The sequence below is a fragment of the Cibotium barometz genome, chromosome 57, assembly GCF_041138505.1.
Source record: "Cibotium barometz isolate CiBa-2024 chromosome 57, ASM4113850v1, whole genome shotgun sequence".
NCBI classification, from domain to species: Eukaryota; Viridiplantae; Streptophyta; class Polypodiopsida; order Cyatheales; family Cibotiaceae; genus Cibotium; species Cibotium barometz.
The window spans coordinates 26,343,185-26,415,273 of record NC_141102.1 but is presented as its reverse complement, the minus strand read 5'-3'; the positions used below and the strand labels follow the sequence as shown (position 1 = coordinate 26,415,273).

The 72,089-nt window shown below is 38.6% G+C and overlaps 3 protein-coding genes across 3 annotated transcripts; 1 reads left to right on the top strand and 2 right to left on the bottom strand.

Annotated features, from left to right (window-relative positions):
* Positions 1-22,322: 22,322 nt before the first annotated feature.
* Positions 22,323-23,783, bottom strand: LOC147606605 (uncharacterized). The gene is made up of 3 exons (XM_086792172.1): positions 23,063-23,783; positions 22,820-22,942; positions 22,323-22,717 (listed from the first exon to the last, which is right to left on the bottom strand). Exons 1-3 carry the CDS (start codon positions 23,671-23,673, stop codon positions 22,606-22,608), a joined length of 846 nt encoding a protein of 281 aa, XP_086648298.1. The 5' UTR covers positions 23,674-23,783; the 3' UTR covers positions 22,323-22,605.
* A 550-nt stretch (positions 23,784-24,333) lies between these two features.
* LOC147606604 (uncharacterized) lies at positions 24,334-25,785 on the top strand. The gene is made up of 4 exons (XM_086791667.1): positions 24,334-24,712; positions 24,965-25,049; positions 25,133-25,231; positions 25,386-25,785. The coding sequence occupies exons 2-4, from the start codon at positions 25,024-25,026 to the stop codon at positions 25,726-25,728; spliced, it is 468 nt and encodes a 155-aa protein (XP_086647793.1). The 5' UTR covers positions 24,334-24,712; positions 24,965-25,023; the 3' UTR covers positions 25,729-25,785.
* A 42,910-nt stretch (positions 25,786-68,695) lies between these two features.
* Positions 68,696-69,604, bottom strand: LOC147606603 (uncharacterized). The gene is made up of 4 exons (XM_086791813.1): positions 69,504-69,604; positions 69,271-69,404; positions 68,939-69,179; positions 68,696-68,849 (listed from the first exon to the last, which is right to left on the bottom strand). The coding sequence occupies exons 1-4, from the start codon at positions 69,522-69,524 to the stop codon at positions 68,835-68,837; spliced, it is 411 nt and encodes a 136-aa protein (XP_086647939.1). The 5' UTR covers positions 69,525-69,604; the 3' UTR covers positions 68,696-68,834.
* Between the last annotated feature and the right edge of the window lie 2,485 nt (positions 69,605-72,089).

The following is a 72,089-nucleotide window of genomic DNA, read 5'->3' as shown; positions in this document are numbered from 1 at the left end:
TGCACAAGCTGTTGCATTTTTTGCAGTAGTACTGTAGTATACTCAAATGTCACAACCAGTGACCTCAATGTGCATACATACACCCAATGGCAACTATTGACCTCCTTGTGCAACACACACAATGGAAACTATTGACCTCCTTATATGGAGCACACACAATGTCTTCACAACCAATCTGTCTTCCTGTAGTTCTTAAAACAGAGTTCTGTACAGAATCGATGACTTACCCGCCGTAGAGATTGAAATCGCCTCCTTTCTGAAAAACAGAGGTCGTAACAACGCGCCCAAAACACGTTTTTAGCCCAAAAGATGTTGTCCAATAGGACGGAATAGTTGCCCTATAGCTTTACTCCCACAAAAGAAAGCTTCTCAATCAAAGATCGTTTGGCGGTGCCTCCCGTAGAGCTCCCGACAAGGGTGTAGTTGCCAACACAAATAGGGAAGAGTAGTTAAGGCCCTTACCCTCATACCACTTCCTGTGCTTCTCTTGTTTTTACAACTCATCCCTTAGCATGAACCACGCTCTGATACCATGAAAAGATGCAGGGGAGAAGAGAGCTTAAGCTCTTGCAAGCACACACACTAACAAAACCCTAAAAGAGAACACACAAGGTGATAGGCTGAAAATCTTCTTCTTCTTCACTCACAAAACCCTAAAAGAGAACACACAAGGTGAGAGGCTGAAAATCTTCTTCTTCACTCACAAAACCCTAAAAGAGAACACACAAGGCGAGAAGCTGAAAATCTTCTTCTTCACTCAACACTCAACACACCATATACAAAGATAAGAGTACACACATATGAAAAGGTACTCAACCAAATACATACTAGGGTTCTCTATAATGTGAACCCAACTAAATGAGCTGGCGCTATAACTATGCCAGTCTCTAGAATGGCTGTCACCACACAACCTATCATCCCACTGGCCGCATATCACCCATGATCTCACCAACCATGCCAGTCTCTAGAATGGCTGTCACCACACAACCTGTCATCCCACTAGCCGCATATCACCCATGATCTCACCAACCATGCCAGTGGTGTAAGTGTGGGGCCTATCCCTCAGGCGGGTCATTAGTGTCCACCGCCTCACTAGATGAGCTCAATATCTCAACAATTATCATGAGGGGTACAATGGCACCACTGCTATTCCCACTTGCTTTCAGGGAAGAATGGCAGGGTGGCTGCCATTCTCAAGTCCTCCCATCAACTTGAAGAAGAGAAATGCATGACTACCATTCTCCCTTACATTCAAGAAATAATGGCAGTGGTGTCATTCTCCCTTACATTCTAGGGAGAATGGGAGTGGTTCCATCCTCCCATCATCTTAAAGGAGAGAATGGTATGACTGCCGTTCTCCCTCAAATTCAAGGAAGAATCTTAATCGTGCCATTCTCCCTTACATTCTAGGAAGAATGATAGTTGTGCCATTATTAAGGCCTCCTATCACTTCATGGGGTGAGAATGGCACCAATGCCATTCTCCCTTACATTCAAGGGGTGACAATGGTGCCATTCTCAAGGCCTCACATTCCATCATCTTGAGAGGTAGAATAGCACCACTACCAGACCCCCTTACTTTCAGGGAGAATGACAGTGGCTTCCACCCATCACCTTGAAGGGGAGAATGGCATGACTGCCATTCTCCATTACATTAAAGGAAGAATGGGAGTGGTGCCATTCTCCCTTAAATTCTAGGAAGAATAGTAGTGGTGCCATTATCAAGGCCTCTTGAGGGGTAGAATAGCACCACTACCAAAACCCCTTACTTTTAGGGAAGAATGACAGTCGCTTCCATTCTCATGCCCTCCCATCACCTTGAAGGGGAGAATGGCACAACTGCCATTCTCCGTTACATTGAAGGAAGAATGGAGGTGGTGCCATTCTCCCTTAAATTGTAGGAAGAACGGTAGTGGTGCCATTATCAAGGCCTCCTATCACTTCATGGGGAGAATGGCAACAGTTCCATTGTCCCTTCCATTCAAGGCATGGAAATGGTGTCATTCTCAAGGCCTCACGTCCCATCATCTTAAGGGGTAAAATGGCACCACTGCCATTCCCCGTTACTTTCAGGGGAAGAATGGCAGTGCCTTCCATTCTCAATTCCTCCCATCACCTTGAAGGGGAGAATGAAATGGCATGCCATTCTCCCTTACATTCAAGGAAGAATGCAAGTGGTACCATTCTCCCTTACATGCTAGGAAGAATGGAGTGGTGCCGTCCTCAAGGCCTCCTAGAATGGCACGAGTGCCATTCTCCTTTACATTCAAGGAATGGCAGTGGTGCCATTCTCAAGGTATCACATCATCTCATCATCTCATCATCTCATCATCTCATCATCTTGAGGGGTAGAATGGCTCCACTACCATTCCCCCCCTTACTTTCAGGGAAGAATGGTAGTGGCTGGCATTCTCAAGTTTTCCCATCACCTTGAAGAGAAGAATCGCACGACATGCCATTCTCCCTTCTATTCAAGGAAGAATGGCAGTGGAGCCATTCTCCCTTACATTCTAGGAAGAATGGCAGTGGTGACATTATCAAGGCCTTCTATCACTTCATGTAGAGAATGGCAATACTGCCATTCTCCCTTACATTTAATGAATGGAAGTGGTCCCATTCTTAAGGCCTCACATCCAATCATTTTGAGGGGTAGAATGGCACCACTACCATTCCCCCTTTTACTTTCAGAGAAGAATGGCAGTGGCTGCCATTCTAAAGTTCTCCCATCACCTTGAAGGGGAGAGTGCCACAACATGCCATTCTCCTTTACATTCAAGAAAGATTGACAGTGGTGCCATTCTCCCTTACATTCTAGGAATTATGGTCTTTTCTATGAGGTTGGTACAGAGATACAGTTGCATGGGTACACAAATGCTGATTGGGCTAGTAGTATTGTAATAGACAGGAGATCTACCAGTGGTTTTATGTTCTCATTTGGGAGTTTCGCTATGAATTAGAGTAGTAAGAAGAAGTTAACAGTTTCCTTGTTGAGTACAGAGGTAGAGTACAAGGGTGCTGCTATGGAAGCTTGTGAGGTATCTTGGTTTTCAGAAGCTACTTGGTGACATGGGAGAGCCCATGGATAGGGTAGTTGTCATATATTATGACAACATGAGTAGCATACAGCTGGCCTGTAACCCAGTATATCATGCTAGAACGAAGCACATTGAGGTGCATTATCACTTTGTGAGGGAGAAGGTTCTAGGAGAGAGGAGATGTAGATTTAGTATATGTTAGCGCACAGTGGATCAGGTGGTTGACATCTTCACGAAGGCATTGGGCACAGAGAAGCTCCATAGGTTTAGGAGCTTACTTGGAGTGTAGTGTGTGGAGTTGAGCTCAAGGGGGAGTGTTGAGATATCGAGCTCAACTAGTGCTACCACGGACATTGATGACCCGCCTGGGTGATAGCTTCCGCATCTACACCATTGGCATGGTTGGTGAGAATATGGGTGATATGCAGCCAGTGGGATGATAGGCTATGTGCCATGTTGGATTACTAGAGACTGGCATAGTTTTAGCGCTAGCTCATTTAGTCGGGTTCACATTATGAACCGACCCTTGTATATTGTAGTAATTGAGTACTAACCCATCTAGTGTGTACACTTATCTTTATGTTATATTGGTTGAGTAGAGAAGAAGAAGATAGAAGAAAGCTCAGTTATCCATCTCTCTCTTGTGTCTTGCTCTCTCTTGTGTGTGTGTGTGTGTGTGTGTGTGTGTTTGCTTACTAGGGTTTGAAGCTCTTCCTCTCCCCCACATTCTCTTTAGAAAATCTATTCTTGATTGTAGATTTGTTCAAATCCCTATAATCCATGTACATGCGAAAAGTGCCATCCTTCTTCTTGACCAAGAGTATGGGTCATGCAAAAGGTGATTGGCTAGGAGTAACCCATTCCATATCCGTAAGCTCTTACACTTGCTTTGCCACTTCATCCTTCTCCACTTTTAACAATCTATAAGGTGACTTGTTTGATGGGTTTTGTATGTGGTTCAAGATCTATTCCATGATCCACCTCCCTTTTTGGTGGCAGTAAGCACTTTGGCATTTGGAACACATCCTCATACTCCTTCAACAATTCCTTTATACCTTTATGCATAACTTTACCCTTTTGTTCATTTTCTTCCTCTTTACAAAGCTGTAAAACATATATGCATCCCATCTTCTTTAGGTCCTTCTTGAGTTGTGTGGCATTAATCATCTTGATACTAGGCACATGAGTTCCAATCAATGTAACCTCATGGTTTCTATATATAAAACTCATATACCCTTTCTGTAAATTCATTTAAAACAACAAGAGTTTTCAACCAATCGCATCCCAAAACAATTTCAATGGGACCCATATCCAATACAAGTAAATCAGCCTTGCAAGTATAATCATGGGGCGAGACTCAACCTCACATGCTTGCATACCATTGTGCAATCCATCTTTGCCCCATTAGCCATTTGAACCTCATGCCACAAAGATAAAGCTATGGGTTGTAATTTGAGACTGCACATGGATTTGGTGTTGATAAAGTATGTATACTTCCACTATCAATCCAAACATGTGCTACCCTTCCATTAATGCATGCCTTCAAGCTTAATGTATTGGCTCCTTTGCAACCAGCATAGGCATTGCATAGAGTAGCCATATTGTGTTTGTCATGAAGAGTACACATAGGTATTGGTAACCCATCATCATAGTCAACATTTCCCTTCTTTAGTCCACCCGGATTAAAGGGAAATCCAGCATCCTTCTCTACATCCTCAATTTCATTGTTGGCATCTTCATAGTACTCCTTTTACTCATCCACATTCTCCTTAAAGTCCTCATGCCAAGGTTCGGTGAGAATCATGCTTAGGGCCATCTTCTTAGCCTTATAACCCTTCCAATGATCCTTGTTCCACTTATCACCACATTTGTAGCACAAACCCTTTTCATAAATATCATCTTCTCCCAAAACCTTGCTCTCTTGTTAGATGCTTTTGCATCAACTTTCTTCCCATCACCATGTGGAGGTCAAGAAAGAGTGTTACCAAATCTGAAATTTCCTCTTCCACCTCTTCCATAAGCAATTGGAAATCTAGGAGGACTCGTGTGATAAACAACTCCACTAAATGATTTGCTCAAAGTTGTACCAATATCAGCCCTAACTCCCGTGTGAAAAGCAACTCCACTTGAAGATTTACCAAAAGTTGAAGTGCCAATATCAGCCCTAACTCCATGTCTTGATCAACTAGAATGTGTATATTTTGCCTCATAGATCTTTGTAAGAAGCATGGCTTCCTTGATGGTGTTGGGCCTTTGAGCATCCACATGAACCTTGATGTTATTTTGAAACCCTTTGATAAACTTCATCAATTTTTACTCCTCACTCAAACCTTCCACATGAAGTGAAAACTTCATAAACTTGTGAACATAGTCCTTGACATTGCCCGTTTGAGTGAGATCATCCCATTTCTCCATCATCCTTGATCTATTAAGGGCTAAGACAAAGGATCTCATCATTTCAAGCTTGAAATCATCCCAAGTAGTGATCAGATAACCATGAGCATTCAAGTTCCGCCACCATGCATGAGCATAACCCTCTAGATGCAAAGTAGCAAACGAAACCTTGGCCCTATCACTATGCGGGATAAGCTCAAAGTAAAGCTCCATCGATCTTGTCAATCCATTCTTAAAATTCATCATTCAAATAAGCCTCTCCTTTGAACTTAGTGAAAGTAATCTTATCTTTGATACCTTTGAACTCCTCATCATCATCTCTATGAGACCATCACGTACTCTTGGATGGAAATCACCCATGTCATTGAATTGAGGTGGCCCAATGTGATGGGGTCCCAAACCATTGAAATGATGACTTGGCCCCGAATCATTGATGAAACGGCCACCCAAGTCATTGGAATGACAATCTTGCAAACTTGGAGAAGCATTCCAATTGCCAAATGGAGGTGGTTTGCCTAATGGAATACCATTGGAAAATGATCAATTTCAAGTTGGATATGTTCCCAAACTCTGATTTACAAGATCCTTAGATCTATGGAGAGGCAATGATGTGTAAAACGCCCGTGTATGATCTCTTTGACCTACCACGGTCCATGAATAAGTACTCTTTGCTTTGACTTTTCTTTGAAAAGGCAACCGGTAAGTAGATTACCACTTTGAGCAAGTAAATGAGATACAAATCTTGAAGTTTTTAGCTTGTTGGAATGAGGGAAAAGTGTACCATCCAGCTATGGTGCCAAAATAGGTTCAGTCTCTAGAAACCCTAATTTCTATAGAAACAGGGTGTTCAATGGAGAAATGGATATAGCGGATAGCTCTGGTATTAGAATTGTACGATCTAAGACTAGATAGGAAGCTTACGGTATGCGGAACCTAGCCGTATGCTCACTTTGCCAAAATGATGTGCTGATTTTGACTAGGCAGCCTTCTTGTCCCTATCGGATGGTAAACTTCCCAAATTGGAGAAGTAAACGAAGTCTGAATCAAACGCTTGAGGCCTCCAAATGTAGACCTTGGAGAGTATAATGAGGCTATGAAAAAACCTTAGAAGTAGCCCTAACCCCCTCACACTGAATTAGGGTTTGGTGCCATAGCAAAAAACTATCAAACTCTTATCCAAATCAATGCTCACTTCCCTTTTGCATTGGCAATGTCTTAAACCTTATTTGAAAGCATGAATATCATTCTTTGCAACTTGGCATTCACATGTAACCTCAAGTGCTTGCACAAGTATTTTTGAAAAAAATTTGGTAGCACCTCCTTTGTATTGGCAGTCAAATCTAAATATCAACCAGCAAAATCACTTGCAAAATTGAATTCCCTAGTTGCCAAAATCCTTGCTCAATAACATGCATCCACAATAAGCACTCGAAAGTCGATGAAGAGTGTTGACGCTTGCCGATCTCCCGGGCAAGCTCTTCTAGCTCCAATACCTAATCCTTTACATTACTACTTTTCCAAGGCACTCACGGCAAGGTGGATTCAAGACATGCTCCCCCTGGCTTCTCCTCCAATTACCAAGGCACCCTCACACATCACTTGATTAGTAAGAATTGAGATGTGAGTACAAGTGTGTGTGAGTTGTGAAATAGGAACTTGAAGGTATATGTGAATCCACTTACAATTGGCACTTATAGTTGCATGCCATGATTATCCACATACAAAATTAATGTTGTAGAAGAGGTTATTTGGGAATACACTTAAGCTTCTTGACGTCTTCAATCCCTCATAGCTTCATGTGGAAACAACACAATGCCAATTGAACAAAGAAACCCCAAAAGAGAAGGGTAATTTGAATTCAATGATCACTTTGTGGGTATATGCAATTCCCTTGATAAAATCAATACAGCACATGATCAATGAGGTCCATGGGCATGTATCCATGAATGCATATTGAAGAAAAACCCAAGAAAACCCTAATTCTAAGGTGCTTTCTCTAAAACCATGTTTCTTCAATAAACCCTAATCCCCGATTGATTATGATGCACGAGTGGTATAGGAGGATAGTAGAGGAAGGCTTAATGAAGACAATGGATGCCCTGGATCTCATGAAACACATGCATAAACCCTAAAGTTATCAAGAAATTTTAGAATTGCAGAAAGAGATAATTGCACTTGAAATCCCTCACCAATGCACAAATTGATCACTTATGTGCATATAGCCACAAAAATATCCATAAAAACAATCCTTTCATCAAAGCTTGAATAGAAGTTTATAACATGGATTAGGCTGTGGAAGAGTATTGGTGAAGATTTTAGCTCCAAAGAGGGGGGTTTCATAGCCAACAAGAGTTGAGCACAAAGAGGGAATTAGGAAAAATGCTTTGATTAAGAAAGGTTACCCATGATTAGCACTAATCTTTCCCCCAACTTGGTCCCTTTTTCAAATTTTGGACCAGTCGCCCCAAAATTTGGTCCTTAGCCAACCCATGACTCCAAAACCTTGGAAATTAGCTTAAGAGAAATCAATTTCACCCAATCCAGATTACCATTGCTTCCCACTTCTTGATCAAAAAAACCAAGAATTCCAAGAAAATCAAAGAAATCAAGAAAGTTCAAGAAAACCAAGAAAATGCAAGAAATTAAGAACATTTCAGAAAATCAGATTAAAAACATGGCTTTGATACCACTGAAAGAAAGTGGCAATCTAGATTGACACTCATTAACCTAAGATTAAGGTAAACATGAAAGATTAACGAAAGATTAAGGTAAACATGAAAGATTAACCTAGGATTAGAACATGACCCCCATTCACACTATCATAAGTGTTGTCCATGGGCATGGTCAATTGTCCTTGGGCCCATTATTCTTATGAGACCATTTCGCTTTTTACATCTTTTTTTTTAGAAACTTACTACGATTGGGATTTTGCTTTTTTTAAAAGGTTTTCCTTTTTAAAGAAAAAACCCTATCTTTTTTGAGAGCCAAATTTTTCTTCATAAAGGTTTACATGAAAAAGATTTATCTTTATCTTTATAATCACCATTACCCATGGTATCATCTTTTTTTTGGTAAGTTTTACAGCCTCATCTAAGTTGTTTTTGGCTCTTTAGAGCAAACTTGCTTCTTGTACTGCCTTTTCAGGTCTCTAATAAAGCTTCTTACTTTGTGAAAATTCTCTATGTCCTTAAGCTTTAAGCTCAGGGGTCACATTACTAAGAAACCCTATGTATTGCATGCATTCGATGGGTATTTAAAAACTCCCTTATAAAATTTTCATGAATAAAATGACCCCTTTTTCTTTATGGACTTATGATTTTTTTTCAACCACATTAATAAAAGAAACCCCTTCTATAAATGTTTTTCTGTAAATTTATCTTAAAATTTTGAATTAAAAAACCCCTTCATTTGAACTCACATGGTATACTTACATATTTTTAGGTGAACCCCCTAAGGCTTTAAGACAACTTGTTTATAGCAAGATATATATTGAGTGAGATTTAAATTGTTTTGTTCCATAGAACAATTATCCTACTCCTCTCAATTTCGATCTTCATTTTCAGAAAGATATTCCTTTAAGAATAACCCCTTGCCAATGAATCCCAAGAATTGGGTACTTTTCCTAGCTTCTGCTAAACCACCACTTATAAGATTTGCCTTGTAAGGATAGGTACATTTCTTAAAAGATGCAAATCTTGCCATTTTTGTAGAAAAATATGGACCACATCTTTATTTCTCTCCTTCTCTTCTCCACTAAAAGTGGGTGCCTTTAAATCTTTGAATACCATACCGTGGTCTCTTTTTTTGGGGCCCTTTTCAATTTTGGTCTCATTCAACCCTTTTTCTAGAGTTTTTTCCTTCCCTCACCAATGTTACTTTTAGACATTTATTTTACTCCCAATTCTTCTCATCTCATCAACAAGAAACCAAGAAGGGCCTATCATTTTCTCAAGTTTATTTTCTAAATTGGAGATTTTTCCTTTAATCTCCTTCATTTCCATATCCTCATAATCGTTAAAGTCAAAATCTTGCATATCTATTTCATTTGGTTTTGTAATATCCTCTGGGAAAGAGAACATTAGGTTTTCCCCCTTCTCTCTATTTTCATCCTTCCCAACTTGAGAAGCCATTTACTCTAACACTAAACAAAATTGAAAATGTCATATAAAGTGAAAAAATTCATCACAATGACCTTACTTGATCGGGTAATTATGAATTATTCCTAATGTTGTGAAGAACAATTTCGTTGATATTTGCTTCAACAAATATTGCTTCTATTTTGGTCCAGTGCACTATGTTCAATGCTATATGGTGTGAAGGCAAGCATTTTCGAACACAAAGAATTGATGAAAAGAGGAATACACAAGATTGCGGTGTCATTAGTAGCTTTGAGGGAGCCAATGGAAAAATGGATGATTATTAAGGCAAAATCCAAGACATATTTAGGCTTGACTTTCGTTGCTTCTTTGTGTATGTTTTGGATGTCAAATGGCAAATGAACGTGGTGGAAAAAGGGCCTAATGCAACGATAAAATGCCATGCAAGTGGCTATGTAACTATTGACTCTACAAAGTTTTGGCAAACAAAGAAAGATAGGCTCATATTGCCACAACAATGTGAGCAGGTATGCATTTTTTTACTAATGTGTTTCATGTACATATATATCTAAGCTCGCGTACCCCTTGACTTTTGATATGCTAATTAATTACTGCAGTATGTGTATTTGAGTAGGTTATCTATCTGCCCAATGGTGCATGACATTAAATGGTGGTACGTCATCCCTATTGCACCACGTTCCAAAGTGATGTATAATACATTCACTGATATGGAGCATATGGAGGATGTAGCAAGCCGCAATGAAGATGATGTCGAACATGCCAATGAAGATGTTGTGATTGATGATCAAGAAATAAGAGATGATCATGATACTGAGGATGAGCATGCCATTTCTCATGATCATGAGGATGACCCTACCATTGAGGATGATGGTGATGTTGATGAGGATGATCAGGGCATCGATACCATTATCAATGGATAAAATATCGATAGTGGAATGAATTTAATCGTGGCCTTAGAAATTGATCAAATGGATATTGATGTTGATCGTTTGGCAAGGATGGATCTTATTGAAGATGAGATCGAACCCTAACCAATCCATCATTGTATTGTTCTAAATTGATGATATTTCTATTGTATATGTTGTCTTTTAATTATCATCTCATGATTTATTTTTGAATATATTACATTGTTGTAAACACCTGTAGTGGGATTGTGTAATGATATATACTGTAAGGTACTATGAGACAGTTTAAAGAAAATGGTTTTTAATTTTGTAAAGGAATGGAGTTTTTCTTAATAAGGTTCTCTGTTATCGCGTGTAATAAAGCGTGTATAATTGCGCGTATATACACGTGCTCGTACACACGTTTCTAAAACCACTATACACGCGAATGTAGATGCCAATATACATGCGCTGGTACATGCGTTTCTGAAACCAGTATACATGCAAATGTAGATGCCAATATACACGCGTCCGATACTACTCATATACATGCGTGACCATACACGCACCTGTAACTTATCGCGTGTATCGAATGCGTGTATGGCAAGACTGTCTTGGTGATGGTCAAACAACATAGGGGAGTATCTTGTTACCATTGGATTTAAGATATCCAATGTAGATTTTTCACTATATGTGAAAAAGACAGATAGAGGGATCATGCTATTAGTCATCTATGTGGATGACTTAATTATCACTGGTGATAATGATGCAGACATACATGATGTCAGGATGCTTTTGAAGTAGAAGTTTGAGATGAAGGATTTGGGTGAGCTACGGTATTTCTTGGGCATAGAGGTGGTTAGATCACCTCATGGCATTTTGCTATTACAGAGGCAGTATAGCTTGGACATGTTGTCCAAGTATGGTATGCCAGGCTATAAGCCTATTTTGGTGCCATTGGAGTAGAACACAAAGGTTTCCGCAGATACAGGTGAGCTTTTGGAGGACCCCACTACATACAGGCACATAGTGGGTAGTTTTATCTACATGACCATTACAAGGCCAGACTTGAGCTATGCTATTGGAATTGTGAGTTAGTTTATGTAGGCCCCTAGGAAGCCACACATGGATGGGGCTAGACAGATCCTCAGCTACATAAATCCCACACTTGATTATGGACTTTTCTATGAGGCTAGTATAGAGATATAATTACATGGGTACACAGATGCTGATTGGGCTAGTAGTAATACAGAGAGGAGATATACTAGTGGTTTTTAGTTCTCATTTGGGAGTTCTGTTGTGAGTTAAAGCAGTAAGAAGCAGCCAAGAGTTGCCTTGTCAAGTACAGAGGCAGAGTACAAGGGTGCTGCTATGGTAGCTTATAAGGTAGCTTGGTTTTAGAAGCTACTTAGTGATATGGAAGAGCCCATGGATCTTCTATTAATAAAAAATTCAATGGAAACATAGAAAATACAAGTTTATTTAGAGATTGGTCAAGATGAGAAGTGATATGGCTTGAGATTGCAGCAGAAGGTGTGGTAATCCTTACAAAAGTTACAGATAAGTACCAAATACAATTTCTAGATACATTTCGGGAGGAACTTGCCGATCAAGAGAGAGACAGAGAGCGATAGAGAGAGAGAGAGAGAGATGGTAATAAATAGAGAGAGAAAGGGAGAAGCAAGGTTGGTGTGGTGGAGGCAGTTGGGGTGGACTCGGAGGTGGTGGGAAGCGTTAGAGAGAGAGTGTTCAAAATATAGAGAGAGGGTAGCCAAGAAAATCTCCCTTGGTGAGACCATCCCCTTGTATACATAGCATAATTTCTTAGTATGTCACACCCAGATATGCCACAACTATGGACATAAGAAGAGGATGATCAACTCACAGGGGAATGCTTCGTGATTTGCCTAATCCGTACCTCATGCTTAAGATGGGAGCGTGTGGTCCGACATTCGTCATACCAACAGTTTTGAATATCCATCAATCAAGATATCTAAAATCATAGCTTTTTGGTCATTTGGCAATGTGCTAGAACCCAAACTATATGACCTATCGTCTACCAAATAGTATGGTTTATCATCCCAATTTACTTGCACTATCCAATTGTAATTCACCGCACCAAAATCAAACCACAATATTAAAACCAAAATATGTCATTGCCTACCAAAAAGACTAAGAGAGAAGAGCATATGTTTTCTTACTCAAAGAAATCATCTCCTGGTTTAGGGTTTGTAATCACAGCTAATAAGCATCTAGTAGCATGCCTCCACTTTCTCTCATGTTTACAAAATGTAGTTCTCCATTTGTCTTCAAACTCATTTGTAGGCAAGGTATCCACACGGGGGTCAATCTCTCGTCGCGGGTGGGAGAGAGGTACTCATCCTATATTTCATAGGTTACTACATTATTATGAGAATATATAAATGTTAATCATATCTTGCAAATGTTAGAAGATAGGACATTGTACTTGGAATACTATTTGGGATAGTTTTGAAAGTTCACAGTTGTACCAAGATGGGCGACCCTTTTTTTTGCATTAAGACATGCTTCTCTATCCATGCCTTGTTCATCGCTCTTGCATGGTTCATAATAATTACTTTAATTACTAATCCTAATACCCTAATAAGGAATAATTTGTGCACAAGAGATTATGTAACATAGCCCAGTGTCAGAGAGATTTAAGACATATATTCTCGTAATGTGTACATTTCTTTACCTTTTTAAGTGAGCTATGACTATGATGACCTCCCCCTTGCTATTCTCATTAAATTCAATAATGATAGCATTAATACATGGATGTCTTGATAAAACATTCTTGAATGCTACATTTAGCATGAACCTAATTAGTCCATTGTTATTTAAAAAAACTTCACACCATGTTCAAAAAGTTAGCATGTTAAGATGACTCACATTTACTAATCTCCTCTATCCATGCCACAACGTGATGATTTTTATCTCACACATAAAACATATTCTTGGATAATAATACCCACTCCGTGTCTTTGATCTCATTCTCGAACTCCTTTGGTTTTGATTTGCCATGTGTCATCCCATATACTAACATCATTATAGGATAATTATCTAACAAGATTGTGGGATGAGGAGATAGAGAAAATGAACCTGCATTAATTGGCAACATAGCCATTTGTGTAGAATTTCCTTGTCAGCTTCTTGTACCTAAATTTCACTCTTCTTATAGAGGGGTTATGTACAAGTCTACATAAGGGAATAGGTGACAAAGGAGTGGATCTCTCCACCTACAAACGTAAACACAAAGGTTTGATTGCCACTCATTATAAGACCTTATTCAAAGTTACTTAAAAAGTGGATAAAAATTACATTTACTCTGTTTAGACTGTCCTGTAGGAGTTCAGGCCAGTTTCATGTGTGACCATATAGTGGTCTTCATTCTCACCTTCTTTTTCAATTCCCTCTTACACCTCTTCTACTTTCCTTGAACCTTTTTTAATATACTTAGAAGCTCGACTTGGATTTGTTCGTGAAGGTACCAAATTGTCATCATCTTCTTCTTGCATTGTTTTTCTCCTCTTCTTCATGCTTGTTACTTCCTAGATTTCTTGTCTAATAGCAATTCTTTTTAAGAAAGGTCCACACTTTGGAGATGTAATTACATGTTGGGTTTGCATTGGGCATGGGGGGTCAATGTAAATAAAATGACATATAAAAGATAAATTAATTTAAGTAAAACAAAAAAAAATAAACATAATTAAAAAGGAAAAAACATATATAAAAACACTTACGCAATCTCTAGATGGCCATAAAATGATGTAGTCTTTCCTTTGATTTAATGTGGACACATCACCATCTTCAAGAGGGAAAGGAAGCGGTACTTCTTCAATCAAGATGCCAACATACCCAAACGACAAATTAACTCCATGCACACTATCTCTAGTGGAGTTTACATACAATACAATTCCAGTAGCTACTTTTGTATCATTGAACATTAAAACACCCACGTCCCTTTTTGAGTTGAGGAGGAGCAACAAGAGGGAGAAAAAAGCAAGAGATGAGAAATAAGAGGGAGAAGAGAAAGAGAAAGAGAAAGAGAAAGAGAAATAAAATGAAAAGGAAGATAAAGGACAAGCAAAGAAAGTGAACAATAATAGGGAGATCAAAAAAGAGAGGGAAGAGAAAGATATAAAGAAATAAAGTGAAAGACAAAGAAAAAACAAAGGAAAATATATAAATAGGAAAGCAAGATAAACTTTTAGGGTTGCTTATATACACCAAATACAGAAAAGAAAAAAAGAGAAACAGAGGGAAAAATAAAGAGAAAGAGAAGAGAAAAATCTAAGAATAGTTTGTCAACAAGAAGAAGAGGTCAAGGGAAAGAAAAGCGGAAGCAAGAAGGAGAGGAAAAGGGAAAGGAAAGGAAAGGGAATGCAAGAAGGAGGGGAGGGAAAGGGAAAGAAAGCCAAGAAGAAGGAGAGGTTAGAGAGGAATGCAAGAGGGAGGGGAAGTTAGAAAGGGAGGTGAGAGAGGGGAGGTAAAAAGGCTAGAGGGGAGATGTAAGAGAAATGGAGAGGTGAGAGAGGGAGAGACATGAGGATGGGAATCTTAACATGGGTTTCCCTTACTTAAGGGCAACCCACATAAGAGCGACTGCCCATGTAAGCGTGGTTGCGCTTAGTGAGGAGAGACCTAGACGCTTGCGCCACTAGGTCTCCCTCACTAAGGATGATGTCACCCTTAATGAGGGTCACCCCTTCTCACTAAGGCAAACCCTACGTGAGGGTACCCTCACTAAGGGCGACATTGCCCTTAGTGAGGGAAACCTTAGTAAGGTCACTTTTGTCATACTATGATGCAGACACATCAGAGTCTTGCCTTTGCTTCTTCCTCTTCATTCATGGCATCCTTTTTTGGCACTTTTGCCCCTTCATCATCATCCTCCTCCTCTTCATCTTCATCACCCTCTTGATCTCTCATAAGCCCTTTTCCCTTTTCTTGAGGATGTGATTGGTCACAGAGAGATATAATATTAAAAACTCACTGAAATATCTAATTACTAGCACGAGTAGATATATAGTACATACCATCTTGGATTGCTTTATTTTACAAGCCCAAGTGTACATATCCTTCTCTCTCTTGGGAAAATTTCCATTTAGAAAGTCAAGGAATAGTGATCATCTCTTGTATACCCCTCCATCCCAAAGCTCTCAAAGTTTTTCTCTGTATACATTATGTTTTCATTTCCTAGATAACACCACTCATTTACGAAGGTTGGCATAGATGCAATATATTTCTCGACATGGCACTTACAAATCCACCTACATATATTTGTTTTCATTCAGATAATGAACATAAAAACACAATAAAGTAGTAAGTAGTCTTTCTAGATTGTTACACACCTAAATACAGTGTGTTTAGTAGCTTTGATGACAACATGGTTTGACACAACCACGCCTTGTTTTTGCACGGATACCAACATTTCCTCAAACATCTTCCCAAAATACACTCTCTTGAGATTGGCAAGTTCCTCCTGAAATGTATCTAGAAACTATATTTGGTTCTTAATTGTAACTTCTATAAGGACTTCCAACTTTCTGCTCAAATCTCGAGCCATATCACTTCTCGTCTTGACCAATCTCTAAATAAACTTGTATTTTCTATGTTTCCATTGAAGTTGTTATTAATACAAGATACAATGCTTTGTATGTATCAAGAAAATAGGCAAAACAACCACCACTTACTCCTTGGGACCCGCAAGTCCTTCAGCCTCTCCGAATATCCATCAATCAAGATATCTAAAATCATAGCTTTTTGGTCATTTGGCAATGTGCTAGATGCCAAGCTATATAAACTATCCTCTACCAAACAATATGGTTTATCATCCCAATTTACTTGCACTATCTAGTTGTAATACACAGCACCAAAATCAAACCACAATATTAAAACCAACATATATCATTGCCTACCAAAAAGACTAAGAGAGAAGAGTATATGTTTTCTTACTCAAAGAAATCATCTCTTGGTTTAGGGTTTGTAATCATGGCTAAGCATATAGTAGCATGCCTCCACTTTCTCTCATGTTTAGAAAATGTAGTTCTCCATTTGTCTTCAAACTCATTTGTAGGCAAGGTATCCACAAGGGGATCAATCTCTCGACGGGTGGGAGAGAGGTACTCATCCTATATTTCATAGGTTACTACATTATTATGAGAATATATAAATGTTAATCATATCTTGCAAATGTTAGAAGATAGGACATTGTACCTAGAATACTATTTGGGATAGTTCTGAAAGCTCACAGGCTGTACCAAGATGGGCGACCCTTTTTTTTGCATTAAGGAATGCTTCTCTATCCATGCCTTGTTCATCGCTCTTGCATGGTTCATAGTTATTGCTTTAGTTACTAATCCTAATACCCTAATAAGGCATACTTTGTCCACAAGACATTATGAAACATAGCCCAGTTCATTCATCCTATAGCAAACAAATTATGAGTTATGGTAAAAGATAAAACATACTACACTTGGACTATCCTAAGTCAAAGAGATTTAAGACATATATTCTCGTAATGTGTACATTTCTTTACCTTTTAAAGTGAGCTATGACTGTGATGACCTTCCCCTTGCTATTCTAATTAAACTCAATAAGGATAGCATTAACATATGGATGTCTTGATAAAACATTCTTGAATGCTACATTTAGCGTGAACCTAATTAGTCCATTGTTATTTTAAAAAACTTAACACCATGTTGAAAAAGTTAGCATGTTAAGATGACACATATTTACTAATCTCCTCTATCCATGCCACAACAACATGATGATTTTTATCTCACACGTAAAACATATTCTTGGATAATAATGCCCAATCCTTGTCTTCGGATCACATTCTCGAGCTCCTTGGTTTCATTTGCCATATGTCATCCCATATACTAACATCATTCTATGATACGTCTCTAATAGGATTGTGGGACAAGGAGATAGAGCAAATGAACCTGCATTGATTGGCAACATAGCCATTTGTGTAGAATTTCCTTGCCAGCTTCGTGTACCTAAATTGCACTCTTCTTACATAGGGGTTAGGTACAAGTCTACATAAGGGAATAGGTGACAAAGGAGTGGATCTCTCCACTTGGAATGTAAACACAGAGGGTTTGATTGCCACTCATAAAAAGACCTTATTCAAGGTTACTTAAAAAGTGGATAACAATTACCTTTACTCTATTTAGACTATCATGTAGGAGTTTAGACAAGTATCATGTGTGACCATATAGTGGTCTTCATTCTCGCCTTCTTTTTCAATGCCCTCCTCCACCTCTTCTACTTTCCTTATTTCTTAGGTTTCGAAGAAGCGCCTTTTTTAATATACTTGGAATTTCCTTGCCAGCTTCATGTACCTAAATTGCACTCTTCTTAGGTACAAGTCTACATAACGGAATAGGTGACAAAGGAGTGGATCTCTCCACTTGGAATGTAAACACAAAGGGTTTGATTGCCACTCATAAAAAGACCTTATTCAAGGTTACTTAAAAAGTGGATAACAATTACCTTTACTCTATTTAGACTATCATGGAGGAGTTTAGACAAGTATCATATGTGTGACCATATAGTGGTCTTCATTCTCGCCTTCTTTTTCAATTCCCTCCTCCACCTCTTCTACTTTCCTTATTTCTTTGATAGGTTTCGAAGAAGCGCCTTTTTTAATATACTTAGAAGCTCGACTTGGATTTGTTCATGAAGGTACCCAATTGTCATCATCTTGTTCTTGCATTGTTTTTCTCCTCTTCTTCATGCTTATTACTTCATGGCTTTCTTGTCTAATAGTAGTGCTTTTTAAGCATTGTCCACGCTTTGGAGATGTAATTACATGTTGGGTTTTCATTGGGTGTTGGTCCATGTAAATACAATGACATATAAAAGATAAATTAATTTAAGTAAAACAAAAAAAATAAACATAATTAACAAGGAAAAAACATATATAAAAACCCTTACGCAATCTCTAGCTGGCCATAAAATGATGTTGCCTTTGCTTTGATTTAATGTGGACACATCACCATCTTCAAGAGGAACATGAAGCGATACTTCTCCCACTTAGACATCTAAAATCAAGATGCCAACATATCCAGACGGAAAAGGAACTCCATGCACACTTTCTTTACTGGAGTTTACATACAACACAATTCCAGTAGCTACTTTCGTATCATTGAACAATCAAAACACCCATATCCCTTTTTTGCATTGAGGAGGAGAAATAAGAGGGAGAAAAAAACAAGATATGAGAAACAAGAGGGAGAAGAGCGACAAAGAAAAATAAAATGAAAACGAAGGAGATTGAAAGATAAAACAAAGAAGACAAGCAAAGAAATTGAACAATAATAGGGAGATTGAAAAAAGAGATGGAAGAGAAAGATATAGATAAAGAAAGTGAAAGACAAAGATAAAACAAAGGAAAAGACATAAATAGGAAAGCAAGACAAACTTTTAGGGTTGCTTATATACACAAAATACAGAAAAGAAAAAGAAGATAAAGAGGAGAGAAAGAGATAAGAAGGGAAAGGAAGAGAAAGAGAGGGGAAAAGAAAGAGAAAGAGAAGAGAAAAATCTAAGAATATTTTTTCAACAAGCAGAAGGGGTCAAGGGAAAGAGAAGGGAAAGCAAGAAGGAGCGGATAAGGGAAAGGAAAGGAAAGGGAAGGCAATAAGGACTAGAGGGAAAGGGAAAGAAAGCCAAGAAGGAGGAGAGGTTAGAGAGGAAGGCAAGAAGGAGGGGAAGTTAGAAAGGGAGGCAAGAGAGGGGATGTAAAAGGGTGAGAGGGGGGTGAGAGGGGGGAGGTGTGAGAGAAACAGAGAGGTGAGAGAGGGAGAGAGAGGAGCAGAGGAACCTTAACATGGGTTTCCCTTACTTAAGGGCAACCTATGTAAGGGCGGTCGCCCCTTAGTGATCGCCCATGTAAGAGCGATTGCCCATGTAAGGGAGGTCACTCTTAGTGACCGCCCACGTAAGAGCGACTGCCCATGTAAGGGAGGTCGCTCTTAGTGAGGAGTGACCTAGCCGATTGCGGCACTAGGTTGCCCTCACTAAGGAGGATGTCACCCTTAGTGAGGGTCACCCCCTCACTAAGGGCAGCTCTCACTGAGGGTGACCCTCACTAAGCGCAGCTCTCACTGAGGGTGACCCTCACTAAGCGAAACCACCCTTCTCACTAAGGGAAACCCTTAGTGAGGGTCTCCCTCTCACTAAGGTGACATCACCCTTAGTGAGGGTCTCCCTCTCACTAAGGTGACATCACCCTTAGTGAGGGTAGCCTTAGTGAGGGAGACCCTCACTAAGGGTTTCCCTTAGTGAGAAGGGTGGTTTCGCTTAGTGAGGGTCACCCTCAGTGAGAGCCGCCCTTAGTGAGGGGGTGACCCTCAGTAAGGGTGACCTCGTCCCCTTAGTGAGGAAAACCTAGGTTGTAAGGTCGCCCTCACTTTGGGTTATGTTGGTAAGGTAATGCTTGCTAAGGGTAACCTTACTAAGGTCGCCCTTAGCAAGGGCGACCTTAAGAATAAGGTTGCCCTGAATAAGGGCAACTTCAGTAAGGTTACCCTTACTAAGGACACTGCCCTTCTCACTACGGGTAACCTTAGGATAAGGGTCACGCTTTAGTAAGGATGTCCTTAGTAAGGTTATCCTTACTAAGGACACTACCCTTCTCACCACTAAGGGCGGTGTCCCTTAGTGAGGGTCACCCTCACTCACAGTGAGAGCCGCCCCTAGTGAGGAGGTGACCCCTCACTAAGAGTGACATTGTGAGAGGAGTCTAGAATTGAAATCAAACATGATCTATGGGAACATACAATGTATACATGAAGTTTAGTGAATCCTAGGTGGCAGAGACAACATGGTGACCAAAGTGGATAAGTATACATGCACAAAAAATGAAAATAGAAGGTTTATGGGAGAACAAGGGGAACCAACCAACACAAAGTTCTAGAAGAATTCAAGGTAGTAAGATAAGCCTAGAAAGCAGAATTGTGAAGATTTTCAAGAAATATAGTAGAGAGATCATAGAAGAGAGAAAAGAGAAAGTGAAGAGAGTGTGTGAAGAAACAACCTACAGATGAAAGTCTTACAACTTTTGAAGGCTAAAGAAGTAAAATTTAGTGCAGTGGAGGTGAAATTGGATAAACCAGAGTAGTAGAGGAAGTGTTGCAGACTAGAGAGTCACATAGGAGATGGTTTCCCTATGATTTTTGTGTGGCAACTCTGTTAGAGAAGTGCCATAGTCCAATTTTTATTCAATTGTAGTTGTTGCTGTCAGAGTCAGCTAAGTGTTGATTTGCATCTATTTGGGAAGGCCTATAGTTTGCGGTTGTTAATTCATTGCAGTGTGATTTTTTGGGTGAAGCTCAAGCTTAGGGAGAGTAGTTGATGGGGTTTCTTGTGAAGGATCCTCAAGCTTTTAGTGTGTTCTCCATGTCTCAAGGGTGTTGAGACAAAGCCTGCCTTTGTTTTCGTGCAGAGAGTTGAGTTCAAAGCTTGAATATGTGTTGTGATTGATGAGAATTTGTGATACAGAGCTTGGTTTGAGTTATTTTGATTGGTTTTGTTGAGATAGAGTAGCTATGATGTTCTGAGGGTCATAGCTGACTAATAGCCAAATCAGTTATCTTCAGTTGTATGATGTTCTGAGGGTCATAGCTGACTAATAGCCAAATCAGTTATCTTCAGTTGTATGATGTTCTGAGGGTCATAGCTATGAATGTATGTCTGATGTTCTGAGGGTCATAGCTGACTAATAGCCAAATCAGTTATCTTCAGTTGAGAGGATACAATCAAATAGGGTCAGAAGGGTGCCAGCTATAAAGTCATTTGTGCATCTAGGGACTACCTGGTGAGATATGAGGATTGTTATAATCTTTTCGGATTCAAGGGAAATAGTTTTGAGTTGAGTCTGATAGTCAGGAGACTGATAGGAGTCAGTAGTGAAACGGTCGGGTTTATAGACTGATTGGTCATTCATAATCCATTGTGAGTTGATTGTAATCAACTCAATGTTTTAAGGGTTGAATTCTTGTCTGGTTTGACTGTTCTGAGGGTCGAGGGGTGTTAGAGGACTTAGAGCTAAGGAAATTTAATCTAGTTGGGTAATTTGTCAGTCTCATTAGCTATCAAAAATCAGTTCAATCAGACAAGTCACTAGTGAGTCAGGTGGAGATAACAAAGAGTCTTTGGTGTCATATCTTTATGAAATTAGAGTAGCCTAAGGGTCAAGGACAGTCAGCCAGATTTTATAAGGTTTAAAATTTTGGAAGAATTAGCAAAGTACACTATCATGAGTACCTCCTTGATATTTCTCTATAAGGAAGTGAAAGAATTGAGCAAAGTTCTTTACTATTTAGTATTTTTATTTTATAAGGTTTAAATTTTTGGAAGAATTAGAAAAGTATACTATCATAAGTATCTCTTTGATATTTCTCTATAAGGAAGTGAGAGAATTGAGCAAAGTTCTTTACTATTTACTATTTGTATTTATTAAGTGCATTATCATGAGTACCTCTTTCATATTTCTCTATAAGGAAGTGAAAGAATTGAGAAAAGTTCTTTACTATTTACTATTCTCATTTATAAGGTTTCAAAATTTGGAAGAATTAGCAAAATATGGCCATAGTTTTCATATGGTGGTGAACCTAGGTGAGTAATCATCATTTAGGGGGACTCCTTTAAAATATAATTATAGAAGAAAGAAAACTAATTATCATTTAGGGAGACTCCTTTAAAATATAAGTATGGCCACAAACAAACTAGAGATGATGCTTGTTTATATGGGGCTAAGTGTATGAAGGCCTCTTTGGGGGGCTAAGAATCTCCTAGTCAAATTGGTAGGACCTTGCCAAGGTATAGGAGTTGGAGACAAAGGTCCCAGAGGAAGTGTGAAAACTCGTTAAAGATTGGAAGAAAGTCAAATTAAGGGGTAATCTAACACACCTTAGAATGTTGATGGTTAAGCATGATTTACAGTTGTGATTATCCCAACCTACCAATGACCTTGAGGAATTTAAATAAAAAACCCAACGTTTGGATAGTGTGCCTCTTGCTGATGGAAGGGCTTACAGCAGCAGGGCTCTGTAGCGCATTGCTCCAAAACGCGGTTGAAAATGGTGGCCCCATTGGTGGCTCCAAAATGCTGCGGATTATGGGTGTTAAGTATTCAATTACATTGCTAGTGGTTGTGCTTGCCGATGTATGTCATCACCACATAGCCTTCCATCTCCGATGAGCTTTCAGCTTGCTTTTTGATGGGGCAACCCGTTTGAGCACATCGGTAGTAGCTCCTGTAGAGGCACACGAAAATTAGAGAAGCAATTTGTAGTGAAGTGATTAGCTCTTATAGATGAATGGATGAACAGAAATTGAAGACATAAGGGAAACCTTACCGTGGGAACCTTCTGCTCTTGATGTTTTTCTGGCCATATTTGCGCCACACGTAGTCGTCCTGCCGGGCAGGAGTGTCGCATTCCACTAGAAAGGCCACTACGTCGTCTGCGTCTGACAGGGTCCTGCACAATACATTCCATAAGCAATTAGATCAATTGATTAAAATTGGGTGTGCATATGTTACACTAATTTGTGCTTTGCTTGATTAATTGATTGCGTTTGTGGACTCGGGGGATACTTACGGTAGAGCATGGCTGAGAGCCTCCAAGCCCAGCTGTGGTGGACTGGCTGCGATTGCAGAGGAGGATGCTTCAAAGTAGGGAGATGTTTGCATGTACAAGCTCTCCGTCCTCGGAGTACTTGCTAGGCTGCCGGAATGAGTCGTCGGAGTACCGTCGAAGCTACAGGAACCATTTCCCGGCGACATTGATGTGCAGGTGGATGTGGATGAATTTAGGAGCTCATTGCTGTGAGAAGGCTCGTCAAAGGGATACAATTGAGCTGCATCATCCAGCCAGTTATCCCACATGTTAAGTGATACCATCATTTCTTCATCATGGGCAAATGGGGTGGTATCATCAACTGAAGGATGCCCATTATCATCCCATACGTAGTCTGGCATGATTACTGACTCTTCACTAGCCATAATGTCATCAAAATTGCTGCAGTCCATAGCAATGTCCTCAAAATTGATGGACTGGCCGTCATCAGAGCAAAGGGCTGGGAGTGTGGAGGAATGCTCTTCAAATGAGAAGCAGCTGCTACTAGTAGAAGGAGAGGCCAGGCCAGGCAAATATGAAGCGGTAGGGTGAATTAGGCAAGGGTTAATTATCAGGCAGCAAGAGCACTGCATCGTCTTACTATAGGAAAAGATTAAGAGCCAGAGAGAGGGGTAAGGGACGAGAAAAGGTTACCAGAAGGGCTTCAAAGCTGCACTTGTGTGTGCAAATGCAAGGGAGCTGATGTGAGGAGGCAGCTGCTGGTGGTGGTGGTGTGCGGGCGTATAAATTTCATCTGTTTCGGAAATCTCGCTATGGGCTCCCGGACAAAATTGAGGTTGCCCGCCGACATACGGAACCAGGAAGCCTCCCACACACACCCTATCACCATCCTTGCAACACATCCTCTACAGAACTCTCGTTGAAAATTGCTCCCCTTTCCATTCATTGCCTAAGCTTTTCACAGGTACATCGATTCGAGAAAAAGTCCCCACTACTCCGCTTTTGCCTTTCTGAAATTGGCCGGACGCTTTTCACACGACAACTTTGTTGTTGAGAGCAAAAACATTACCTCCATTTGCATGTGTGAAACCAATATATTTGGCACTTTTTCATTTCACAAACATCTCCAAACATGCAAATTTGGACCCGCCACAAAGTTGAGAGTCATGGCCAGCTCTCTCGCAAAACATGACTGGTGTGGAAGCCGATCACGTTGTGCAGACATGGCACTGAAAAGACAAAACATTGAGCCCATCATCCATCTGCTTTGTTTGTGAAGGTGATAGCGGATGCCTTGCAAACCTCTCCGAACATGCAAATTTCATTCGATTAGAACAATTCCCTTGACAAGAGAGTGCATACTGGCCATGAAGACAAAGACTGAGGATGTCTAGATACTCTCATATTCTCTATTCTTTGGTGAGTCCCTATTTATTTAGCTTAGAACATGGATTCAGTTTTTCATACCATGCACTAACAAGACCTTATTTTACTAGCATGTACAAAGCAACATTGAAAGAGGAAGTGCAGCATGAAGTTCATATACTGGATCCTCGCTTATCTTTTGCATTAAGAAATCATAGGGAGTCAACTGTGAGCCTCTCCGAGTGGTTATCACATTGCAACTTCAACCTAATCACTGTCATCCTCTTCCCTTATCACTCAGAGCAAGTGAGTAAGGAACAGTATCTTAAAGAGTCTATTATTTCTAGTTGTGACTTATAATGATCTATGATTCTTGTTTTGCAGCAACCATTCGAGCTTGGTTGTTGTTGACCTTTCCCAGAAACAATGTCTTGGTTTCAACTCCCTGAAAAGAACTCATTTAGAGCTTAATCTGTATGTGTTTTTGAATATAGCCACTTTGAAATCTCTTGTGGATTTTTTAGAATTGCTCACAATAGGTCCCTCCCTTTCTTGTAGATGTTTGAAGAGACTGTTTGATGCCCTTGACCGTTGTCCTCCCAATGTCAATCTGCTAGATGCCATTGTCCCGTGCAACTTGCCAGTAAAGAGCTTTTCTGGCTTTTCAACACGATTGTTTCTCCCATTCTTAAACACTATAGCTCAAGGTTTGTTATGTCTGTGCAGACAACACAACAACAATATGCACATTCATGTGGGTGGAGAACAATACTCCATGCAAAGTACGTATTGGACGTCTATTTTCAAGATCCTAAACCAGAGAGGGTAAGTATAAAAACTAGTTTACTTATAATGACTCGTGGAGAGACTTCAATATGAGATGAAATATACTTGAATATTTATTACTCTTGGTATTGATAACGGCTTAGAGAAGATAACGGCTTAGAGAAGATACTTACAATGTAAAGTGGGTGGACAGTTTCAGAGCTTTGGCCATAAGTCAACTTCTTAGGTTTGCTCATAGAGCATCAAGAGAGAAATCCACTATAGCAGAAGCTTTAGGAGAGAAAACAAAAATGGAGAAAGGAAAAGGCACAACTGTTGATCCAATTGTAGAGGAGCTTGCTACTATGGAAGGGGAGGCCACAGTTGGAGTAAAAGAGCCAATGGAGGAGGCCACAATTGGAGTGGAAGAGCCCATAGAGGAGCCCACAATTGGTGTAGAAGAGCCTATGGAGGAAGACACAATTGGAATAGAAGACCTCATGGAGGATCAGCCTCTACGAGAGGAGGAGCATGGAGAGCAGCAGCCTTCATCATAGGACTAGCCTATGGAGGATCATCCTCTGCCAGAGTAGGAACATATCCCAAATGTTCAACCCATTAAAAGGAGCAGTCTGTTCTCATTGTTAGCCTCCACTCAGCCTCCACCAAAGGATCAGCCACTTCTGACAGACCTTCCGAAAGAGCAACTTCCCACACAAGATCATTCTCTCCCAACACTAGAGGATCAGCTTCTTCAAGAGGACCTTCCATAGCAGCAGCCTTCCACACAAGATCAACCTCTTCCATGAACTCCACAAGAGTAGATGAGATGTCAGCTATATTTAGCAGACTTGTACTATTTGTTTTGATGATGGATCTTTGTCATATTCTCAATCTTGTACTATATTGATACTATGACTGTATTCATGAGTTTTGACTAATAACAACAATCCCATCTAGGATATCTTTGCATTGAATTTTGCTTTCTCTCCTATGCAATACATGTTGTATTATAATGTTAGTGATGTATATTATAAACCAAGACATTGAACTTAATAAGGAAGTCTGATTCACCTTTTTGTTTTTAAGAATGAATGAAAATCCTTTCGCAACACCGTCCTCTATCTCCATATGAATATCATGGCACAATTGGGCTAGTGTACATCATTACCTGAGTGATGTAACACTCAACAAGTTTCCATTCTCATAAACGTTTATGTCCAATGATTAATTTTTAGGATCAAAAGAGATAAGATCTTGATCCATTCAAACTAATTGGTTCCCAAATGAGTCTACTACGTTTATAGTAAAACCAAAAAATAAAATTATAGGTCACATCATATACTTTATTCCAATGGAACTCGGCACAACTTCATAATAGACTTTGTTAAATGTTGTTCTATCCCAACCATCACCCAGGAATTCAATAATTCCTCCATCTCCATTTGCTTTGTAGGTGAGCATTGTTTTACCTACCTTGACTGGATATTTGTTGAATCGATCTACAAAAATTGTGATCGACATGCAAACATTTATTTTGACAATTCTAGTAGCAATTATTGGCCATAAAGATCGTTGTATCTCCAAGAAAAGTTTGGCTCTATATGCTTCTGTAACACTGCCATGAGGAATCAGGCAATCCATAGTACTCCATGCTAGGAGCTCTTGTTTCTTCAATACGTTGTCAGGCTAAAATCTGAGAAGTATTCTGGGTCTATGTACATATAGTGTGCGTGGTTTGTGAATAAGCTTTGCCCTGAATGCCCTGGCAAATGTACAGGCCGGGTGGTTTTGCAGTAAGCTGGTGTATGCACATGTTTTTTTTTGGGAGCGGATGCTGGAGATCTAGAAGTTTATTGCAATAATATGGTGTGCAGATGGTTGCTAAAAGCAGGGCACCGACTGGATTGGTCATGTTGGGTAAGTAATGATGTAGGCGACTATGAGCTGTGGGCAGATGTTGCATAATTTTGGAAGGTCGTGGTGCTGCACATGAACTTGAGAAGCAAGGTAATAAGGAGGCATTGGTGGCCATTATTGAGCTCTAAAAAAATAAATAAAATATGATACAAGTGGCCAATAATTAGAAGAGATACGTGGAGATCTTATTCGTTTGCCAGCAGAGGTTCGAGAAGGTGGCGAAGGCGTGAAGAAAGGAAGATAGCCGCTTCGAGATAGAGAGTAGCCGGGGCCCTGTGAAAAGAGATCGCTTGCTGCTGCTGGGTGTGAGGCGAAGACAACACACGTGGTGTGCAGCCGCCTGAGGGACGCTGCAGCAGACAGAGGCGAGGGGAGTGGAAGGACCGCCTTGCTGGGGAGCCGGGTCCAGAAGGAGTGCGACGGCATTGCTGAGGTGCAGTCGAGAGTCTGGAGGGACGCGAAAAGAGGAGAGGCCGCCTTGGTGCGAAGAGCTGCAGGGCCGACATGTGGGTGGAGAAGTGGGTGAGGGCACTGACAGGTTGGCGCAGCTGCTGGCGTAAAACACGAAGGTCTGGAGAGTTGAGTCGGCAGGGGAGCCACCGGGCTGCAACTAGAGGCTGGGGCCTCCCTTGTGAAGTGTAGAGGAGTGCTGGTCGACTGGGCGACGGGCAGGCAACGTAAGAAGAGAAGCAGAGCAGCTGGCAAAGGAGCTGCGAAAGTGCAGAGGCAGAGAGGGCCGCTAGGTGAAGCTGGATGTGGAAGCCAAGGAGATGCTGGCGACCGAATGCTGAAGACAGGGTGGTGAAGAGGGCACGCATGGCCGTATAGAGTGTTGCTGCTTGGTGGTGGGCCGGTAGCATTGCAGAGGAAGGGTTTGAAGTGGCTGGCAGAGGATCAGCAGCATAAAGAAAGAGAGAGAGAGGTGTTTGGGTAGCTGCTGCTGCTGGCGACACACACAGAAGTGATGGGCTGCAGAGAGTTGAGGGTTAGCTGGTGGAGCGCCCTCTGAAGAGTGAGAGTGGCCGGGTTCATTCTGGTGTGGTTGGTACAGCACGCAGGTGAGAGGTTCGCGGTGATTGAGGATGTGGTGTATCCTTGGCAGTGACAGGTCTGAGTGTTTTGTTTATGGTTGTGTGAGTAAGGCTTTTGTGTCGAGAGAAGCTTGTATGAAGTGTTGTTGATTGGGAATATATTGCTGGGTGTTTGCTTGGTCTACGGTGCCCCTGTTTTGTGCTCTTTCTGGCGTGGGTTGGGTGGTGAATTGTGGAAAGTGTTCCAGCCGGTGGTGGTGCCTCCGTTCGTGTGTTGTATTCCAAGTTTGAAGGGTGAAGGGCTATAGAGGCAGTGGTCTTTTCTTCTTTTTTTCACCTCACAACGTCATAAGTGTGACCCTTGTCTAGCAAACTGGTAAAAGTGATCATAAAAAATATACCTGTTTTTAGAGCTAACTATGCTGCAAGTTTTCCTTAGTAGTGCAATTCTCCAATTGCTCCATGCAACACATCAAAAAAGCCTAAAATGCACTCCACAGGCTGCCATTCCTCATAGAATTATGGGTATATATCTGAAACACAAAATAAAAACAGCCTAAATTAGACAGAAAGCAACATTTTTGGGTTATGCAGTATAACGGTCCGATGAAGATACTCCTAATTGGGCCTGTGCTATGGAAGATAGTTGAGATAATCCTGCAGTACAAGTTCCTTGTGCTTATAAACATTCTGAATTAATAATTCTTTTATACATTTTTTTCCCATCTATTATCCTGAAATCTTTCACCCTACCCTTCCAAGCTGCCACAAATGTATTGCTTGTTTGACAGTGGTTTCTTTCTCCTGTTGGGTTGCATTAGCGCTTCCTTTTGACACAACTATTCTTTGCCAATAACCACATGCAATGACCTCATTGGTAATCTCTATAGAAGATATAGAGCAAATAGGTCGACGAGGCAAAGGGCTCACCTCTACATCTTCATTCTCTGCATTCTTTTCCCCATAGCATTTGCACAAGCACGATCATGGTTTCTTTTAGCCATTGAAAAATTACAGAACATGTTTCAAAAACATGTTTCAACACAAAAGAATGGACAACCTAATGAAACGCACGTGGGAAAGCTTGTTTAGGAGGGAATACATTTTTTGGAACATTTATCTTTTTCGAAGATGATGTTATCACATTTATCTTTTTCGAAGATGATGTTATCACATTTACTGTGAAATAATCTCACCAAAATCTAAAAAAGATCACTTCATTAAATTTGCAAGGTCATATTTACATAAAATATTATTTTTATTTTTTATTTTGTTGAATTTCTCTTTTGTGTTGCAAATTGTCCAACGTTACATTGGCCCTTCTCTAATTGGTGGAGATGGATTTTCTCCCTTTTTTCCTAATGCATGTTTATAGCCTTGCCCATAGTTGTGTTGCAGTGTGTGCAACAACAAAAAAACATGGATAGAATGGGAGAGTTGTGTCCCCACATCTTTCCCATTCTGTCCCCAATTTTTTTAAAACATATATAAAACATTCATTTAGCCAAGGAAGAAGGGATACAAGATTGCCAAAAGGTAGTCCAGAACTTAAAGGAATAACTGGAGGAAGATCTAAAAGAGACAAGGGTTTTGACTGATGAGGATTAGGCTTTAGCTAGAGAACTCGAAAGCAAATGTGCGTCTCTGGAGAAAGATCTCTCAACCAAACTTGAGGCTTATGCATAAGTATTATGCATTAATCTTATTTGTAAGCTTTATGCATTAAAAGGTATATGCATAGAGCCTATGCATGAGGTTTATGCATAAGCTTATGCATACATGCTAATGCATAAGCTTTATGCATACATGCTTATGAATATAGATTATTTACAAGACTATCAATAGAGCTTATGCATAAGCCTATGAAAGCATGCATGCATAAATAGAGATTATTCACAAGCCTATGAATAGAGCTTATGCATAAGCTGCATGCATGCTTTATGAAAGCATAGATGCATAAGGCTTATGCATAGGCTTGTGCATAAGCTCCATGTATAAAGCTTATGCATAGATCTTTTGCATTATGCTTATGCTTAATGCACAAATTCAGAAGCCTATGTATAAGCTTAATATAATGCATATTGCTAATGCATTAATCTCTAGGCATAAGCTCATATATAATATTTGCACATAGAGCTCATACATAGGCTTATGGCTTATGCTTAATCATAGGCTTATTCATTAAGCTTATGCATAAACCTAATGCACAAGATCTATGTACAGGCTCAATGCATAAAGCTTATGTATAAGCTCTATGCATAAAGATCATGCATAGGCTTATGGCTTATTCTTAATCATAGGATTATTCATTAAGCCTATGCTTAATCATAGGCTTATTCATTAAGCTTGTGAGTAATAATAATGTATATGCTTGTGCATTAATCCTACGCATAAGCATAATGCACAAGCTCTACGCATACATGCTTATGTACAAGCTCTTTGCATAGGCTTATACATAAGCATGTATGCATAGAGCTTGTGCATTATGCTTATGTGTCAGCTTAATAAAATATGCATGCATAAGCTCTTTGCATACGCTTGTGCATAATCATGTATGCATAGAGCTTGTGCATTATGCTTATGCATAAGCTTAATGCACAAGCCTATACATAAAGTTTATGCATAAGTATAATGCACAAGCTACATGTATAATCTTTATGAATACATGCATATATAGAGCTTATGCATAAGCTTAATACACAAATGAGCAAGCTTGCTCATTTGTGTATTAAGCTTATGCATAAGCTCTATGTATGCATGCTTTCATAAAGCATGCATGCATAATGATTACGTATAGGTTTGTGCATTTAAAAAATACAAGTGAAGAATAAATCCCCAGCACCCGGAGGTGTAACAAAAGCAAACATTCAAGTTAAGGGCTTACCTCCTATGCTTACTAGAAGCTTTTAGGGTCGAGGTTTAGGGAGTTTAGAGAAGCCTAAGATCTGAGTCTCCTTGCCAAAGATATTACTCTTCTTCACGAGGATGTTGGGTTCTATGGAGTGGTAGAATATAGACAAAAAAAAGAAGTATTCCCTCTCTTCAATTAACACATAATAAAAACCTTGAGATAGGCCCACCTTCCTTTATCTACTAGCTTGGAAAAGATTCAAACAAACATTAGATAGCAACATCGCTTCTTTCTCAATTCTCTTTTGTATAAGCCTTCTAACGATTACCAAGAAACCCAAAGAAGATTGGGTAGGCTTCCAAAAAATTTGAAGTTGTGTTGTTGCTACAGACTTCTCTGATCCTCTGCCTTCTCGTCCTCTCCTATGACCTCTTCTGGATTGCCCACAACGACCATGAAAACTCATCTCCCTTGTGCCTCCTCCTTTCTAAGCATTGTCTTAACGGAAGAAGGAAATCAAGATTTATAGACGAGAGGCATTTAAAGACTATGATGAGAGGATAATCACCGGCCACAGATGAGAACCGCCACCGATTTAAGCTAGATAGATCAGAACACTCAAACTCGGGCTCTCCTTCTCTTCTTTCAGTCATCACCGCAGAACCATCTCCTTGTAGACAGTCAGCCCACCAAAATGAGGACCCCTTACCTCCTTTTATACGCTTTCAATCTGGCTTATACATAGCGCTACTTCCAACTTCTTCGTACTTGCCTTTCTAGCCTTGCTTCTTCATCTTTCTTGTGATGTCCATGTACCACGGTCCTCCTACTAGCTCCATGTTGGCTATATATAGAATGTCTCTATATATAGCCCTAGGATCTCCTCTATATATACTCATCTATTGTGTGTATTCCACACACCTTTGGGGATGCATATGACGTCTCTCTCTCTCTCTCTCATGTTGGTTCAACATGGTATCAGAGCTGTAGCGAGTATTTTCATCATAGCTCACAAGGGAAATCGAATTAGCAGATTTGGCCCGTGTTATCTTCTTGGAAACGACGATACGATCAATTTTTGTATTCAGAATTTTGTCATTTAGAGACCGTACGATCAAGTTACGATTGATTTTCTGCAACTATCGTGGAAGATGACGATTTCTGTCTGCTCCTGTTCTTTGGCTTCTTGGAGGTGAGGAGGAGGTAGAGGAGGCTCTTGTTGTTCCTCTTCTTCTCTTTTGGTGTGTGTATATGCATATGTATGCATACGGTTGTGTATTATGAATAGAAGAAGAAGTGGTATACTTCTCAGTGTCGAGAGCAGCGCTTTCACAGAGGTAAGTGCTTACAGCTTTCTTTTATTGCTCAATTATGATAGAGATTGTGTGTATATGAGAGTGCATAGTGTGGGAGCACACACACACAAGCTTTTGCATGCACACACAAGGAGACTCTGTCGGTGTGCCGTCATAGAGAAGGTCATCTTCATCATGTAAGCTCGCACGAGACGCTTGCGTGAGGAGGGAGAAACAAAGGAAGAGGCTTCCCGAATCCATAAGAGGTCCACTACTTTTTTGCAGGAGGTCCAAAGAGACAAAGTTGTTCATTTTGTTTCCCTCTACAACTTTGAGGGGGTAGAGGGTGGTTTTTGGTGTAAATTGAACATTGGGGAACCTAAGAGGAGATATGGGAAGGGTCCCTACGGGAAAAGTCGGCGGATTCACCCCGGGAGGTCCAAGACTTAGCATTTTTTTAGCTGTTTCTAGTTAGGAAAGTTGAGCAGTGAATTAAGTATTATTCCTTGCAGTAAAGTATGATCAATGTGCTATGGAAAACGGTATGCTAAGGTGTCGTTTCATGAGATCATGCATGGTTGAGATTATGGTTGAGGGTGGAAACCCACATGGTTATGATGTGATGTAAGTTGCAGGTTTATTGATGGGGATCGGCAGAGGTCCGATAGTGAGAATTGTATTTCTGATTGGCATGCATAAGGGTATATATTGTGGTTGTGGGTAGAGACCCGTATGGTTATGATGTGATGTAAGTTGCAGGTTTATTGATGGGGATCGGCAGAGGTCCGATAGTGAGAATTGTATTTCTGATTGGCATGCATAAGGGTATATATGATTGATATTGTGGTTGTGGGTAGAGACCCGTATGGTTATGATATGCTGATGGGTTGCAGGCTCATTTGTTTGTGATCGGCTAAGGTCCGATAATGGAAATTGTATTCATGATTGCTATTGGTTGTACCCTGATTGTTGAGCACTTGTGGTATGCATGAGCATATGGTTGACTAGGCTTCAGAGTCCGAATTGCATTGTGGAACTCTTCTGTGTCGATGTGGTTGTTGTCAAGCAACCACTGCCACGTTTCATACTTGGTGTGGCTCTCCCGATACCGCACCGCCTCTCGAGTTGGCCGCGACATGGTGATATTGTAAAACTTATCCTCCCATGCATCTTTTCTACCGGACCCGTAGTGCGTGGGTGTTTGGCGCGCCCTTGCATCCCTTTGTTGGAAGTGTGCTCGTTGCCCCGCCGCCTGCTCGTTCATCTTCTCTTCCATCGCCGCCTCCCACTCTACATCGTGGACTTGGCAAGGGCGATGATTATGGTCAGGGTCTTTAATGGCCTTGCCTTACATTGATCGTGACTTATGCCATGGTCTGTGCTAGCTACTACAGGAATCACATGATTAAGCTTGGACGTTCATAATGTATTTATTGGTCTTATCACATGATGGTAATTATGCCTTTCTTTTCGATCGATTGCTGATGATATGTACATGGATTTTGTTCATCCTGCCTCGGTGATGATCTGATTGTTTTATCTTATGACTTCAGAATCGTTACAGTTACTTTCTCATGGTCATCTCGGTGATGATCTGATCGTTTTAACTCATGACTTAGGAATCGTTATAGTTACTTGCTCATGGTCATCTCGGTGATGATCTGATTGTTTTATCTTATGACTTCAGAATCGTTACAGTTACTTGCTCATGGTCATCTCGGTGATGATCTCATTATCCTTTTATCTCGGCGGTGATGTTGATCTCTCATTTGATTGTTCTCACAAGGAAGTTGTGTATTTGTTCTTTCTATAGCTTCGAGGAAGTTTGTCTTGTGCGTAAAGAGGACTTTATTGATGCTTAGCATGCTGTTACTACTCGAGAGGCTTTGTAAGCATGCAACTATTTCTTGGGAGCCTTTGCAAGAAATAGTTAAAGGTGCCATGTGTTCTACCTTTGCTTGTTACATTACAACTAGTCTCACGGACTTGACAATTATTATTTTAAGCATGCAAGCCTCGTTGATTCTGACAGGTTTGGTGAGTTTGTAATTTTAGTGCCTTGGTATGATGCCATGGTGGTGATGGTTACACATTTTATCGATGTATGTATATGTGTTCATTGCATTGATGTAATTCACTCACTACAATCCATAATGCCATGGTGTTGTTCCATGATGATGGTTACATGTTTCGTGTTCCGTGATGATGGTTACATGTTTCGTCGATGATGGTTGACTACGTTTCCATGGATTGCATCCATGATGCCATGGTGTTGTTCCATGATGATGGTTACATATTTCATCGATGATGGTTGACTATGTTTCCATGGATCGTTGTTCCATGATGATGGTTATATGTTTTGTTGATGTTGGTCATTCCAAGCTACATGTTTCGTTGATGTTGGTCATTCCAAGCTACATGTTTCGTTGATATTGGTTCATTTGGCTAATCTATATTGGTTGATTGTGTTTCCATGGATTTTATCCATGATGCCATGGTGTTGTTCCGTGATGATGGTTACATGTTTCGTGAATGATGGTTGACTACGTTTCCATGGATTGTTACCATGATGCCATGGTCATTGGATGCACCGTGCCTTGGCTTTGGCTCATCAGATTGACTAGGTTTATTTAAGTCTATCAATGTCTTTTGTGGTCGACAATGCAACCATGCAAGTCTAAATGGCTATAATGGTGGTCAAGTCTTGGAATTCAATCTATGGCAACTAACAAGAAATTGTGTACGAGCATATTTCCCGAGAGGTTTGATTTCTCGTCCTATCAGCTTATGAGGTTTATGTTCACATCATGTCATCCTGGCTACATACTGCCTACGGATGTCAAAGGTTTGATTTCTCATTCTATCATCTTATGAGGTTTACTATCCTGATTGTGAATGTCACACGTTTGATTTCTCGGCCTATCATCTTATGCGGTTTACTTTCAAGTACGTCATGTCAGAGGTTTGCTTTTTCGTCCTATCAGAGGTGTCTACATCCTAATTATTGTTTCATGTCAGAGGTTCGCTTTTTCATCATGTCTGGTCATCCTACCTATGGACGTCAGAGGTTTGATTTCTCGTCCTGTCATCTTATGAGGTTTACTTTCATATCATGTCATCTTGGAGGTTTGATCCAAGTTATAGTTGTCTCATTATCTTGACTCATAATATTGGAGGTTTGATCTTATGTCATAGATTTTTCCCATGGCAAAGATATGATTCTAGCTTTCCATGATATCCTTACTAACTAGTGTCATTTTCTATTTTAGTGTTTATTGACAGGCCAATCTTCCAATTCGAATTCTCCAAGTAACCAGATTCTCTCTCCAAATCTAGTTCATTTGCCATTGATTGGATGATCTTCCACAAGTTGACATTGCCATGCATGTCCTTGCGGATGGACTATATTCCTAAGCAACCATATAATAGATACCTTTATGTCGATTTCTTTATGTACAACTTTTCGTGTACATCTCATATTTCTATAACAAAATTATAGTTTTCCATTTGTTATGGAGACTTCTTCCATATTACAGGGTTTATGGATCAGGATTGTATTTGGATATTGTTGAGCTTCAATATAGAGAAGAGACTACAAAAATATTATTTGGCATCGTCAGGAAGATAGACTCGCACCCAACCTACATGAATGGATCAAGACAACATGAAGATGGATGACCTTCAAAGCCTTCATGGCTATTGTGCACATAAGAGTGATGAAGTATATATGGGAGTGATGTAGCTCCTTCATGGCTATTGTATATATGGGAGTGATGTAGCTCCTTCATGGATATTGTATATATGGGAGTGATGTAGCTCCTTCGCAGCCTTCATGGCTATTGTATATATGGGAGTGATGTAGCTCCTTTGAATAATACTTTGTAACTATAAAATAATTTAATATAGCGGTAGGTGTATATAGAGCTGTGGGTTTTTCCCTTGAGCCCCCAAGGGTTTTTTCATCCACAGTTAGAGACCCTTGTTTGAGCAGGGGTGTTGGCTATATATAGAATGTCTCTATATATAGCCCTAGGATCTCCTCTATATATACTCATCTATTGTGTGTATTCCACACACCTTTGGGGATGCATATGAGCAGGGGTGTTGGCTATATATAGAATGTCTCTATATATAGCCCTAGGATCTCCTCTATATATACTCATCTATTGTGTGTATTCCACACACCTTTGGGGATGCATATGACGTGTCTCTCTCTCTCTCTCTCTCACGTTGGTTCAACAGCTCCGACGCTCATTTTGCTTCTATTCCCAGTCGGTATCCCCTACAAATTCCACCTAAACAATTCTCGAAACAACGTGGGTTGATTCTCATCACCACCAGGATGCTCCATGAAAAATGGCCTTTAACTTTCTTTCGATTTTCTTGAATATTAACTCCCACGGTTAAGTGTTAAATAGCCTTTGTCCTTTATGCCTATACATTGACCCACGAATTGTTTACAAAACCATTGGTTCCCCACTAGCATGTACGAGCATTGGGATTTGAATACCATAACAATCACACCACATGATGCATATCTACATCAAATACTTCTAAAGTTGGTGTCTCAAGGCTTCCCATCCTAAGTGCCAAGTGTGTTTTCTCCTTCTTTCCACTAAAAGCCATATGCTCCACTCATCATATGTATCCATTAAAAGGATTCCAAGTGCTAAAGTCCTTCTCTGCATGAGGTTGCTATTTCCCACCATCAGTCAAACTGCCATCCTCAACCCCTATATCCCTTCATCATTTGTTCTTTCAAGTGTAAATTGCATCCATAGTTGAGTAAGAAGAGAAAGCATATGTTGATGTCATCATATTTCCAAGCTTCTTCCAAGTGTTAAGTGCATCCCAAGTTTAGTAAGAAGAGAAAGCATATGTTGATGTCCTCATATTCCCAAGCTTACACAGAAGACTCAAACCATCACTAGCACACTGAAATTCATACTATATTTGTACAATATAAAAATGATATGTAGCAATATATAACACATGAAAATCTTTATCTCAAGCTAATAAATTTAGAGCACACAAAACGAAAAGTGAAAAAATAACTATAAAAATATTAGCTCTCTCTCTCCTCTTTTAGGATCTAAATGATCACGTTTTGGCCATATTATAATAGATTCACGTTTTTTTAAAATTTTGAAAGTATCGTTGTCTACGATTGAGACCAGATTTTGAAGATAACAAAAACTATTTTTTATTTGAACTCAAAACGTGTAGCTTGTTGATGTGGTCCTCTTAATTAACCTCCTAGATTTTTCCTTTCAAATTCCATCAAATTTGACGGATTTAAGCTCTTTTTATATTTGAATTAAGAAATTTCATGTGTCTACATGTAGACTTCAGATTTGTGAATTATTTTTTATCAACCCCTAGATTAGGGCCTAAAGAGAGTGTTTCTACATGCTCCCCAATTTCTATTCAGTTTACAAGCCCTTTTTTTACTTCGAAACTTAGTTTGTATGTTTTTAAGTTTCATTTTTGTAGGGCTATGAGGGATCAGGGTATTGTTTCGAGTTTCCCTCCTTTGCAAAGGAGAAATTTGGATCTTTGTGTAAGGCCTTCAAATTGTGTAGTTTGCCTCTGAGTTTTTGAACATCCGAGTCTTCCTTTCCTTCCATTCCCAAATTTATGGCACTGATCTTCTCAATCACACCAGTTGTTGGAAAGCGTGATGTAGATTTCAAGATTGATGAAGGGTGTGTTGATTGTTTGGTGCCATTTGGTTGGAACCAAAAACTTAGCTTTCCCTTCATTAATCTTTATGTTCAGAGATATCCATTGTGCTAGAACTACAAAGGAGAAGAAAGATATCGAGGTTTGGTCTTTGTTATGTTTTGATATATTCTTATGGTTTTCTAATATCGTTTTCTTTCCAATTAATGTTTAATGTAATGGTACAATATTTAATTGTAATATCATACTCTACTTTACTAACATGATTCAATGTTATGTAGTTTGTTATGTTCAATTTCTTAAAATGTGTTACATTTAAGCTTAATGTTATGCTTTAATTTGTGTGCTTAATATTCTGATTTAATATGTTGGTATTTCTACTATTATGGATTACTACTATGTTAAGTTAACTTTTAATATGTTATATTTATGTGGTTTGATATTTAAGAATTAATGTCATGTTTTTGGTTTAAGATTCAATGGTTAAATTTTTGTATATTTTCAATACAGGATGTAGGAAGGAGATATACACTTTCAATAGATGTTGAGTATGCACCTTTACACAAGAGGACATAAGCAAATATAGTGCAACAAATAGTGGTGCAAAAGCAAAGAGATGTAGGTAAAGACCTACTAAAGAACAATGAAGAAAGGATTGTGCATCTCTCAAATGTGTTGATTGAGAAGGAAACTGTGTGATAAACTACAGGAAGCAATGTATGTTGTTCAAATAGAAAATGCTTAGCTGTCTACTAATGTGCAACGTTTAGAACAAAGAAATAGGAAGATACAAACTATGTTAGAGAAGTTGAATCCATTAGGGCCACATCAGCGTGTGAAACATCTAGAATCAATGGATAAATTAGTTATTGGAGTTGAACAATGGAAGCATCAAATCAGAGCATGCAAGAACATTGGAAAAATGTTTACCAATCGAGATGATGAAGTCGATATGGAAATTTCAAAAGTACTCAAAAAAGGCATGGTAAAGTCTACGCTCCAATCTTCCAAACTTAAATCAGCCTCTAAGGACATAGCCATAAATTATTTGCAAGAAGTGAGCAAGTCTGTCACACCCAATGATGCTCAGTGTTTTGAGTATACATATGTTGATTGGGAATGTAGCCTAGCTGGAAGGCTTATGGTTTATACTTTGCTAACGAGGGAAGTTTCGCAATATTTTCTACACAAGGCATGGAGCTATCACTGGCAATCCCGATGCGGATTTCAAAAGGCAACATCTCATGGAGGTGGAATACCTGATGCTAATCCCATGAGATAATTGTTTGAATGGTGGTATAGGAGGATAGAGATAAGGTATGAGGAGAAGATGTTGCATTCCATACCTAATGAGTCAGAAATGGTCTATAGAGCGAGACGTCTAATAAAAAAAGCATGCTATGAGAACTCAACAGCAAGAGAACACCATGTAAATTGGTTGAGGTCTCTCGAAAGTATTGGTAGTCGATGGGAATGTAGAGAACAATCTAATGCTGGTAGTCTTTAGTAAATGCAAAACTTTGTTGGTGCAACGATTGAATAAAAACTTTAATAGTGGTAATGTTAGTAGTCCTATTAAATTGGAATAATGAAACTTTTTTTTTTGATATATTTGTGTGTGTGTCTACACACACACACACACACACACATGTATGTATATTGTCTCTAGTATATCTTATCAAACTTGTGAATATAAAGTGTGAAAGATAAAGTCATCTCACTTCACTTCACTCCACTTCACTCTCAAGAAGTAGTATGGCATGCACGAAGAAGTGTGCTCATAAAACCCTAATTAAAGTATAACCACAACTGCCTCCTAATCCTAACAACGAGACTAATAGTGAATGTACACTATTCAAAAATAGTTCTGCTACTCCACCACCATCAGGTTCTTCAAATGCAAGAGCTTCTATAGGTCTAACTCCAATGGGTCCTCCATGGCCACCTCACAGAAAGCAAAGATGGAGTTCAGGCATTGTTTTCCTCTAAGAGATAAGGAAGTATCAAAAGGCAACGTACTTGCTTATACCAAAGGCCCCTTTCACAAGGCTAGTCTCGAAAGGGATGCAAGATCTTCAAAAGACATCTACAAGGAGGTACTATGCACAATATTACAGTAACTTTGTTGATCACTGGTCAGCCCAAGCATTGATGACAATTCCAGCAACTGAACATTATCTGGTTGATTTATTACATGATGGGTATTTGGCAGCTATCCATGCCAAGCATATCACTGATAAGGATTTACGGTTGGTTCATAGGATCCACAATAATAGTGATGCCTTCAATCTCAAGCCTGACATGATGTAAGGACATGTAGGTGCTAGGAGATATTTTAGTGTGAGGAACATTATCCACACTAAATAAAGCTTTGTACTCACTTTTTTACAACAAAGACAACTACCTGTTTGCTCTCACAAAGAACCTGTTTTATTGTTTTAGATGAAGTTTGCCTGAACTGTCCTAACTTTTGACTCAAAACTCCGATTGACAAACCGTTGATAGGATTCACCAACATTGTACCATCTATGCACACTAGCACCTCGTTTTGGTTTCAAGGATGCAATTAAGAAACAATTCTAGTTACAACAAGTGGAGCTATAAAATCATGTAGGCAACATATAATCAAAGAACCAATCAACCCTACACAAAACTGTTACCAAAGATTAATCTTGTAAGACATGAAATCATAATCATAAATTGAACAAGAAGACGTAGATGCTTCCCTTATGATTAGAATTGCTTTGATACCATGTTGAGAGAGGGAGAGAGACGAGAGAAGAGACACCACATACACTCCACAAGAATGAATCATATTAGTCACAAGTCACATATATATAGACAAGACCTAGAGTGAGGTAGGGCTAGCTATATATAGCTCCAATAGGCAAAAGCCTGGTCAATGGTACAACCCATCACTTGGAATTTTTCTGCAAATTACAAACCTCTCCAAACCACACCACCATCTTCACAAATAAATGATCTTCAATCCTTACTAAAGATATCTATATTAGCCTCGTAAGTCGACATAATTTTATCAATCCTCACCCAACAAGTGGCTACTGCAACACAGAGAAGTTCAATAAAAGTCTTTATGACTCAATTCTTGTACTTCATGTAAATTTGCTTCATAAGAGCACTTAAATATACATAAAAACATAAAAAGCACATGACAAGAAGAAGATAGGAATAGGTCCTTCTCAACAACATTTGATAAGAATCCTGCCACACAAAGAGACATCATCAAAAGCCAATTACTTCAAAAGATGAATTTTTCTTCGATGAATCAAATGAGGAACTGAGAATCACCATCTCATTGTTGTGATGATTAAGTCTAAGTTCCTCCGGATTCTTCCCTCTCTTCTCACCCATTATTAACATGTCTTAGTGTCCCCACTAACAAAAATCAAATGTAACCTTGCCGATGATTGCCAAAAACATATTGAGCCAAAAATATCAAAAAAAGGAGCTCACACAAACATAAAAATGCAATCATTCGCAAAAAACCCCACCCCTCGGTTAGGAATTCCCAATACACCACTAACCTCGTCATTCATTAACTACCTTTTCTTATTCCTTCTGGAGGAACAAAGACCATTGAATGTCACTCATCATCAACTTCATCGACAAAGCTTTTTTATTCTCACCACACACAAAGATCTTCAACACGATCACACAAACGTGATTGCCATCAGGAAGGGGGGGATGTTAATCCAATTCTAGGATTAACAAGATTTACCTCCATTATCTTACATCAAGGAGTCATGGTAGATACACCAAAGGGTCATACATTCAAGATATGAAGCAACAGTGTCCAAATCTACAACTTGGACGGGTGCCCGTAATGGTGTGACGGAGTATTTATGGCGATTCCCACTTCAAGAGCGTGTGGTAATAAGTTAGGATGAATGTACTTCATGGATATATTATGAGAGTAGCCATTGTAATAGCATTAGGCATCTTATGAGCCTAAAGTGTCCGTCCGACCATAGTTTAAGTGAGTGTGAACACTTATGGCCATGTATATAAGTGAATTTCTCTCATAATACAACATACTCTTCCATTGTGCAATTGAGTCTTGCTCTTGCTAATCTCTCTCCCTAATGCACGCTAGTGAGTGTGTGTGAGTGAAGTGAGGTGAGAGGAGGGATGAGGACCCGTAGTGCAATGCGGTGGTGGCAATGCTTGCGGGAGATGCGGTGGAATTGTTTCTCAAGGTGTTGTAGAGCTTGGAGACCTCAAGGGTTACGAGCTCAGACATTGGAAAGATCCTCAACACGACAGTTGCCGTTCACCAGGTAATCTCTTTTTGGATATGTTTCAAGGAAGGTTAGGGTGAGCCATAACAGTATTCAAGTCTTCATCCTTAAGGGATAATACTCTAGCCATATTGGTTGCTAGCATTTTTCCCTAAGATTGCATTTTAACCTTAGTCTTGGTCTTGTCTTATCCCTCTTTTCTTTTCTTTTTTTTCTTTCCTTTTTCTATGGACTTGAGTAATCATGTCCTAGGTTAAGGGTCCATAGTATTTCTTAAGATTATTTCTATTGTTGTATCCCTCTATTCTCTATGACGTCAAGGGTGTCAATCATTATGAACCCTTATGGAGTGACTTTTGTGATTATAAAGGGTCCCATCCCTTTAAAAAATAACTTTTTCTTTTTATTGCTTCCCGTTCTTCCAAACTGAAGAACTACATCACTCTTCTTTAGCTCATTGTCCCTAATGTATTGGCTAAACCATTTTTCGGTCTCAGAACTTCTCTATCATCAAATTCATGGCTATTATCTAATTTCTTTCAATTTATCAAGATTAATTAGTCACTCACAACCATAGATTTCCCAGTCATCCACTCACTAATTTCGATACTCAAGCTTATTATTATATATTCCATAGGCATCCCAGTATCAACTCCGTAGGTCAACGAAAATGGTCATCGACATCTTACAAGTTACCACTTTGTAAGATGTTGATACACCCAAATCGTAACTGTAAGCTTGTGTTCCCATTTTTTTCTACTAGCTTGAAATAATTTTGGTTTAGATGCCACATATAATCTTGTTGGTGCTCTCGGCCTAGCCATTAGCTTGTGGGTAGTACGATAGAGACTTTTGGTGGTGTGTGTACGATCATGAAACCCTTCATAAGGAAATTAGTCACCTCATAACAAAATGTGACCCTTGGCTACTCACATGTTCCAATGGGTACCTAAATCTAGAAATAACTTGCCGACATAAGGATTTGGAAGTAGTACGAGCATCACCTTTCTAGCATTGGCCTCTAGCCACTTAGTAAAATAATATGTGGCTACTATGATGTAGTGGGCTTGAGTTATGTGCGCCAGGACTAACTAGCCCTACAAAATCAATTCTCCATTTCTTAAAAGTTTACTGGACTATTAATCGATCATGTCCCTCTATTGTGGTATGTCTGATCTTTAATATTCATGTAACCCTTGACAAACTCTTTTGCATCTCCAAACAATATCGGCCATTGTAACCTTGCTTGAAAGACCTTTCCACCATAACATCCCAAAAAAATTATCCCCCTATGACCACAAAGTGTGCATCTTTCAAAACATGCATGAAATCAATCGCTCAGACACACCTTCACAAAAGATCATCTTTACCTGACTTATATAGTTGTCCCACTATCACTTGGTAAGGGACAACTAACTTGATGAGCTACCACATCTTATCTTTGTTCAATGGTTGATCTTATTGAAAACCATAAGTAAGTTATTGGGATATCTTATGACTCCAATTAGGCACCATGTCAATCATAAATAAGTATGCATTAGGGAGATCATCATCTATTTTAATTATGGGTTCACATTAGGAATACATGATATATGGTTTGTTAAAATACATGTCGTGATCCTTTTTTCAGGGTCATTGTAAAGTCAAATTCCAGAAGTAATTGCAATCATCAAGTAATTCATCCCTGAGGGCTTCACCTAAAAATATATAAGCGTAGTACATGACATCATCACGAGGGTATATTAATTTAAATAAGTTGTAGAATTAAATTTAGAGGAGGGAATTTTTTAACCAATTTTGAAAAGAAACCATAAGTTTATGAAGAAAAAGGGGTCATTTTATTCACAAAGGTATGTAAGGGTAAGGGGTTTTTGAAATACACCTTGAACGCATGTGATACATGGGATTTCTTCATAGTGCCTTCCCCGAGAATTCGTCTTGTTATGCTAAGGCTTGTTAAGAAGATACACCAATGTTTGATGGTCCATAAAGAGTACAATTTTGTTGGCCAAAAGATAATGTTTGTACTTTCTCACATTTTGTGTGATGGACCTCTCGCAAGAGCAATGCATGTTGGGGTTTTTCAATCAGATACGATTTAACAATTGTTTATAATTATGTCATGATCTTTTTTTACATATAAAAAGCGAGCGGGAAAAAGTAATGCATGTTGGCGTTTTGCAACGAGATATGATTAACGATTTCAACAATGTTTATGCTCAACATATGATACAAAGCAATAAAGAATTAACATTTTATGTATTGTGTAGATGAAAAAGGTAGGGTTAAGTTTGTAGAATCAAAGGATCTGTATCCGTAAAATGAAGTTAAGTGTACTATGTTGTTAAGAAATGAGTGATAAATTTGTGGCCTCACATGAACAGAAGGATAAGAGAGATAAAACCTGAAAAGAAAGGGAGATATAAGAGGTGACATCATGGACAAGACAAAGACACATGAAGAGAAAGAGGATGTTATCTCTCTTATAATGTATGAGCTTCAATCCAAAGATAGAAAGATTGATAACAAGGAAGAGAAAAAATGAGTTGTAAAGGGAGAGACACTGATAGACTACTAATGAAATAGATTAGGGGAGAGGGTTAAGGATGACCAAGACAAGGATGAGGGAGGAGCAAAGATATATATATATATATATATATATATATATATATATATATATATATATATAGAGAGAGAGAGAGAGAGAGAGAGAGAGAGAGAGAGAGAGAGAGGAGAGTGAGACAAGAGAGAGGAGAGATAAGAGAGTGAGACAAGATAGAGGAGAGATAAGAGAGAGATAGAAGCAATGGAGAGATGTGAGGTGGTTGTTGAGAGAGAGAGGAGAGGAAGAGAAGAGAGCCATGTGACATAGTAGCATAGAGATATGAGGGTGGGAGAGGGCAAGAGAAAGAGAAAAACAAACTAAAGGGAGAGAGAGAGAAGCAAGGGAGAGAAGATAGTGTACTAGAGGAGAGGGAAGAGACGGAGAGATGTGAGACGATTGGAGAGAGAGAAGAGTAATAGAATAGAGAGAGGGAAGAGAGATAGAAAGATATGGTAGGAGAGAGAGAGAGAGAGAGAGAGAGAGAGAGATAGAGAGAGAGAGAGATATGGTAGGAGAGAGAGAGAGAGAGAGAGAGAGAGGGAGGGAGGAACAAGGTTAGTGGGTAGAGGGAGCTAGGGTGGACTAGGAGGTGGTGGGAAAAGTTAGAGAGAGAGTGTTCAAAATAGAGAGAGAGGGTAGCCAAGAAAAGCTTCCTACACCCGAGCTCCCTCGGTCATCCCCTTGTATACATAACATAATTTCTTAGTATGTCAGACCCAGATATGCCACGACTGTGGACATAACAAGAGGATGATTGACTTATAGGGGAAGAGCCTCAAGGATAAGGCCTTCAAGAAACAATGGATATGGCATTCCAAGAGAAGGTTAATCAATTTTGCATCCTAAACTCACATCCTATGGAGAAATGGATCGATAGGTATAACCTAGCAAAGAGCGAAAGAGATCGAGATATTTTGAATTTGAAAAAGAGTCAAAAAATCTAGCATTGCCATACCTATATTCTCTTACTTAACTTCTATACTTTCCTTAGAGTAGGTTGCTTCAGCAACCATATGACAAGGAAAACATAGTAGCAAGGTTATATGTGACAAGGAGAAGGAGCTTGCATATGGTTGTGATTACGATGTAAGTGAGTTTTAATATGTACATAAGAAACCATAAAACATAGTCTTGTATTAGTTTTTATTTTCACATAATTTCATGATCTTATTAATCTTGTGGTATCGCAAATTTAGTGCACTTTGGTCAGGTGGTCATCACTTTCAAGTGGAGCAAAGAGATAAGAAGTGAACATTTTATTGTGGTGTCAAGGCCAATTTTATGCAAGAAATGTGTTCAAGTGCAAGTGATATGAATAGTGAGGTTGTTATACTTGATTAGTATGGAACGATACAAGAAATTATTCATGTTAGTTTCAAAAAGTTTTCTATGTTCATTTTTTATGTGAAGTGGTGCAAGGTGGTGAGTCAAGGACCACAAGAAACCATATGCATAGATAAGAGCGGATTATTTCAAGTAGGCTCCACAAATATATAGACTGACCAAAGGGACACATTTGTGCTACCAAAACATTATGAGCAGGTCCTCCTAAAGGTAGAACTAAGAGATAATAGGTGGTTGTTTGCAATCTAAATTGATCCACATAATAAACAAATATTTGAATATATAGAAATATCAGACGACGCAGAGGTTGAGGAACCCACTCAAGAAGCATGAAAAGTAGATATTGATCTTGTTGAACAACTAGAAGAAGGATCAAATGAAGGTATAGTAATTGAACAACTAGAACTTGAACCAGAAGCAAACACAATGGCTAATTTGGAACTCGAAGAAGAAATAGAAGAACAACTTTCAACAAAACCACCTCCAATGCCATAAATAGAAGAGGACGATACGTATGAACTACCTTTTACTCTCACAACAAATGAGGCTCCACCCATTGATGAACATGTTGTTTGAGAGGTCTTTTTAGAAATATATGTATTTGGAGCCATGAATCTAGCTAAGGATGACAGAGTCAATGATGAGCTATAAATTTTTTTTTGACAAGTAATACTTGGTTTTTGTCACAATTTTCTTATTTTGGGACCATTAATACAAGCTTTGGAAGACACTTGTCATAATTTCTTATAAATATTGCTACATATATCCTTGTATTTGGGATAATTAGTGCAACTTTTAGTAGGCAAATATTGTCATATTAATTTCTTAAAAATATTATTACATATCTTTGTATTTGTTTGAAAAGTAACTAAAATTTGGGTACCACCAGCAACAACAAGTGGTGTCTCCTCATCAGCTCTCTTGCATTTGCAGTGTGCAGCAAACTTCTTATTATCCATTGCACAATCTTCTCTTAATATTTTCCTAAAGTAAGATGATGCATTCCTCTTCCTGCCATATAATGAACCCTACCTCTTCATATTTGCCTGACCTCATCTCTCCTTGCACTAGTAGGCTGCTTCTCCTTTGAAGAGCATTCCTCGGCCACACTCCTAGCTTTTTGCTTTGATGATGGACAACCCAACAATTTTGAGGACATTGTTATGGATTGCACTTGGAAGCCCATGCCCTCACCACCTATCACATAGATATTTGGTCAAATATAAAGGTCACCCAATCAAATATTCTCAATGGTTACCTCATCATGTCCTTGCCACCTATCCATCCTTAATTTTATCTTATAGGGACTGTAGCCCATGATTATTATTGATGGTTTTGTGACAACTAAGGAAAATTTCTTTTCACCCTTGGGGCATGTTATTGAGGATGAATATATGATTATTATTGATGATTTCGTGACAACTAAGGACATTTTCTTGTCACACTTGGGGGCATGTTATTGACGATGAATTCATGGAATATTTTTTATATTCCCATGCTGTGTAATTATGGATTCTTAAAAAGAGTTCATGGAGTATTTATATTCTCAAGTTTTTGTGTTAATAAGAAATTCTCCTAGATGGGTTTAGATTGGGACACCTTTCTAAACATGGGCGATCGTAGCTTACTTTATGTGTACGCAAGTGAATCCATACATGTGTGTAAACTATTGGTTGCATCATCGTATTGATTTGAAATTATATATGGATGTTTATTTTAATCAATTCATTTATTAACTAATAGGTGGTTGATGCAAGTGCATATCATTGGACTGGATAATAGAGGCGAGCTGGTGATGATCAAGAAATATACTTTGAGATAACAAATTTTAACCACCATGAACAAATAATATTTAATTTTGTAACAACAAGCACCATTAGTTTATTTTGACATTATTCATATTTATCGACGATGTATAAATGTTAATTGGGACATGTGAAAGCTCCCTAGTGCATATTTTAATTTAAATTTCAATACATATGCACTTTTATAAGGTTCAAGTCTCATACCTATTTTTAAAAGTAAGCCTAGGTTGCATGCTCAAGAAAGCTTTTTTTGAAGCAAGACACTTTTGAAGAATACCATATTTGAGGAAGTTGACATTTTTGTAAAAGTATACTATTTTTAAGCCCCAAAGGATACTCATGAAATATATTTAAGTACATCAAGAGGAAGCATGGGCTCACTCTTGTGTCGGGGAAGATTGGACCTAATATTGAGTATTGAGTATATTTGAACTGGAGAAACGATTTAAGATAAGATTTTATACAACTATCATGTGGATGAACATTCACAATTAGTAAGAAACACACATAATGCTTAAGTGATCTAGCCTTTCACCAAAGGATGGAAATAGCCTTCCATAAGCCAATGTATGGTAGCTAGGCTCCAATGCCATAAGATCAAAAGTATCAAAAAGGTACAAATGAAGATCCATGAGCCCCTTTATAGTTGAGCCCATGCCCATGCCCTAACCAAAGTTTCTAATTTATTACAAACCATCCCTTCACCAAAGATTTTATCCTCAAAATCTACTCTATGTATACTTGGGCACATCATCCAATATACATCAATGGAAAGGATGGTAATGAGCTTATAATAGGCTGCAAATGCATCGATGTAGTAGCCAACATTCTCCTCAATGTATAAAATCCTCATGACCATTGAAGTCCAATAGCAACAAGAAGAAACCTTTAAATGAACTTCTGTAAAACCTTTAAATGAACTTCTGTAAAACCTTTCCAAAAAAATTTAGCTTGTATACTTCCTCGTGAAATCCTTGTAAATCCAAAGAAAATCATGCCGCATGTTCAAGAAACACCCTCCATAGATAAACCTTGTTGTTGCACGTAATAAGAAAGTTGTTGTTATGTAGCCTCTTCCAAGGGTAAATTCTTCCATTTGATGAGGAATTCTTCAATGCTCCTATTCCTCAGTTCTCTTATTCTTCTCCCAACAATCCTCTCCAGCTCATATATGATCTCTCCTTCTTCACCCATGGATGGAAGTTCCTCCATCACTTGAGGTATGGGACCAAACATTTCTTACGACGATTGGATACATGAAATACATTATGGATTCTTGGAGAAGTGATAAAATCAAGCTTCTAGGCCAAGTCACCAACCTTCTTGAGCACCAAATATGTCCCATAATATCTATGAGCAATTTTTGGGTTGGTGGAGACTTTGAGAGTATCATGAGACGGCTCTTTGCCAACAACACATAGTCACCCTCTTAAAACTTCACATTGTGTCTATTCTCATCTGCATTAGCCTTCATGACATCTTGAGCCTTCTTCATGTTGTCCTTGCAACAACACATAGTCACCCTCTTGAAACCTCACATTATGTCTACTCTCATCCGCATTAGCCTTCATGATGTCTCGAGCCTTCTTCGTGTTCTCCTTGCAAAGTTGAAGAAGCTATCTTATCCTTTCCAATTCATCTTTGGCTACATCCCAATGCTCAAATGCTTGCTTAAATTATGACAAAATTTAGCAAGATGCAACAATTGATCCCATGAAGCTTGTATATCATGACAATAGTGTCTCAAGTACACCTCAAGCCACTTGTTTAAGTACACTCCGTTTTCCCATCCATTTGAGAATGATAGGTTGTAGAGAGAGTGATTTGTGTTTCCATGCTCTCATATAAAGATTTCCAAAAAGTTTTTATGAACGTGGTGTCTCTATCACACACTATGTTGAGTTCAAACCCATGCAACTTGAATACACTCTCTATGAATTGTTTAGCAATTTGGGATGCTCCATATGTGACCTGGGAGTAATAAAATGGGCTGATTAGGTAAGCCGATCAACCACCACAAATATTTGATCCCACCCATGCTTAGTCTTGGTAAGACCCGTAATGAGATCCATTCATATGTGAGTCCACTTCTCATCCAGAATGGGTAAAAGATGAAGTACACCTCTGGATAGTTGTTGATGGCTATCCTTGTTTGTTTGACATGAAGGACATGCCATTCCAAACTTCTTAACATCCCTCCACATGTCTTTCCAAAAGAAGCTTTTGCTCACCTTGTCATATGTCTTCAACACACCAAGATGAAGTACACCTCTGGATAGTTGTTGATGGCTATCCTTGTTTGTTTGACATGAAGGACACGCCATTCCAAACTTCTTAACATCCCTCCACATGTCTTTCCAAAAGAAGCTTTTGCTCACCTTGTCATATGTCTTCAACACACCAAGATGACCCAAAGTGGAGACGAATGCATCTCATGAAGCACCTTTGGTATGTAGGATAACATAGAAACAACATTAGGAAAAATATGGACTCACAAAAGGGCCCTCTAAGAAAATATTTAAAAAAAATGGGCTAGCCAATAAGAGAGCTAGGATTCCAGATCCATGTAGCATGGATCTTTTTGAATCTTCTGCCACCAATATTACAAGATCAAGTTAGTGGAATATAACATTGGGACCAAATATTAAAAAACTAAAGAAATGTCGAATGTTGCTTGTGGTCCTCACTCACAATAAAATATCATAGTGTTAGAGTAGTGAATGTTCCTTCTCAATCACGAATTTCTTTCCCTCTTTTGCTTTTCAAGATTTGATTTCCCCCTTTTTCATCTCATTTAAATTTGATTTTACTAGATTTCACGCTTCCTTTCTTTGCTTCTCATAAAACATTAATGTAAGCATCTTCTCTAATATGTCTATCTTATGGTGAACTTTTATCTCATTTGGAGATAATATCTTTGAGATATTGTTGATTTCTCATTGTGTTCTTAAAGATATTCTTTCTTCTATGTTCTTTTAGGAAAAAATTTACAGATAGATTTCTCTTCAGTATGTTCATGTTCTGGCTCCTTTGAATAGAAGCTCAATGAGATAATTCTAATTTCTCATGGTATTCATTTAAGTAGTCCTTCTTCTCTTATTTTTCTGGGCAAAAGTTTATAGGTTGCTTCTTATCTTGTATGTTGTTCTTATGCTATGGAGACTAATACAAAATCCTTGTTGTGCAGTCTTTAAAGCTTTGGTGATGGTCTACATTTTTTTTAGTTTGGGAAAGGAAAAGGTAATAAGAAATTTTCTCTCTTTTTATTTAAATTTTGTTAATCTTTAAATGGTAAGTTTTTGATTTTCTATTTTATTGGTAATCTTCATAATGTAATATATTGAAATTTGTCTCTTTGCTCTTTGCCTCTGAGTTTTGTTGGTTTGGAGACTACTTAGAAATCTAGCAAAAACGTAAAAATCATATTTCACACTTCCTTGCTTTATCTCTCTCATGAAAATTTATTATAAGCATTATCTCTAATATGTCTATGTTATGGTAAACTTTTATCTCATTTGAACATAAGATCTTTGAGATATTGTTGATTTCTCATTGAGTTCTTGAAGGTAGTCTTTGTTCTCTGTACTTTAAGGAAAACAATTACAGTTCGGTTTCTATCTAGTATGGAATTTATTTTTATTTCAAAAAAGTTATTCTCATTAATTTTGATTTTATGCATAGAAAGATGTATAAAGGAATTTATTTTTATTTCGAAAAGTGTTATTTTCATTAAAATTGATTTTATGCGTAGAAAGATGCATAAAGGATTTATTTTTAATTTGAAAGTGTTATTTTTCTTAAAATTGAATTTATGGATCGATGTGATGTGAATCAGATAAATGTGAATGAACTGATGGATAGATGTGATGTGAATTAGATAAATGAGAATGAATGGATGGATAGATGTGATCTGAATAAGATAAATGAGAATGAATGGATGGATGGGATGTGAAGAATCAGATAAATGAGAATGAATGGATGGATAGATGTGATTTTTATAAAAGAATGAATGGATGCATAGATGTGATGTGAATCAAATAAATGAGAATGAATGGATCGATGTGATGTGAATCAGATAAATGTGAATGAATGGATGGATAGATGTGATGTGAATTAGATAAATGAGAATGAATGGATGGATAGATGTGGTCTGAATCAGATAAATGAGAATGAATTGATGGATGGGATGTGAAGAATCAGATAAATGTGAATGAATGGATGGATGGATGGATGTGATGTAAATCAGATAAATGTGAATGAATGGATGGATGGATGGATGTGATGTAAATCAGATAAATGTGAATGAATGGATGGATGGATGTGAATAGATGTGATGAGATGTCATGTGAATGAGGATGTAAGTGAATGATATGGGATGGATGTGATGTAAATCAGATAAATGTGAATGAATGGATGTGATGTGAATAGATGTGATGAGATGTCATGTGAATGAGGATGTAAGTGAATGATATGGGATGGATGTGGATGTATGTGAAAGAATGGACGTGGATGTATGTGAAGAATGGATGTGGATGTATGTGAAGAATGGAAGTGGATGTATGTGAAAGAATAGATGTGGATGTATGTATGTGAAAGAATGGATGTGGATGTATGTGAAAGGATAGATGTTGATGTGTATGTGATAAGTATGGATGAGGATGTGTGTGGAAGAATACATGTGGATGTGAATGTGATGGATATGAACGAGAATAGAGGCGATGTGATGTGATGTAAATTGGATAGATATGAATGATATGGGATGCGATTGAATGTGATAGCATGTGAATCAGGATGTGAATGAATGATAAGAGATGTGAATAAATGTGATGTCATGTGAATCGGGATGTGAATGAATGATATGGGATGTGATGGGATGTGAATCGGGACAGATGTGAATGAATGTGTTATGGTCTCAATGAGATGTGTTGTGAATGAATGTGATGTGGTCTGAATGAGATGTGTTGTGAATGAATGTGATGTGGTCTGAATGAATGAGATGTGTTGTGAATGAATGTGATGTGGTCTGAATGAGATGTGATGTGAGTGAATGTGATGTGGTCTGAATGAGATGTGACGTGAGTGAATGTGATGTGGTTTGAATGAGATGTGATGTGAATGTGAGTGAATGTGATATGGTCTGAATGGATGAGATGTGAATGAATGTGATGTGATGAGATGTGGATATGGGTAAATGTGAGTGGATGAGATCTGATGAGGATATGGGTAAATGCGAGTGGATATGGGTAAATGCGAGTGGATGAGATCTGATGAGGATATGGGTAAATGCGAGTGGATATGGGTAAATGCGAGTGGATGAGATCTGATGAGGATATTTGAGGAAAGAAGTGATGAGATGAAAAATGATGTGATTGGATGAGAATGGGAATTTATATAAAATGAATGTGGATTAATTAATGTTGATTATTGTGGAAAGACGAGAGTTCGTTATAGAAATTGTATTTATGACCAATTTTTAAATGACTGGTTTATGTCAAGAATGCTGGGGAAGCATTTTAACCGTCTTATGAATGAGGTCGTGGAGACCTAGCTGATAAAATTGCAACAGCTGATGGAGAGTCAATGGAGGACATCTCGCGTAGCAAGGTCGGCCAAGGTCTTTTGACCATCGATTTAAATGGTGAGCTTCCGGTACGGTGGATGAAGGACCAAGGAAGCGGCCTATGAGTGAAGCGCTAGGTCACGTGGAAAGGATCCTAGAGGGTGCTGTACCATACGGTGCTCGAGCTCTGGGTCACCGACGATACCCACACGTGCGTCATGGAAGATATTGGAACAAGGAGCAAGAGTTGTTTTCTGAATTCGGGCATGGATCTGGTTGATTGACCTTGCTGGTCCTCAACGGAGTGAGTCCATGGCTCTTTCATATGGATCCGTTGGTTGATCTTGCTGATCTTCAACAGAGATTCCATTTTGTTATGTGAATATATTACCGCTTACTATGAGCTAGGAACTATCGAAAAGGCCCCTGAGTGGTCAGGTGGTGAGCGTTCTGGTTTGCCCCAATGATACCATAGGTACACCGATGAAGGAATGATTGGAAATAAGGATTTAACCAGAGATTTTTGTTGGATAGGTGTCATCTCCAAATGGTGTCACGCTAGTGGCACACTCTTTAGCCTCTACGAATTTTTGGGATTTATAGCATTCATTTTCATTTTTTTCCTATTTACACATTTTTGGGTGGAGGAAAGGGTGAAGGAACTTTTCTACAGATCCGTTTATGTTGTGCCTATATATATGAGGCATTGTAGTTCATTTCTAATCAAGTTGGCTAGTGGTTCATTGATGAGTTCTTGAGTACATTGTCTCTTATCTCATCTCTTCTTTCTCACATGGTATCAGAGCAAGGTGGTGGCACACATAAAGCCTCCTTATCCTTCTTCCTCTCTACCTCTAGTCCTCTTCAACAACCACTGCTTTCAATGGCGTTTTTTCATTTTTTTGATTTTCTGCTAAATGAATGCATTTTTTAGGATTGTGCCCGTCAAACCTACTGGAATCATCATGGTCTACAACTTAGCAGAAGAAAGTTTTCGCAAATTCCTCACCGTTTTTGAGTTATTTCGCAGACTGCCTGCATGCAGAAGCCCTTACTCATCATACTTTCACTCATTTAATGATGCAAAAGGCTTTAAACCAGCCCCTTATCATCCTCTACAAGTGTGTTTTTAAAGCACTTCAATCCGAGTCCTACAACTCTACTTGCGGGGTGAAAACATTGCCAACTAGTTTTCCCTACATACGGTAGCGTTTTTTAGTGGAGGCTTCTTGTGGAGAGATTTGTAGCCATTTCTTGGTTGCGTTTTCATCATCAACTTCAGCCCTCTTCATGGTGTTTTGAGGTACATATTCATCCTCTTTTCTACACCTTTCTACCGGCTGAAAATTCCACTTTGCTACACACTTTGTGTTTACATTTTTGTGGACAATCAACTCCTCCATACTCCTTCTACCTAAGGCTACATTCTCAGCCCTCTTTTGGTGGTTTCTATAGAGTCTATTGGTTCATATATCGGCTGCGTTTTTGCACTATCTTTGTGCATATTTTGGAGATACTTCCTTTTGGTGGACAGCCCATCTATTGGCTGCATTTTTTTGGAGTAAGACACTTCTTCCCTTGTGTTTTCCCACCCTCCTCTCCCTATGGGATCTCGAAAGTCCTCTACTCCAAAAGACAAAGGCAAACTTGAAGATACTATGGATCCTACATCTCCTACGACGGTTGGACCGACAACTACTACAACGGAAGTTGGTGCAATTCCTTCTTCGGTAGGTGCTTCTACTTTCTCTTTTCAGTCATATCCATTACCTTCTATGGATCCTTTCTCTCTTTCTTCTTTGTACTTTATGCCTTCCTATCCACATACTTCTATGCCCTCTATGGTATATCCCCCTACATCATCTATGCCTTTTATGGCAACTTCATCTACTATGATTCCTCCTTCTACTACTTCCACTACTACTCCACTCCCCAGTCAATCATATCAGCCCTTTAACCCATTCACTCAATCTTTGAGCCTTCCAAGTCTTTCCGATTCACAAAAGCTTACCCCAAACAACTACCACACTTGGTCCTTGTTTATGCAACTTCTTTGGGAAAGCGTCGAGGTGTGGTCTATAATCACTTCTCCTCATATGGTGCCTTCTCAATATCAAACCTATATGAATGCATGGGCCAAAGCTTTACTTGTGCATGGCACGTCTACATCGGTTGTGTCTCAATTTCTTTCTACAAGGAGTACGGCTCAACAATTATGGCACGCTATACAAATTCAATATGGAAGACTTTCAACGGTTAAGATGGCTAAGTTGGAAGAATATTTGGATAAGCTTTCTATCTCTGAATCTGACAACATAGTGGAGAAGCTTGGAGAATTAAATCAAATCAAGTGGCAACTTGAAGAGTTTGGTACATTGGTAAAGCAATCCGGTCCACAAGCTACTTGGTAAATTGCCTTCTTTTTTTGAATCGTTCAAAGATAACATCTTTCTTCGAGTTCCTTTCGCTTCCTTTGAAGAGACTATGGGTCTTCTTCATGATAAGTGCCTTACTCGTCTCGCAAGCAAAACAAAAAAGACTCGGCTTTTGTAAGCCAAGGCAAGGGAAAAGTCAAAGGCAAGGGGAATGATCAACGCAAAGGCTCTAGTTCCAATGCTAAAGATTCTTCACAACCAAAGGCGACAAGGACAAATCAAAGGATTCTTCCAAGGAGTGCACTTTCTATGGTCGTAGTGGCCATACGGAGGATCGTTGTTTTGCTATAAGAAGGCGGCATCCAAGAAGGTAAAAGCTGAACTTGAATCCAAATTTAAGGGTTCTTCTACATCTCGGGGGAGTCACTATATGTAAATCCTCTATATCACGTGCGTTCAAGGCCTATTTAAAAATTCACTTATTTGTGAATTTTTTAGTGAATATAATGTATCCTTTCCTATTCAAATCTGTAAAATTTTTTTAAAATACAATAAATAAATCCCCTCTGTAAATATATTTTGTACGTTTTAAATATTTAAAATTTCCTTCTGTTGAACCCACGTGATACTTACATATTTATACGAGTGACCCCCCCGAGTTCTACATCAACATCTTCTCACGACAAAGACAAAGACAAGAAGGAAGACGGTAACGCCAAGGTTGCATATGTTGCTATGTCTTCTACTTCTTCATGTGACACATCACTTGTGTTAATCAAAGATCTTGATACGCATACTGCGGATGAGTGGATTGCTGACAAAGGTGCTACCTCTCACATGACGAATAGTTCTTCCTTATTGGAAAACCATAAGTCTATCTCTTCATCAGTACACATTGGTGATGCTTCGTCTCTCCCTGTGATTGGTATTGGTGATGTTTCTTTTGGAGATGGTATCTTACATGATGTTTTCATGTGCCTAAGATGTCTGCCAACTTATTTTCTATCTCTAAGGCTACTTCTAAAGGTCTTGGGGTTTACTTTGATGATGAAGTGATTGAAATCATTGATAGATAGTCACTTTCTTGTGTGGCACATGGTTATCAAAATGCTGGGCTTTATCATATAAGCTCTTTTACAGCACAGTTTCCACCACATGAGTGTCATCTTCATCAATTATTTGCTTCTCCTAAAGCACTTGTTTCTAATGAAGATAGTGATCTATGGCATTTCCACTTTGGCCATGTTCCTCTCTTGCTACTTTGCAACATCTTGTCTCACATGACATGGTTACAGGTCTACCAAAGCTTCAGAAACCTCGCCATCATATTTGTTCTTCTTGTGCTCAAGGATAGCAACATCGGGCTTCTTTTCCAGAGAGGAGGCTACTCATAGGGCCACACGCATACTTGAGCTTATTCATGCTAATCTTGCAGGACCTATGGAAGTAGAATCGCTTGGTGGATCCAAGTATTATATGCTTCTTGTGGATGACTTCTCTCACAAATCATGGGTTTATTTCTTACCTAAGAAGTTTGATGCTCTTTCTCATTTTAAGGTTTGGCTTGCCCAAATGGAGAATCAAGCAAGTCAAAAGGTATCTTTTCCACCAGGACTGACAATGGAGGTGAGTTTATAGAATTTGAGGATTTTCCAGCTTCAAAAGGCATACAACGACAAACCACCATACCCTACACTCCTCAACAGAATGGTTTGGTTGAAAGAAAGAATAGAATGGTGAAGGAAATGGCCCGCTCCCTCTTACATCATGCGAAGCTACCTTCCTCCTTTTGGGGTGAGGCTATAGCTACTTCAGTTTATCTTCTCAATCGCTCTCTTATGAAAGCAGTGGACAGCATGACTCCAGAGGAGGCTTTCACAGGCCACAAGCCTACTGCTTCTCATTTTCATTTCTTTGGTTGTGTTTCTCATGTGCATGTGCCTTCTTCTAAGAGGAGGACTCTTGATGCTAAGTCCAAACCTATGATATTCACAGGATATGCTTCTCGCTCGAAAGGGTTCTGTTTTTGGGATCCTTCTCGTGAGGATATTATTCTTTCACGTGATGCCATCTTTGATGAGCATGTTTTTGGTCTTGATGAGTTACCACCTTCTACATCTCTCTCAGATCCATTTCCATCTCTTGAGCTTGAGCCTCTCTCATTCCCTACAGTCTCATCCTCATCTACACCATCAGTTTCTACTTCATCCCCTCCATCCATTTCGATTGCGACACCTACTACTTCATTGGATTCTACACGGACTTCTGGTCCTCCAAAATGGGTTCGCTCTCTACTTCAGGATTCAGGTATATCACTTTCAGATGCTCAACAATCTACTACATGTGTCTTACGTACACGCCCTTCAGTAAATATTGCCTTGATGTCTCATATTGGTGATGTGTTTGAGCCTGCAATGGTTAAGGAAGCTCTTTCCTTACCACACTGGTGTGAAGCAATGCCAGCAGAGATTTCTTCTATTGAATCTAATAACACATGGCAGTTAGTTCCACGACCTTCACATAAAAAGGTCATTGGTGTTAAGTGGATTTTCAAAGTCAAGTTTCATTCCGATGGTACTCTTGATAAGTACAAGGCACGACTTGTTGCTAAAGGTTATGCTCAAAAAGAAGGTGAAGACTTTGATGAAACTTTTGCTCCTACTACCAGATATTCTACTATTCGTGTTGTTTTTGCTCTTGCTTCTCACTATGCCTGGCCTATATATCAAATGGATGTTAAATCTGCCTTCTTGAATGGAGATTTAGAGGAGGAAGTTTATGTGGCACAACCTAAAGGTTTTATTGCACAGGGTCATGAACATGATGTGTATTTATTACAAAAAGCTCTTTATGGTCTTAAGCAAGCTCCTCGAGCTTGGTATCAGAAGATTAATAGTTTTCTCTTTGAGAGGACTCATGCAGATCCTAATCTTTATGTGCTTATTGTTGATGATGATATATGCATTCTTGTGCTTTATGTGGATGATTTGACACTCATTGGCTCTAATTTGGACCTACTCAAATGGGTTCAAACTCAACTCACAACATCATTTGCCATGACTGATCTTGGACTACTCCACTATTTTCTTGGTTTAGAAGTGTGGCAATTTGCTTCTGGCATCTTTCTTTGTCAAAAGAAGTATACTTTAAGGTTGCTTGAGAAATATGGCATGCATGATTGTGCATCACTCACTTGTCCCATGGATCCTAATTCCAAATTATCCAAAGATGATGATTCCCCTGAGGTTGATTCTACAAAGAGTATCGCCTACTTATTGGTTCTCTACTTTATTTGGTTAACACTTGGCCAGATCTCTCCTATGCTATGAGTATTCTCAGCCAATTCTCTTCATAGCCTCGTCGATCTCATTGGCAGGCAACTTTGAGGGTTCTTCGATATCTTCATAGAACTCTTGAGTATGGCATTTCTTATGCAGGTGGAAATACACTTATTGGTTACTCAGATTCTGATTGAGCAGGTTGTATTGATACTAGGCGTTCCATGTTAGGCTATTGTTTTATGCTTGGTAAAGGACTTGTTTCTTGGAAATGTCAAAAGCAGCGAATTACTTCTTCTTCATCGACAGAAGCAGAGTACAAGTCATATCTTGATGCCACTTCTTCATCGACAGAAGCAGAGTACAAGTCATATCTTGATGCCACTTCTGAAGCACTTTGGCTTCAGCAAATTCTGAATCACCTTGGATGTTCATCTACTCCGACACTCATCTACTCAGATTCACAAAGTGCTGTTGCTTTAGCCAAAAATTCAGTTATTCGAGGACGATCCAAACACATTGATGTTCATTTTCATTTTGTTTGTGATTGGATTTTTGAAGGTCGTATTCAGCTTGAGTATTGTCCTACCAAAGATAATGTTACTGATTTGTTTACTAAGCCTCTTCCTTGACCTACCTTGAATTATCTTCTTTAGCGCGTTGGCATTGGTCATCCCATCTAGACCTGAAGAGGAGGTGTTGGATAGGTGTCATCTCCACATGGTGTCACGCTAGTGGCACACTCTTTAGCCTCTAGGCCTTTTTTGGGATTTATAGAATTCATTTTCATTTTTTTCCTATTTACACATTTTTGGGTGGAGGAAAGGGTGGAGGAACTTTTCTAGACATCTCTTCATCTTGTGCCTATATATATGAGGCATTGTAGTTCATTTCTAATCAAGTTGGCTAGTGGTTCATTGATGAGTTCTTGAGTACATTGTCTCTTCTCTCATCTCTTCTTTCTCACAATTTTGAGGATTATGATCAGTGACACCATGGTTTCATTAAATGATTATTTTTAAAGATAGCTGATTCTGTGAAAAAGGCAATTTCATATTGGGTGTGTAAGTGGTGTGACTAGTTTAAGTTTGCATGAATATCCGGCTAGGGGGCCTGGGAACTCTTTTTCCTAGTACGCGGGACAAAAACCTAACCAAGTTCCTAATTGGATCCCATCACTATAGTGGTTGGGCAGTTGGCTAACCCATGGGACTGATGGATCCCTAAATTGAGACTCAATTCTGTTATGGTAAGATAGATGAAGTAAATCCCGGACAAAAATTGTTCTATGGAAAAGAATCAACGGATGTGCCTCTCAATGAGGAAAAAAGCATTGGTCTCTATGATCCAAGTGCAATCTTTTCCCTGATCTGACTATGGGACTTACGGGTTTGTTCAGATCAGTTCAGTTAGTTAAGGCTTTTGACTACGTTGGAGAAAAGTTATCCTGGAGGAATCGCCCATGATTTTGGGGCAAGGGAAGTTTTTCAACTTTAAGAAGTAGCAGTAAAAGGTTGGAATTGTGTGATGAAACTCATACAAATTGATATTCAGAATGAAGTTCCTAATTTGAAAATTGGGTCTTCAGATGGAAGTACTGCAATTGTATGGGATCCCTGACTTGCTTGAGGCTTAGACATGATGGTATTTACCTTATAGCTCTAAGGACCGTGACTACCCGTATATACCGAGGGTATAACTACAGCTCTTTACTAACAGTATATACGAGTAAATTTAAGATCTTGAAATTATAAGCATAAATGCTATCCAGATGATGAATTCGAATGTAGTTGATATGATTTTAAATTCTGGTTGAGTTGATTTGGATTTTTATTGAAAAATGATGATTCTTGAATTTTGGTTGAAATGTAGTAAACAAGAATGAGGATAATGACTTCAGCAAATCACTATGAGATTAGGGGATTGTGCTGATAGATTGTTACTGTGTTAACTCTTGACCCAGTGGATCAAGTTAAGGGATGGCAAATTAAAAATCTATAAAATTGAAATCTCCCATGGAGTACTTTTCAGATGAAAATTTCCGTCTAATAGACCATTATTGTGTTAAAGATATGAATGATATGTTCGGAATGAATTGTTATCTGATAATGCGAGTATCTTTATCCCACGATTCTGTGGGGAGCCGACCTATCTAAAGAACCCCAGAATCAGATGAATCAAAAATCGGAATTGAATAAAGGGACTTAACAAGATGTTTCGTATTGATAGGAACTTGGATCGAGGTCGTCGTCATCGAGTACAATGAGAAGAGCAAAATGGCTCTTGCAAGGCTGTGGACGAGTACTTTGATGTCACCGAGTACAATGAGAAGAGCAAAATGGCTCTTGCAAGGCTGAAGATAGTAGAAACAGCCAGAGTGGCATGGAGAAACCACTGCGAGAGACAAACCGTCTAGATCGGAATACCCAAACATGGAATGATCTCAAAATTTACCTAAGGATGAGGTTCTATCCTCTCGGCTTTTTGGAAACAAAGATGAACTAATTCTTAGAGTTAACCTAGGGGAGCAAAACTATTGAAGTATATCACCAAGCATTCGCTCTCCTCCTCAAACACTAGCCACCGCTGAATGAAGAACAGCTCGAACAACTGATGGGCCACGTTCTTTCAAGGACTGAACGAACCTTTGAATATTCTGGTGAAGAACGCCAAGCCAGTTTCCATGGCCAAAGCAATACGAATGGCGAAGGATTTCTCCAAGGCCTTTGATGTCAAGGTCCCACCAAAGCCAAGAACCATCACCTTTCAAAAGTTTTTTAGTTCCAGAAGGTGATTCCAACCTTCCACCGCCTAAGAGATATCAGGGTCAATCCCAGAATAGGGGAAGTGCCAAAATGGAAGAAATGTCCTTTTTCCAAAACTCAATCCCCTGGAATTTAACTTCAGAAGTTCCACCCTTGAAAAAGGGAGTGAAATGCTATAACTGTCAAGGATTTGGACATTGCTGTATGGATTGCCCAACTCCTTTTGGATCAAGGTTTTTGGGGCAGGAAAATCAAGGATCAAGATTCCAGACTCCAACCCCTTCCATCCAGAGTAATCAGGTTTCTATCTGCCAAAATTAGGAAAATTCCAGAGGTAGACCCTCTAACCAACCTGCAGTTTCAATCCAAAGTAATGCAAGACCTCTGCCTCATAATAGGGGAAGTCAAAGAGAGTTGTTCCTAAATCGGCCGTCCACTTCCAAGGCCGTAACGCTGGAAGTGATTGAAGAAGAAGAAGAAGATGAAAGAGATCATACTCCACCTGCTGCTGCGAGATGAGGACATATCACGTTTTTTTAAGTGGGGTAGGATGTAAGATTCCTCCCTCCCCCAGTCCCTCAAGATGTCCAATCTCAAGATGAAAGAGATCATACTCCACCTGCTGCTGCGAGATGAGGACATATCACGTTTTTTTAAGTGGGGTAGGATGTAAGATTCCTCCCTCCCCCAGTCCCTCAAGATGTCCAATCTCTCCCCTTGTAATCATTCCCCTTATTAGAGTATTAACAGATCTCGTTTCTACCTATTTTGGCTTAGAGAGAGAAAATGTTCTAAAAAGAGGTTATTCAATTTTTAGATATTTTTGGATGGAAAAATATCTATTCTTATTAAAATAAATTCTCCCAAAACAGAAGCTCAAAAAGAATTTCAGAAGGTGCATTAGAAATAAATTATAATCTGTTCAAAAGGCCTTAGACTAAGGCTCCATATTTTTTGAAAATTTTAGACTAAGGTTCTGAGGGGCCAATTAGATTAGTCCAAATGTAGGGACGAGATAAATTGAAGAAATAAATAAAATCCCCCCAAAGTACTCACATAAGATGAAGAGTTGACTAAGGACAAGGTTATTAGTTAACAAAGAAGAGATATTTAGAGGAAATGATGCATTTTTGACACCTCAGTGTGGGGGAATTCCCCTCATGAAGGAGGCGAATATTTCACATGTGTGGTGGAGTTTTAAACTCTCAAATAATGAGATATTTCATCTCTCCTCTCTCCTGTTTCAACTAGAACCAAAAAGTAAGCTAAACTAACCTAAAAATGGTCAAAAAGTGACCAAACTAATCTGGAAAATTCTAGAATCAGTTTGCTTGGTTAGAGGCTCACTTTTTCATATAAATAGAAGCCTCCTCCTTTGTAAAAGCTTAATAGTGTTTTATGCACTATTACTCTACTCCACCTCAGAGCCAAAAACATTGAATTCATTAATAATTCACTTGTTTTTTACTATTTCCTCTACAAAGAATTGGTGGCCACTCTTGATCCAAGCAAGAGTAGAACCCTCAATCCCTCAAGCCAAAGGATAGTTCACAAAACTCCATGTAAGTTACAAATTCTACTTTTTTCTAATTCTATTCTATGGTTTTATGATTTCTTGCTTCTTTTAAATTAAAATTGAATATTATGCCTTGATGGAAAGGGTTCCCCCTTCTCTTCATTGAATTAGCCCTTCTTTATCCAAGATGTGTAATCAAATAAATAGAGTTAAACTTTTCGTATTATTTTCTCTTAAAAATGAGAATTGATTAAATTAGAGTGCTAAATTTATCTTGGGGTAAATTCTAAGTAGAATTAGAGTGTAAAAATTGAAAAACGGTCAACCATACAAAGGAGGTTAATGTCAAAATTTTCTAAAATTTTGTGGAAATAAGTTTTATCTTTATGTTATTCAAAAAGAGTAATTCCCTCCGTTTGTGTATTCTAAAAGTGTTATTTTCATTCTATGCATAGAAAGATGCATATTGAAAATATTTTTGTTATAAAAGCGTTGTTTTCATTAGAATTAATTTCTATGCATAGAAGGATGCATATTGGATATATTTTTATTATAAATGTGTTACTTTCACCAATATTGATTTTTATGCATAAAGTGATGCATAAAAGAATTTTTATTATTATAAAAGTGTTACTTTCACCAATATTGATTTTTATGCATAAAGTGATGCATAAAAGAATTTCATTATTATAAAAGTATTTTATTTCAAAAGAGTTATTCTCATTAATTTTGATTTTATGCATAAAAAGATGCATACAGGAATTTATTTTTATTTCAAAAGAGTTATAACGTTGATTTTATGCATAAAGGAATTTATTTTTATTTCAAAAGAGTTATTCTCACTAACTTTGATTTTATGCATAGAAAGATACATAAAGAATTTTTTTTTATTTCAAAAGAGCTATTCTCATTAACTTTGATTTTATGCATATAAAGATGCATAAAGGAATTTATTTTTATTTCAAAAGAGCTATTCTCACTAACTTTGATTTTATGCATAGAAAGATGCATAAAGAAATTTATTTTTATTTCAAAAGAGTTATTGTCATTAATTTTGATTTTATGCATAGAAAGATGCATAAAGGAATTTATTTTTATTTCAAAAGAGTTATTCTCATTAATTTTGATTCTGTGCATAGAAAGATGTATAAAGGAATTTATTTTTATTTCGAAAAGTGTTATTTTCATTAAAATTGATTTTATGCATAGAAAGATGCATAAAGGGATTTATTTTTATTTTGAAAGTATTATTTTCCTTAAAATTAAACTTATGCATAAATAGATGTATAAAAGGATTTTTATAAAAGTGTTATTCCCACTAAAGTTGAATTTTATAAAAGAATGAACGGATGGATAGATGTGATGTGAATGAGATAAATGAGAATGAATGGATGGATGTGATGTGAATTAGATAAATGTGAATGAATGGATGGATAGATGTGATGTGAATTAGATAAATGTGAATAAATGGATGGATAGATGTGAATAAATGGATGGATAGATGTGATGTGAATGAGATAAATGTGAATGAATGGATGGATAGATGTGATGTGAATCAGATAAATGTGAATGAATGGATGGATAGATGTGATGTAGATCAGATAAATGAGAATGAATGGATGGATGTGCTCTGAATCAGATAAATGTGAATGAATGGATGGATGGATGTGATGTGAATAGATGTGATGAGATGCACAACAAGAAAAAGCACCTACAGACGCGCACACAGACGCGTTTACTCAACTAAAAGAAAAACTTACGGGCGCGTCTATTTGCACGTCTATTAGCGCGTCTAGAGACCCACATCTAAAGGCGCGTTTAAAAGGTAGCAAATAGATGCGCTTATAGATGCGCCTATAGACGCGCATATAGACGCACAAATAGACGATCGAGGAGAAATTAAAAAAAAGAGAGACGCATGTATAGACGCGTTTATACACGCAAACAGACAGACGCATGCATAGACGCGTTTATAGATGCTCAAATAGATGCTTCTTGAACAGACAAACGCGTATATAGATGCACTACATAATATTTTTTAAATTTTGTGTGCTTTAACAGAATGCTGTGTATGTTGTGTATGCAATGTAGTAAACAGGAATCCCATTTACACATTGTGTAATTCAATTCTTACAGCCAATCGTAATTTAATTAGTACTCTTGCAAGCACGTCTATAGCGAACATTAATTACAATTCCAAATAAAACATTACAACTCCGAAACGTTTAGTTACACAACATTAATTGATAGCTCAAAAAGTGCTTGTATGTACAGACAGCACGAAGCTAAGCCACGTCCTGTGGCTTCAAGTACCAAAAATAAGAGGAGTGTATATACAAGAGAGGCACAAAGCCAAGCAAGGTCGGTATATAGAATGTTATGCATAAGTTAGGAGCTTTCAATAATTTAGATTGCTTATTTAATTGATTTTGTCTTGGTGTAGTGCACTATGTTCAATGCTATATGGTGTCAGGGCAAGCATTTTGGAACACAACAGATTGATGATAAGAGAAACACACAAGATTGCGGCGTCATTGCTAGCTTTGAGGGAGCCAATGGAGCCATGGATGATTATTGTGGCCAAGATATTATTAAGCTTGACTTTCGACACTTCTTTGTGTATGTTTTGGATGTAAAGTGGTTTAAGGACATGGTGGGGAAAGAGGCCCTAATGCAACAATCAAACGCCATGCAAGTGGCTTTGTAACTATTAACTCCACAAAGTTTTGGCAAAGTAAGAAGGACACACTAGTACTACCGCAACAATGTGAACAGGTACTGTACACACATATAAAAGTACTCACTTTTAAATATTTGATACCTTCGATGCAAGGAAAATAACATGATTGTATTTGTGTTTGAATTAGGTTGTCTATCAACCAATGGTGGATAATAACAGATGGTGGCATGTCATACCTATTATGCCACGTTCCAAAGTGATGTATAGTACATTTACAAATATGGAGCGTATGGAGGATGATCATGGCCATGAAGGTGATGATGACCGTGATACGAGAGAGGAGGATGATCATGAGATAGGAGATACAGATATTGAGGCCATTACCTGTGAGGACGAGCCTACCATTGGTGATGCTGATTTCGATGAGTACATGAGTAGCACAAGTAGTAGTGGGTTGAATGTATTTGTAGATCTAAACACTTGTTTGGATTTTGAAGTAGATAGTTTGGCAAGGGTGATCTCATTGAGGATGAGATTGAACCGTAGCCCATCATTGATATTGGCTAAACTATTTTACATATTGTCTCATTCTCCTCACCTCACTTATTTTTTGTATATGTGGGTTTGCAAAAAAGCATTGATATTTTTGTTAAAATTATGTGCTTTGGTAATCATGGGCAATTTTTGGAAAGCAGTGATGTACATTTACCAGCCTACACCAAAATCTCACTTTTTGTACTCTCTGTTTTGCATCTAAATACGCGTCTAATTCTCAGTGTAGACGCACTAATAGACGCCCTAATACATGCATATATAGACGCGCTAATACCCGTGTAAATAGACATGCAGTTAGACGCAATGTTAGATTCTCAGTGTAGACGCCCTAATAGACGCGTCAATACACACGCAAATACACGCACTAGACGTGCTGTTAGACGCGCCTGTAATTTCTTATTCAAGCAACGCCTATAGACGCGCCTGCTATTTTGCACGTCTATCAAGAGCGTCTATAGTTGCTTTGTGTTGTTGTGATGTCATGTGAACAGGATGTAAATGAATGATATGGGATGGATGTGGATGTATGTGAAAGAATGGATGTGGATGTATGTGAAGAATGGATGTGGATGTATGTGAAAGAATAGATGTGGATGTATGTATGTGAAAGGATGGATGTGGATGTATGTGAAAGGATAAATGTGGATGTGTATGTGATAAGTATGGATGAGGATGTATGTGGAAGAATATATGTGGATGTGAATGTGATGGATATGAATGAGAATAGAGGCAATGAGATGTGATGTAAATTGGATAGATATGAATGATCTGGGATGTGATTGAATGTGATAGCATGTGAATCAGGATGTGAATGAATGATAACATATGTGAATGAATGATAAGAGATGTGAATGAATGTGATGTCATGTGAATGAATGATATGGGATGTGAATCGGGATAGATGTGAATGAATGTGATGTGGTCTAAATGAGATGTGTTGTGAATGAATGTGATGTGGTCTGAATGAGATGTGTTGTGAATGAATGTGATGTGGTCTGAATGAGATTTGATGTGAGTGAATGTGATGTGGTCTGAATAAGATGTGATGTGAGTGAATGTGATGTGGTCTGAATGAGATGTGACATGAGTGAATGTGATGTAGTCTGAATGAGATGTGATGTGAGTGAATGTGATATGGTCTGAATGGATGAGATGTGAATGAATGTGATGAGATGAGATGTGGATATGGGTAAATGTGAGTGGATGAGATCTGATGAGGATATTTGAGGAAAGAAGTGATGAGATAAAAAATGATGTGGTGGATATGGGTAAATGCGAGTGGATGAGATCTGATGAGGATATTTGAGAAAAGAAGTGATGAGATGAAAAATGATGTGATTGGATGCGTGGGAATTTATATGAAATGAATGTGGATTAAGTAATGTTGATTATTGTGGAAAGACGAGAGTTTGTTATAGAAATTATATTTATGACCTGTTTTTAAATGACTGTTTTATGTCAAGAATGCTGGGGAAGCATTCTTGACCGTCTTGCGAATGAGGTCGTGGGAGACCTAGCTGATAAAGTTGCAATAGCTAATGGAGAGTCAATGGAGGACGTCTCGCATAGCAAGGTCTCGGCCGAGGTCTTGACCACCAACCTCAATTCGATTTAAATGAGGGTGGCCATGGAGCGAGCCCATTGCAGTGAGCCAATTTGCAAATTATTTTCAAATCAATACGAGATGCGAGCAGTTTCTTGTCATGTATCCATTGAAAGTGAGCAAGAATGACACATGACATACCAAAAAAAAAAGCAGGCTTACTACATGACATGCCATACCACCTTCAAGACATACCACCTTCAAGACAATGTATTCAAGACAATGTATTCAAGACATACCACCTTCATGACATACCACCTTCAAGACAATGTATTCAAGACACAAAATAAAAGCAGGCTTACTACATCCACCAAAAATGCTACATCCAAACTGTCTTTAAATAAAAGTTCAAATATCACGCTACATCCACAAAAAATGCTAATATATAAAATGTCTTCTGTATCCACCAAAAATGCTACATCGAAACTGTCTTTAAATGTCTTTAAAAAAAAGTTCAAATATCACGCTACATCCACCAAAAATGCTAATATCCAAAATGTCTTCTGTCTTCACAAAAAATGCTAAGATCCAAAATGTCTTTAGTCTTCTTCAAACTGCAAAAAAGTAAGAAATTAATGAACATTGCATTTATAGAGGATTATGGGGTATTAACAGTGCCTTGTCTTATTAATTTGGGAATTACCTTTGTAGAATATGGCTCCAATAGCTTATTATATATGCGATGGTCCTTTTCAAAGATAATAACATTACGTTCCATGACCGCTGCAATAAGTCCAAGAGTTCCAGTCCCAGCAAACAAGTCAACAATAGTATCCCCTGTCTTTGAAAAGAGAGATACTATGTACTTGCATAGCCTCTGCCCTCTTTGGCAACCACCTCTCCAAGGCTTTCCCTTTCGTTTTACCATATCCTCTTCAGGAACACTACATAAACACAGAGATGAGAGACCCAAAAACCTAAACCCTAAATACATAGACATTGTTTTTAATCACAGATCCAGAGTCGATCCCTTACATATCTTGAATGAGGTCTTGTTCCAGATCTAATTCACTCCCAAGATTTTGCTCTTCCACCTTATCTCCATACATCCGTAAATACTGCCTTGGTGTACTTGAGCGTACAAAAATAGATAGAATAAGACATGCAACCTGTAATGAAATCCATTCAAATAGTAGTGAATTCCTTAGGCTATAAGTTGAAATAGACATAGAAATAAGAATTTTTGTAGAAGAGAAGTGTGCAGCTACCTTTGTTACAAGTTGTCCCATCTTCTTTCCCACTGGTGGAGTGCATTTGACCACTTGTCGATGAAAGACCACAAATCCTCTAGATGTTGCCTCATGCTCTATCTTCACTCCTTCTTCCATTGTATAAAGGCATGTTATGAAGCCATGATCATTAAGACAAAAGTATACAAATTGAAAAGTTGCCTCATATAGACTTTCGCTAACCACATTCCAAGGTGGCACTCTGTGTCCCAAACAACCCTCAACAACGAGGTTTGAGGGGAAGTCTACAAACACCATCTCCACACAATAGTCAGTCCTTTTCCCATGGACTTTTCCTTTATTACAAAGCACATTCATGGCTTCCAAAACATGTTTGAATAGAGGGGATGGCCCTTCTATGTTCTTACAGTCCCTTGCAAGGTCCTCGATGGAGGTATTGAATGCATATACCATGCCTGCGAATTCCCACAATGCAAGAAGAAACACAGAAGAAGATTGATTGGTAAGAGAAAAATATTTATCACCCCAATAAACATACACTACTGTTAACGGCATGATATCACCTTTCAAAGGTGCTGGTTGGATCATAGACGAGGCTACATGTACATTGCCCGAAGTACTTGTTGTTTGATGTACTTCTCTTTGTCTCCTATTTGCATCCAATGCTTGACTCACTATATCCCTCCCTAGGTTAACTGGTAGAGGGTACATTCTAGATGTAGAGGCTATAGATGTGGCATGAGAGTTCGTAGAGCAGCCACGTACTGCAGTCAATGGTATACTCTGCACAAAGACAACTTATGGTTATAAATTACCTCATCAAAAAACTTTATCATCGTGCAAAAATCAGAGACAACTTATGGTTACCTCATCAGAACCCTCCACTATGGTCATCTTAGCCAATATAGCTAAGTGTTGATCATGTAATTGAATTTCTTCATCTGGCACAACAAACCTCTCCATGTCTAGCCACCAGGGGCATCTTGTCTTTTCAACACTTGATAGAGGCTAACCATGCATTTCAAAAATAGATAACATACGTTTTATCATCATACATACATTTTATCATCATGACCATGATTACAGAAAACACTTACTCTCCCAAGGTGCAGATCCGCATATATATATCGTGGAGTATCCTCGCAAATCCATAACAACACAAGAGGTGGTATGGCCTGTACTACACCACTATCCACCTCTTTCAGCAGCCATCTAAATTCCAAATGGAAAGGAAAACTAAAGTCAATAGGCTATATAAGAAGCATAAGGAGAAGAAATAAAATTGACCAAGTTTTTTTTTTACCTATAAACAACTCGATGTGTTGCAGAGCGTAGCCCTTTTTGTGTGTCCATATCATTGCTAAATTTTATATCCCCCCGATGAACTCTGAAAGCTTTTTTGAAATACTTTCGTCGATGAAAGACGACATAGTTTATAAAGGAATTAATGGAAGGTAAGGAGATTCTATCACAATTTTCAATCTCCTCCAGAAGCTTGGAGCCATAAGAACTTATTTGTAGCCAGAACACAAATGAATGTAGCCACTCTCTAGCTTTTGCTTTGTCTTTAGGCAAGTACTCTATCTCTCGAATGCTAGCTTGTGAATTATCCAACATTCGAACTAAGAATGCCTTATCTTCATCCCTAACTTGTGCAGCCCCAATCATGTTCAGTTTCTCTTCTGTCGCAATATGGGTCCCTGCTGCATGCCAAGGAAGTGACAAAACAGCACGCCAAAAGTATTCTCCATTGGCAGGGTCTGCTATGCGGGCAAACTTTCCCACCCTATTCTTATACAGAATTTCTACCTCTCTTATCACCTTAGCCCTTCCGTCTACATCCATGCCCTTAGCCTTGTCCTCGATTTTCATCTCCATATCGTCCTACAGAGTCCATTTAATTACAAAATTACTCTTGCATACATTAAACATATTTCGCATAATTAAGTAGATCGTGCACACCTTTACTATCTTGCATACCTTAAACACAAGCCATGCCAATATATTTATTGGAACAGAAAACCTGCTTTTTTTGCCACGAGTGGGGCACTTTTTCATTTCATTCTCCATCCAAGCCTTGTCCTCATCATCGAGCTCTGCAAGGAGGGTAGTCTTATCGGACTCACCAATTCTCCTTATTTGGAAGAGCCTATCCCCAAAAGTTGTTGGTACAAAGGCATAGTCATGCATCCTAGTACAACCAATGCAGAGAGTTGAAGCAACATCATGCAATCAATGCCAAGAGAAAAAAAGAGAAAAATAATAAAACATATACTTATTCAATCTGGAAAGAGAAAACATCAGCTCTCCAACGTCAGCCTTCTCGAATTGTAGAAAGTCACAGGCCACCAGACAATGCTTAGAGATGTCATTTGGAAATTCTGAGTAAAAGGAAAGAAGATGATAAAATTATATTAGATGCATACATAAAATTGTATAAATAGATAAAAACATTTCAAATCACCCTCACCTTGAGCAATCAAATCCATCCAAGATTTATAGCGGTTGTTTCCATCCACTACATGTATCATTTTACCCTGGATGAACGGTCCCCATTCTGGCATATTTCTGAGAGACTCTTCAAAAGTTCCATTCACATCCCTC

Coding starts and splice junctions, on each gene's coding strand:
- LOC147606605 (XM_086792172.1), bottom strand. CDS start 23,673: ATGCAGTGCTCTTGCTGCCTGATAATTAACCCTTGCCTAATTCACCCT. Junction 22,943..23,062: donor GCTCTCAGCCATGCTCTACC/GTAAGTATCCCC, acceptor TGTATTGTGCAG/GACCCTGTCAGACGCAGACG. Junction 22,718..22,819: donor AAGAGCAGAAGGTTCCCACG/GTAAGGTTTCCC, acceptor GTGCCTCTACAG/GAGCTACTACCGATGTGCTC.
- LOC147606604 (XM_086791667.1), top strand. CDS start 25,024: ATGCCATTGTCCCGTGCAACTTGCCA. Junction 25,050..25,132: donor TTGTCCCGTGCAACTTGCCA/GTAAAGAGCTTT, acceptor ATGTCTGTGCAG/ACAACACAACAACAATATGC. Junction 25,232..25,385: donor AAGATCCTAAACCAGAGAGG/GTAAGTATAAAA, acceptor GTGGGTGGACAG/TTTCAGAGCTTTGGCCATAA.
- LOC147606603 (XM_086791813.1), bottom strand. CDS start 69,524: ATGGGACAACTTGTAACAAAG. Junction 69,405..69,503: donor TGGGACAACTTGTAACAAAG/GTAGCTGCACAC, acceptor ATTTCATTACAG/GTTGCATGTCTTATTCTATC. Junction 69,180..69,270: donor CAAGACCTCATTCAAGATAT/GTAAGGGATCGA, acceptor GTGTTTATGTAG/TGTTCCTGAAGAGGATATGG.